At 37.6% G+C, this 72,089-nt stretch overlaps 1 pseudogene; it reads left to right on the forward strand.

The window, feature by feature from the left end:
* Positions 1-32,688: 32,688 nt before the first annotated feature.
* LOC102282380 (S-phase kinase-associated protein 2-like) lies at positions 32,689-33,453 on the forward strand (annotated as a pseudogene).
* The last annotated feature ends 38,636 nt before the right edge of the window (positions 33,454-72,089 follow it).

The following is a 72,089-nucleotide window of genomic DNA, read 5'->3' on the forward strand; positions in this document are numbered from 1 at the left end:
TATTTGGAACTAGTCTGTTGTTCCATGTCCAGTTCTAACTGTTGCTTCCTGACCTGCATATAGGTTTCTCAAGAGGCAGGTCAGGTGGTCTGGTATTCCCATCTCTTTCAGAATTTTCTGCAGATTATTGTGGTCCACACAGTCAAAGGTTTTGGCATAGTCAATAAGGCAGAAGTTTTTCTGGAACTTTCTTGCTTTTTCAATGATCCGGTGTATGTTAGCAATTTGATCTCTGGCTCCTCTTCCTTTTCTAAAACCAGCTTGAACTGGAAGTTCATGGTTCATGTATTGCTGAAGCCTGGCTTGGAGAATTTTGAGCATTATTTTACTAGCATGTGAGATGAGTGCAATTGTGCGGTAGTTTGAGCATTCTTTGGCATTGCCTTTCTTTGGGATTGGAATGAAAACTGACATTTTCCAGTCCTGTGGCCACTGCTGAGTTTTCCAAATTTGCTGGCATATTGAGTGCAGCACTTTCACAGCATCGTCTTTCAGGATTTGAAATAGCTCAACTGGAATTCCATCACCTCCACTAGCTTTGTTCATAGTGATGCTTTCTAAGGCCCACTTGACTTCACATTCCAGGATGTCTGGCTCTAGGTGGGTGATCACACCATCGTGATTATCTGGGTCATGAAGATCTTTTTTGTACAGTTCTTCTGTGTATTCTTGCCACCTCTTCTTAATATCTTCTGTTTCTGTTAGTTCCATACCATTTCTGTCCTTTCTCGAGCCCATCTTTGCATGAAATGTTCCCTTGGTATCTCTAATTTTCTTGAAGAGATCTCTAGTCTTTCCCATTCTGTTGTTTTCCTCTAATTTTTTGCATTGATTGCTGAGGAAGGTTTTCTTATCTCTCTTTGCTATTCTTTGGAACTCTGCATTCAGATGCTTTTATCTTTCCTTTTCTCCTTTGCTTTTCTCTTCTCTTCTTTTCACAGCTATATGTAAGGCCTCCCCAGACAGGCATTTTGCTTTTTTGCATTTCTTTTCCATGGGGATGGTCATGATACCTGTCTCCTGTACAGTGTCATGAACCTCTGTCCATAGTTCATCAGGCACTCTGTGTATCAGATCTATTCCCTTAAATCTATTTCTCACTTCCACTGTATAATCATGAGGGATTTGATTTAGGTCATACCTGAATGGTCTAGTCGTTTTCCCTACTTTCTTTAATTCCAGTCTGAACTTGGCAATAAAGAGTTCATGATCTGAGCCATAGTCACCTCCCGGTCTTGTTTTTGCTGAACGTATAGAGCTTCTCCATCTTTGGCTGCAAAGAATATAATCAATCTGATTTCAGTGTTGACCATCTGGTGATGTCCATGTGTAGAGTCTTCTCTTGTGTTGTTGGAAGAGGGTGTTTGCTATGACCAGTGCATTCTCTTGGCAAAACTCTATTAGCCTTTGCCCTGCTCCATTCCGTATTCCAAGGCCAAATTTGCCTGTTACTCCAGGTGTTTCTTGACTTCCTACTTTTGCATTCCAGTCCCCTATAATGAAAAGGACATCTTTTTTGGGTGTTAGTTCTAAAAGGTTTTGTAGGTCTTCATAGAACCGTTCAAATTCAACTTCTTCAGCGTTACTGCTCGGGGCATAGTCTTGGATTACCATGATAATGGTAATTACCATGGTTTGCCTTGGAAATGAACAGAGATGATTCTGTGGTTTTTGAGATTGCATCCAAGTACTGCATTTTGGACTCTTTTGTTGACCATGATGGCTACTCCATCTCTTTTAAGGGATTTCCGCCCACAGTAGTAGATATAATGGTCATCTGAGTTAAAGTCACCCATTCCAGTCCATTTTAGTTTGCTGATTCCTAGGATGTCGATGTTCACTCTTGCCATCTCCTGTTTGACCACTTCCAATTTGCCTTGATTCATGGACCTAACATTCCAGGTTCCTATGCAATATTGCTCTTTACAGTGTCAGACCTTGCTTCTATCACCGGTCACATCCACATCTGGGTATTGTTTTTGCTTTGGCTCCATCCCTTCATTCTTTCTGGAGTTATTTCTCCACTGATCTCCAGTAGCATATTGGGCACCTACTGACCTGGGGTCAGTATCCTATCATTTTGCCTTTTCATACTGTTCATGGGGTTCTCAAGGCAAGAATACTGAAGTGGTTTGCCATTCCCTTCTCCAGCGGACCACATTCTGTCAGACCTCTCCACCATGACCTGCCCGTCTTGGGTGGCCCCACAGAGCATGGCTTAGTTTCATTGAGTTAGACAAGGCTGTGGTCCATGTGATCAGATTGACTCATTTTCTGTGATTATGGTTTCAGTGTGTCTGCCCTCTGATGCCCTCTTGCAATACCTACTGTCTTACTTGGGTTTCTCTTACCTTGGACGTGGGGTATCTGTTCACGGCTCCTCCAGCAAAGCGCAGCCGCTGCTCCTTACCTTGGAGTGGTATCTCCTCACAGCTGCCCCTCCTGACCTTGAACATGGAGTAGCTCCTCTCGGCTCTCCTGAGCCCAGGCGGCCGCCGCTCCTTGTACGTGGGGTAGCTCCTATAGGCCGCTGCCCCTGACCTCGGATGTGGGGCAGCTCCTCTCGGCTGTTGCCCCTAACCTCAGATGAGTCCAGGCCACAGTACTGGAGTGGGTTGCTTCCCTTTTTCCAGGGGATCTTCCCAACACAGGAGTCGAACCTGGGTCTCCTGGATTGCAGGCGGATTCTTTACAAATTGAGCCACCAGGGAAGCCTATATTTTGTATAGGTGTGGTTAACATCTGTAATCAGTTGATGTAAGTAAAGGGGATTGCCCTCAAATGAGTGGGTAGATCTAATCCAATCAGCTGAAGATCTTAAGAACAAAAATTCAGTTTCCCAGAGGAAAAAAATTCTGCCTCAAGACTTTGAAGTCAACTCCTGCTAAGTCATGCCAGCCTGCTCTCTGAATTTTAATCTTGTAGCTCCCACTATTCTGTGAACCAATTTTTAAAGTAAAATTTATTTTATTAAAATTATTTTTTTTTAATCATTGCCTGACTTGCAGAGCAGAATTGTTTATCTCAGAGTTCCCTGGAGGCTCAGATGGTAAAGAATCCACCTGCAATTCAGGAGACCTGGGTTTGATCCTTGGGTCAGGAAGATCCCCTGGAGAAGGGACTGGCAACCCACTCCAGTATTCTTGCCTGGAGAATACCATGGACAGAGGAGCCTGGTTGGCTACAGTCCATGGGGTTGCAAAGAATCAGACACAACTGAGTGACTTTCACTTTCGTTATTTCTCTCTGCAGAGATTTGCAAAAGTTTTTAATTATTACAATATAGAGTTACTTGGTGTATAGATTTATGCATATTTTAAGAAATAAAAACTTTTGAGCTTTTTTTGACAGAATGAATATTTACTAAAATTTTATATTAAGACATGAAGTGAAGTGAAGTGAAAGTCATTCAGTTGTGTCTAACTTTTGTGATCCCATGGACTCTATAGTCCATGGAATTCTCCAGGCCAGAATACTGGAGTGTATAGCCTTTCCCTTCTCCAGGAGATGGAACCCAGGTCTCCAGCATTGGAGGCAGATCTTTTACCAGCAGAGCCACAAGGGAAAATCGTATTAAGACATATAAACCAAATAACATGGACAGATTAAAGACGTCATTTTTTTCTTAAATAAATTTAATGAAGAAGTCAAAGCATGAAAAAAGTGTGTAGTTAATACTAATGTGAAATGTTGATTCCTTAGTTGTGACATATGCACTATAGTAGTATAAGATAGTAATGTAATGTATTCATGCTGCTAAATCGCTTCAGTCATGTCCGACTCTGTGTGACCCCATAGATGGCAGCCCATGAGGCTCCCCTGTCCCTGGGGTTCTCCAGGCAAGAACACTGGAGTGGGTTGCCATTTCCTTCTCCAATGCATGAAAGTGAAAAGTGAAAGTGAAGACGCTCAGTTGTATCCGACTCTCAGTGATCCCATGGACTGCAGCCTTCCAGGCTCCTCCGTCCATGGGATTTTCCAGGCAAGAGTACTGGGGTGGGGTGCCATTGCCTTCTCCAAATATATTCATAATAGGTAATATATTTAAAATAGGAGAAATTGAGTGTAAGAGACATATGGGGACTGTACTAGTATAGTAACTTTTCTGTTAATCTAAAACTATTCTAAAATTAAAAGCAATTAAAAATTCTAAAAGTCAAAACAAAGATAGCTTAATAAAAAATAGTATCATTTAATTAGATTTCAAAGATAAGTCCAAAACTAGCTAGTAGACCATAATTCTCAGGAAAGCAAGTTCACACAATCTCTTTCTATTAAAAAAACAGACTGTATTTTCAGGAACTTTTCTGGTAGACATGTGATTAGAACACAAATATAAGATGATATTAATAAGTGCATGCTCAGTCACTCAGTTGTGTCTGACTCTTTGCAACTCTATGGACTGCCTGCAGCCCACCAGGTTCCTCTGTCCATAGGATTTTCCAGGCAAGAATACTGGAGTAGGTTGCTGTTTCCTACTCCACAGGATCTTCCTGACCCAGGGATCAAACCTGCATATCTTGTATTGCAGGTTAACTCTTTACTACTAAGCCACTGGGAAGCCCCCAGTGACTCTCAGATAGATTTTCTGAGACTGTCTTCCCTCAATTGATACTTCAGACATAGTCATAATGTTCAACTTTGCTGTCTTTAGCCAAGGGTCTTGGATAGAATAATGTATCTCCTTTTTCTCTCTCTCCCTGGCAGACCATCTGCATTTTGTTCATAAAGTAAATCTCCTTCCAGAGTAGTTAAAATAAATTGAGGTTCCTATTAAAACATTAGAGTTCTCCCAGTTCTACTTTCCTGAGATTATTCTGAAACCAGTGTTTTCAAGTTTAGGTTGTTTCCATTTCTTTTCTTCAACATTTTGAAGAGCGTCTCTCTCTCTCTCTCTCTCTCTCTCTCTATATATATATATATATATATATATATATATATATATAGCTTTATATACTTTCCAACTAATTTAATAAGATAACTTACCGAAGATTTAGGCCTATAAATATTTGTGGAAGGATTTTGTGGTTTCATTAAATTTCACTATAGAATATTTGTATTCATTTATGTATCCAAAAAGAGTAGCTGGGAACGCTCATTTCCTGACATACTTAATGACCATTTGGCTTTAACGTTACTTATATTTTTTAAAATGTGCAAAACGAAGACCAACTTGGTTTTAATATTAATTTGTTGATGACTTGTGAGGGTAAACATATTATCAGATGCTTGTCACTACTTCTTCCTGACAAATTGCTAATTGCTTTGTTCAGGGGTTTTGATTGTCAGAAATTAATTTCTATAAACTTGATTCATCTGTATATAGACTCTTCTTTTGGTGCTGAAAAAATTTGGCTTTCTGAGCCTGAAGCCCTGCACAGTGGTGAATTCACCAGAGAGCCACCTTGACTCCCAGCCTCCTCCAGAAACACCTTTCTTTCTTAAATCGTATTTGATATTTGGAATTAGGAGAAAATGGCTGATTCTTACCTTTCTGTTGTGCTCTACACCCATGACTTTTCCAAACCTTAACATCCCTTTTTTTTTGTTTTCTTCAACCAATTACAGAAATAGCTTATTCTCACAATTAGCCACCTGTCAACCATATATATTTTTTCCCCAAATGCCCATCAACACTGTCAATGTGATCATTTTACTTTAAACTTAAATTTACATGTGCCAAAGCCTCCATCCTCCTCTAACCCCCACTTAAGAAACATGGTATATTTTGGTTCTCACTCTAAAATATCTTTTTAAAAAGTTCTAAGAACATAAGTAATGTTAATTTAAGCTGTTCCTTAAGAGCATATGTGCCGCAGTAGGATTTTGTTTTAGTCCTTTAGCGAAGACTGAACTAGAATGCTGGATGTGGCTGATTCTTCTTTACTGTCCATACAGATAAAATTTTGTGCCAAAAAGCTTTCCTCAAAGCTATTTCTTTTAGGTCTTTCATGTTGCATATAAATACCTGCTTCTCTTACCCTGTTCCCATATGGCATTTGAAGTCTTATGAAATTCCCCTTGATATTTATTTTTGCTTTCCCTCATGACTCCTTTACTAGTGAGGAATAATTTATAGGATCTCCAAAGTGCCTCAGTCACTGTCTTCAGGCAGAATGCTATTTAAATATATTTTAGAAGAGCTGTTTGTAAAATGAAAATGAATGTCGTATCAGGCTTTATGGATGTTCTGTATAAAGAATAGATTCAGCCTTAGAAACTGTAGTGGTATCATTTTCAGGTATTGTCTGAGCTGTTGCAAATATTCTTTATCCACAAGATATTATGTAAATGTAACACAGCAAGTTAAACTTTCTGACTTTTAAAAGACTTGAGTTTTGTGCTGAACCAAAAGGCCAAGAAAAAGCAAGAAATAGTTATCGTTTATACACTCTCTCTCCCTCTCTACCACAGTGTTCTAATCAATCCCTTCCTAAACATTAACCCCCAAAATTACCAAGACAGAGTGCTTGTTCCAACATGGTGGACAAGTTTCATCAACTTTTCACTGGTCCCTGTTTCTCTGGTCCTGTTATAGTTGGTTTGTCCATGTTTTATCTTAACATAGGACTTGACCAATGCGATCATGTCCTTAGGTTTTGTGACTGATGATTTCACTGGCTTAGAGGCTTTGCAAAATGCAATTAAGTGTACCGGAAAGTTTGGACTTCTTGGGACCCCTGGGATCAGGGGATCTGTGACTTCATGGTTTTCTCCTATACTGAAAACAGTTGTTTTTCCTGGGTCTTCCCATCAAGTCCTTTTAAGATTATTTGTTTCCTCAACTAGGCTATATTTTTTGAGTGGAGTCCTATATCATACATAATTTTTTTCCCAACTTCTAACATAATTCCATTCTGTAATAAGTTTAAAACAAGGGTTTTATAAATAAAAGTGATAATTTTTGAGGGCTTTTCTCTATAATTGAGTATTACCTAAATGGAATTCTCATTTAATTTATTATATACCTTGAGTGGGAGATTCTGTAATTGTTTTCATTTTTATGATGATGATCTGAAGCGAAGTGATACAGCCAGATTTGAACAAATAAATGCTCTCACCTTTAAGCACTCTTCTGTGCTGTTCCTCATGAACAAATGAATAGACAAACAAATAGTGCTTCCAGATTGACTTGAACCTTTAAATGCCTCAAAAATAGAATTTTGGCCATTGGAACCAATATAAATATATAGATCTACTATCAGATGATGAAGACTACAGAAGTATCAAACTGTCTCTGTTGATGAGTAATTAAATATCTCAAAGTTGGGCAATCAGAAAATCAGAAGGAAGAGATGTTTTAAAAAATATGATTATCTAATAAATCTAATAATAAGCTCTAAATACTTGAACTTCTTGGGGCATGTATATGCAACTTACATGCTTATAAACTGTACCTCTACAGCCTTTATTATTCTGTGCTCCAGTGTAGTAGTGATTGTGTTCATCTTGACCTTTTCTTGGGGATTTTAGTTTAACTGCAAACCATATCTGGTGAGGACTTTAAGTGGAAATCATTTGGAATTATAGTACCTGCAATGCCTCTGAAACACATTAAAAAGAACAATGGTTGTGATAAAGTATTCACAGCTTCTAAAAAATATATTCATTTATGTCTGCTGAGCATCGCTGAGCAATAGTTTTATTTAAATTACCTTTATATTTCCTTGCTTCTGTTGATTTCAAAGCAGTGGGATCCTGTAGCCACACTTCCCTTGGACAACCCAAAAGCGAGAAGCCTATATAAAACCCAGATATTTAACTGACTGCTCCAAACAATGACTTTGAAAATGCAAAGGTGTTTTGATGAAAGACCAACAGTAAAATTTTCTATCAAATGCATTCTTAGACAATAACTTTTTCAATTGTTCATCTTATTGAAGGATATGAATATATTCAGAAAACCCTCAAATGAATTTATGATGCAGTCTGAAAGCACAAACAGCATATTACTGGTATGACAACAAATAGGGTTAAAAGGGAAGCTAGCCCCAGTGCCACAGGAGTTTCGTCTAGGTTCCTAATTAATTCTTTCATTGCATTGTGTGCTTTGTGATTGCTCATGAGATGGCAGGTGGATTTCATGACATGCAGCATGGAGTTAGCTTATAAGCTCTTTTGTACACTTCTTTAGGCTGCTGCGTCTTTAAATTGGGCTGCCAGCCGGCATCTGGAATGTCAGCTCTGCAATATGTTAAGACCAACAGAGAGAGAATGGGGTGATTAGATCTCATCATTTAAGGCATTTCATTTGTGAGGGCATTTGTGCAGAAGTTTTTTCTTTATCAGTAGTGAATATAGGGAAGTCTTCCATTATTTAAAACATAATGAAATCGTCTATTACTTCTTTGCTATTAACTCTAATTTGAAATATTCCACTCCAGTGTGTCTAAATTCACTTGCGGTGAGGATGGAAATAACAATCCAATTGGAAAACTGGGTGAACTATTTTTAACATGGATGTACAAATCTCATTATTTGATTAAAAAATATATATATATACACATGTATCTTTGGAATGTGCTTCTATGTTGAGATTGTGGGAAAATTCTAAATTGCTGAAACTTGCCGGTCTTTCTAATGAAATCTTTTCATCTAATATAAACATCCCTAGGGACCACTTTTGACTTTGTTTCTTATCCTATGTACTTGAGAAAGTTTACTCTCTAGGTCAAGATATTTTCTAACCCTGAAAGTAGATTTTCCTTGTTTTATATCCAAAAATGAAATGACATTTTGGTTATTGGAAAAGACAATTGAATATGCATCTTCATTAGAATTCTGCAGTCATGATGGAATTTGAAGGAGATTAATGAAAACTCCAATACTTTGGCCACCTCATGCAAAGAGTTGACTCATTGGAAAAGACCCTGATGCTGGGAGGGATTGAGGGCAGGAGGAGAAGGGGACGACAGAGGATAAGATGGCTGGATGGCATCACCGACTTGATGGACATGAGTTTGAGTGAACTCTGGGAGTTGGTGATGGACAGGGAGGCCTGGCGTGCTGAGATTCATGGGGTCGCAAAGGGTCAGACATGACTGAGTAACTGAACTGAATGAAAACTGGCAAATATGATATATTTTTAATCTGGGAGACAAGATAACATATAAAAATTACTAATGCAAACATCAAATATACATAAAATTGCTAAAGAAAATGGCAACTTTCTGTCTGCCTCCAAAGATTAGGGCTTTCTTCCAAACTGCAAAACACCTTTGAGTTCAGTTCAGTTCAGTTCAGTCACTCAGTTGTGTCCGACTCTTTGCAACCCCATGAATTGCAGCACGCCAGGCCTCCCTGTCCATCACCAACTCCTGGAGTTCACTCAAATTCATGTCCATTGAGTCGGTGATGCCATCCAGCCATCTCATCCTCTGTCGTTCACTTCTCCTCCTGCCCTCAATCCCTCCCAGCATCAGGGTCTTTTCCAATGAGTCAACTCTTCTCATGAGGTGGCCAAAGTACTGGAGTTTCAGCTTTAGCATCAGTCCTCCCAAAGAACACCCAGGCCTGATCTCATTTAGAATGGACTGGTTGGATCTTCTTGCAGTCCAAGGGACTCTCAAGAGTCTTCTCCAACACCACAGTTCAAAAGCATCAATTCTTCAGTGCTCAGCTTTCTTCACAGTCCAACTCTCACATCCATACATGACCACTGGAAAAACCATAGCCTTGACTAGACAAACCGTTGTTGGCAAAGTAATGTCTCTGCTTTTTAATATGCTATTTAGGTTGGTTATAACTTTCCTTCCAAGGAGTGTCTTTTAATTTCATGGCTGCAGTCACCATCTGCAGTGATTTTGGAGCCCCAAAAAATAAAGTCTGACACTGTTTCCACTGTTTCCCCATCTATTTCCTATGAAGTGATGGGACCAGATGCCATGATCTTTGTTTTCTGAATGTTGAGCTTTAAGCCAACTTTTTCCACTCTCCTCTTTCCCTTTCATCAAGAGGCTTTTTAGTTCCTCCTCACTTTCTGCCATAAGGGTGGTGTCATCTGTATATCTGAGGTTATTGATGTTTCTCCTGGCAATCTTGATTTCAGCTTGTGCTTCTTCCAGCCCAGCATTTCTCATAATGTACTCTGTATATAAGTTAAATAAGCAGGGTGACAATATACAGCCTTGACGTACTCCTTTTCCTATTTGGAACCAGTCTGTTGTTCCATGTCCAGTTCTAACTGTTGCTTCCTGACCTGCATATACCCTTTAGCTCATATTAAAATTGATATGAACATTATATATACATATATTAGAATGGCTAATCTTTGAGCATCCATCTTGACTGTTTAAAGATATTTCAACACTTGTTTGAAAATGATTAAAAATTAATACCATACTATTATGATATTTGGAGAAGGCAATGGCACCCCACTCCAGTACTCTTGCCTGGAAAATCCCATGGATGGAGGAGCCTGGTGGGCTGCAGTCCATAGGGTCGCTAGGAGTCAGACACGACTGAGCGACTTCACTTTCACTTTTCACTTTCCTGCATTGAAGAAGGAGGTGGCAACCCACTCCAGTGTTCTAGCCTGGAGAATCCCAGGGACGGAGGGGCCTGGTGGGCTGCCGTCTATGGGGTCGCACAGAGTCGGACACGACTGAAATGACTTAGCAGCAGCAGCAGCATTATGATATTTAAGAGTCTCATACAACACAATAAAACATGAAAATGAGTGTTTGTGATATGTCATATAAATGTAAAACATAAAAATTTATTCCTTAGTATTTTAAGTTAGCAGTTTAGAAAATTTTATTAGTCAGACTGACACTTAAGCCAGTGTTATAATTGGGGTTATGAATTTGCCCTCTATTAATCCCACTGTATATAAAGTACAGCTGGTCAGAGGGCGTTTGCACTTAATCAAGTGTGGTTTGTGGATAACGCAGGAGAGCAGAGTTTATACTACCAGTTGAAAGGGTGTGATCTCAAGTGGATCCCTGCATTTCTGTCTTCCTTTCCTTATCACTAGCCAGTGTGCCTACACAGCCCAGACTGCACAGTTGACAGTGCAGATTATCAGACAAAGACATTACTGAAATGTTTGCTCAATTCTGTCTGGAATAGACAGACATATGTAAGTCCTGTACTTCTCATTCCTAAATAAACAACCAAGGTGTGATGAGTCATCTTACTACTACACAGAAATCATCTGTCATAAGAGTAGGCCTTGCAGTGCACCTAAGCTGTCTTTCCTGTAAATAAAACTTCAATCACATTTGTTTACTTATTACAAGAAAATTTTGAGAATAAATGAAAAATATGAGGAATATATATATGGTATATGTTTGTACATATATGGTGTGTGAGTGTATATATAGTTGGACTTCCCTGGTGGCTCAGTGGTAAAGAATCTGCTTGCCAATACAGGGGACATGTGTTCAATCCCTGGGTCAGGAAGATCCCCTGGAGAAGTAAATGGCAACCCACTCCAGTATTCTTGCCTGGGAAATCCCATTAGAGAGAGGAGCCTGATGGGCTACCATCCATGGGATCACAAAAGAGTTGGACACGACTCAGCAACTAAACAACAGCAAAACAATGGTGTATATAAACAACAAATATTTTAAAATCTTTAAATGCTGTTTTCCTTTCCACATAAAACTGATGTCTGAGAGAAAATCTACAGGGTTTTCCTGACTAAAAAAATCATCTTTTAACTGTTTTCCTTAAGATATACAATTTTAACTACAAATGTAGAATATGTAGAAGGCACTCACTCTTCATTTTATCATGGTCTTTCCAAACATATTATCTATTCCTTCTAGAAGTTTATACTTTAGCAATGAAGTATATTTGTACGTATATAATTATGTACACATGCTGCTGCTGCTGCTGCTAAGTCGCTTCAGTCGTGTCCGACTCTGTGCGACCCCATAGACAGCAGCCCACCAGGCTCCCCCGTCCCTGGGATTCTCCAGGCAAGAACACTGGAGTGGGTTGCCATTTCCTTCTCCAGTGCATGAAAGTGAAAAGTGGAAGTGAAGTCTCTCAATCGTGTCTGACCCTCAGCGACCCCATGGACTGCAGCCTTCCAGGCTCCTCCATCCATGGGATTTGCCAAGCAACAGTACTGGAGTGGGGTGCCACTGCCTTCTCCGCCACATCCATACATATGTGTGTGTGAATGAGGTTTTCAACAAGCCCTCTATGTAAAAGAACTTTTCTGAATTGTCAACAGTTTGCTTTTCCTAAAATAATGTTTTTAATGCCATAGTTGTAAAGCATTTGAGCTGTAACTAGTCAGCAATATATGATTTAATTTCTATTTTCATTTCTTTGCTTTCTTGGGTGAAACATTTCCTATTTAAATCAGATAAGCATTTTCTGATGTGCCAGGGTTTTACCTAATTGACTGGGCATATGGTGGCTTAATTTACCTATTCATCTCCTGTCCCGCTTTCAGACGTGTCCTAATAGCAATCATTGTTTCCACATCTTATGAACTGAGCATCCTGAGTCTACATCTCCGTTTAAAAAAAACCAAACCCTGTGGTATAATATCCAAGCTGCTACTGGAAAGGATTAGAATGTGTAAACAGAATAACACATCTTTTAATATAATCTTTGAAATTTAAACAGCTATTGCCAGTGAAAAGAGTAATTTCCTTCTGCTTGCCTCTAAAGATTAGTACTCTGTTTCAAACAGCAAACAAGAAAGACTCTTACGTTGCTACTTTTGATTAGGAAAAGCAGTCACAAGCAGATGAAAGATCAGAACAAACCTCTAAAAATACTCTTTTCTTCACCGGCAATGGAACTTGGTAGCTTTGAATCAATTAAAGATGTTTTTCATTGTAAGTCTCTACTTCTTGGGTGTCAAATATCAATTCAAAGCTGGGTTGAAAATCCAGGAATGTGCATAAATCTCATACTGGCTTAAGTGGGTCCAAAATATTCCAGCCACTCATTGAGGCAGTGAGAGCCATGTTTTCATCTCAGTTTGAGATGTCTTAAGCTGCCAAGACACTAGAAGGGCAATTTTATCCCAAGACGTCATTCATAACACAGATGCCAGAGTCAGCCACTGACATCCCTGGCTAGTCCTATGGAACTCCAGTTAACAGCTGGCTGCTTGGCTTGCCAAAGCAATCCACAGTTTTTTGAACTCCCGCCTTTCTTCTGGCTTCCAGCCTTTGCAAAAAGAAAGAAAGCACATAATCATTCCATTTTTACAGTTGCAAAGAAAATCAGAAACTGGCAAGTAAGGATGATTTGCGGGTTGAAGGAAGGAAGATGTGTTTTCAATGATATAATCAAGGACACCATTAGCCTGGAGCAGGGTTTCTCAGGTGGCGCTAGTGGTAAGGAATCCATTTGCCAGTGCAGGAGACACAAGATTCACGGGTTAGATCCCTAGGTTGGGAAGATCCTCTGGAGTAGGTAGGAAATGACAGCCCACTTAGTGTTCTTGCCTGGAAAATTCTGTGGACAGAGGAGCCTGGCAGACTACAGTCCATGTAGCTCCAGAGAATTGGACAAAAATAGCATGCACAAACATACCTAAGAGCAAACAAATAAAAGGAGCCCATTTCTTGAAGTTATAGGCCTTAGGAGCAAGGCTGGGCTATCAGATATCATTTATGTATGAAAAAATAAGGTTCTCATCCTGCTGGTAGAGAGACATAGCCTTGCGCATCCCTCCTCACCCTCGTGACCATTGTGTGTGTAGAACCTGAATCTCAGAGCCAGTGGGTTGCATGAGGGGACATTGGAGGAAGGTGGTCAAATGTTACAAACTTTCAGTTATAAGATAAATAAGTACTAGAGATGTCATGGATGACGTGATGACTCTAGCTAACACTGCTGTATGATACATAGGAAAGTTAAGAGAGTAAATCTTAACATGGATCCCAAGGAAAAAGTTTTTTCATCTTCCTTTTCTTTCTATTGTATCTATATGAGAAGACTGCTATTAGCTGAATCTACTATGGTAATAATTTCACAAAATATGAAAATCAAACCATCATGCTGTATGTCTTAGACGTATACATGATCTGTGAAAATTATTTCTCAATAAAACTGAAAAAAAATTGCATCAGAAACACTGCTGGACCAAAAAGATGGCAGAGACTGTAGGGAAATGGCAGCCAATTTAGAATGACTGGCAGAGACAGAGATTACTGGGAAAAATATAGCCCACATCTTACAAAAATAAAAGGAGGAGTCCAACATGATCTGATTGGGATTTTACTGTTATGATACATTTAGCTTTACTTTAAGCCAATGGGTTTATAAGAAATATAAAAACATTTCCAAATTAGACCCTAAAGCTTAAAAATAGGTCAACATATTTCAATGGCTCGTAAGGCCAATGAGGGTGCTTGTTTTAATTCCAGCCATATCATCAGTATTTAGTATGCTATTGGTACAAAATAAAGGTTCAATAAATATTACTGACAGGAAGAAGGAAGGAGGGGATTAAAAAAAATGTGGGAGGGAGAGAGGAAAAGAGAAGGCGTGAAAGACTTAGAAAGCTTCTAAAAACGTGATGCAAAATGCCAGGCTGGATGAAGCACAAACTGAGATCAAGAGTTCTGGTAAAAAATATCAATAACATCAGATACTCAGATGATACCACCCTTATTGCAGAAACTGAAGAGAAACTGAAGAACCTCTTGATGAAAGCGAAAAAGGAGAGTGAAAATGCTGGCTTAAATCTCAACATTCAGAAAACTAAGATCATGGCATCTGGTCCCATCACTTCATGGCAAATAGATGGGGAAACAATGGAAACAGTGACAGACTTTATTTTGGGACTGCAGCCATGAAATTAAAAGACCCTTTCTCCTTGAAAGAAAAGCTATGACCAACCTAGACAACATATTCAAAAGCAGAGACATTACTTTGCCAACAAAGGTCCATCTAGTCAAAGCTATGGTTTTTCCAGTGGTCATGTATGGATATGAGAGTTGGACTATAAAGAAAGCTGAGCACTGAAGAATTGATGCTTTAGAACTGTAGGTTGGAGAAGACTCTTGAGAGTCCCTTGGACTGCAAGGAGATCCAACTGGCCAGTCCTGAAGGAAATCAGCCCTGAATATTCATCAGAAGGACTGGTGCTGAAGCTGAAACTTCAGTACTTTGGGCACCTGATGCAAAGAACTGACTCATTGGAAAAGACCCTGATGCTGGGAAAGATTGAAGGCAGGAGGAGAAGGGGACGACAGAGGATAAGATGGCCGGATGGCATCACCGACTCTGCGGACGTGAGTTTGAGTAAGCTCTGGGAGTTGGTGATGGACAGGGAGGCCTGGCGTGCTGCAGTCCATGGGGTTGCAGAGTGGAACACGACTGAGCGACTAAACTAAACTGAACTGAAAAACAGGATAACATTTAGAAACTAGGGCTAACTAGATTTTTGAAATTTGTAGCATAGCTTTTCACCTGCAGGTTTATATGCAATTTTAGCACAAAAGATAAAGATCACAATTTTGATCCACCTGTTCCTGTTAAAATAATTATTTTACTGAGGGGAAAAATGAATGCACTAAAAGCAAAGTGTCATCTGGGAATCCTGAGTGAGGCTCATAATATGCAACAATAACTAAAAATTCAAAGGCCAGATGGCCTATAACAAGGAAGATAAAATAGTTGTTATAGGGATTAGATGAAAATCAACAGAAAATTATAGACAAAAGCCACAAAATTGATAGCAGCAGTACATAGAGGGGAAAAATATTTATTTAAATGTTGAAAGTTTTGGATTCCAAAATAGGCTACACTTTATTTTCCAAATAATCTATTTTATTCTAATTTTACTTTAAATAAATTATGTTTGTTGGTTACCTATTAACATGTCAGGAACCCTATTTGAAAAAAACAAAACTTGCTAACAACTACAAATATATCAGGGAAGTGAACTAGAACTCAGAAATATTAGGGTAAAAGTAAAAATTGGCCACTTTGACACAGAAGCAACAAGAATTCAAGTTGCAGCTGGTGGTGTGGGATGTTCTGGGATATGATTTAATGCATAAAAGAAAGTACTTGGATAGATAATGAAAAACTTGTCTCAAGAGGGATTTTATCTATAAAATTTTATAGGTAAAATTTTATGTACTAGAATTACAAGACAAAGGCAAGGACACTGGCTCAGAATTGAGTGATCTAAGGTCAAAATCTGCCTATGACTCTAGCGGCATTAGAAAACCAGACCTCATCAAAACCACACAGTATAGATCGCTGCAACTTTAATAATATTTATTAATGATGTAGTTGTGAGTATTCAATGTATTTTCAATGAGATATCTGAATTGGAACAACATGAGGTGCCATATAAGGAAGTAATAACTGCCATAGTCATTACTATTGCTGTACTTGAATTAGGAATTTTCTTTACATTGATAAACTCTGCAGATAAAAAGCAGGGTAACAGCAGGAGTAAAGGGGAAAGAGTGTGCATGTAGAAAATTGTTGTGCAGTAAGGCTAACTGGGGAGAAGGCAATGGCACTCCACTCCAGTACTCTTGCCTGGAGAATCCCATGGATGGAGGAGCCTGGTGGGCTGCAGTCCATGGGGTCTCTACAAGTCGGACACGACTGAGCGAATTCCCTTTCACTTTTCACTTTCATGCATTGGAGAAGGAAATGGCAACCCACTCCAGTGTTCTTGCCTGGAGAATCCCAGGGACGGGGGAGCCTGGTGGGCTACCGTCTATGAGGTCACACAGAGTCGGAAACGACTAAAGCAACTTAGCAGCAGCAGCAACAAGGCTAACTGGATTGGCTTCCTACGTGGGTCAGTGGTAAAGAACCTGCTTGCCAGTGCAGGATTTGCCAGAGATGCAGATTCAATCCCTGGCTTACGAAGATCCTCGGGAGGAAGAAATGGCAACCCACTCCAGTATTCTTGCCTAGAGAATTCCATGGTCAGAGGAACTTGGTGGGCTATCGTCCATGTGATTGCAAACAGTTATGCATGACTGAGCGATGGAGCACACACACACACAAGGCTAACTGGTAACAGAATTCCACTGCACTGTTTAAACCCAGTAAAAATTGTTTTCTTTGGGGGAAAATGCCAGACCCCTGAGAAGAACAAACATCTTGACTTTCAACACACCAAAGTTTCCCATAGAATGTTCTATTAACTTCCTTCCTTTGTGGTTGACATCTTAACACAAAGATATTATTGAATAGACATTCAACAACACTGTAAAAATGAAATACATCACAGAATCCTTACAGACAAGATAAACTTGTACTAGACATCTAGCTTTTATACAAAGTCTCTCAAAACAGAAATTATTGGGGATGTTCTACCGTGGGAGATGATTTATTTTTACTTCCTGCTAGAGCTGCCGGCTTACACCTGGTCAACCTATGCTGTGTAGGTGTATGTACATCTATGTGGAAAGGTATGGAAATTTTTTAATCTGTTAAAGAAAAATTCTGAACACATTTGTGAGTTAAGTGTGCATTCCTGACATGAAATTTAAAATGTAAATACTTATTTCATTTTTGTAACTGATGGTTTTCCCCTCTGTGGCAGCGGTGGTACAGGTGGCATCTGAGACCATGGCAATAGCTGAACACCACACACTGTAGATTTATGCTCTCAAGTAGTTTATATGCCATTTGTCTTTTTGACTGAACGCTGCACGCTGGCACAGTATTAGATTGTGTGAGCACATCAAAGAGATATAAGATATTATTCTTGTCCCCCAGGCCTGAGTTGTTTTACTGCACTTTGCTCAAGTGAAAACATAATGAAACCCCTGAGTTGGTTAACTTTCGGGGTAGAGTAGCATGCTTTTCTTTTCTTAGGATCTCACAAAAGATTTCAGCTCAGATAGAAGGACTGAACAGCCTGCAAATGGATTTAGGGGGAGAAAGCCGTTTGAGCAAGGTGGGGGCCTCTCAGCACTTCATTGAGAAGAGTGAAGTGATTTGAGATAAGGTGTTGAAAGCCCGTAAAGCTCACCTACGACAAAGGCAAGAGCGCATTTATTTGTGATTTCTAGCCTGCAGTTCTGTGGCATAGATTCCTGATGCATTTTTATAGATTTTATTGGCTGCCTTTAAATGTTTTTTTGAGAATCCATAGTCATTCCTTTTCAAACTTTTATAATTTGTTGAAATTGTCTAAGGCAGAGGGCAAGTTTGGGATGTGATGAGGGATGGGGTGGGGTCCTACACATATTTTACATGCTGTGAGCCAAGTTGAATGATTTTTAAGGTATCATGTCACAGATACATGTCAAGATAATGATTCTGGGTCTCACAAAATGGAAAGAAGATAAACGACCTGCATATTAGCATAGAAGGAAATATGGAGTCCATTTCTAATAGGGAATACTTTGTCGATACGCATATTAGCATTATGAGTATATTAAAACACTGGAGGGAGTTTAAAGTAGGGGCAGACAATAGGCATTTATTTGCTAAGTTATACTTAGTATTCAGCAAGGAGAAAAAGAGAAGATGAGTCTGGAAGTATGGATGGGAAAAACTGAGGAAATTTACTGTTTTAGTAAAACTATTATCATAAGGGATCAGGAGCAACGAGGAAAGTTAGCAATCAAGTGGGTGTAGGCTCTTGAGGGAGGCAAAATTGTAGTCTGTAAGGGAGTATGTAAATATAATGTAAACATAGAGTATTTGCACTTAATGGCATTTTCTGATTTTCAAAATTCAGCTTTGGCACCTGACTATGATCTGAGGTTTTATTTTTATTTCTTTCATCACTCACATTTTAATTTTAAAAGTTTTAGTGGTTGAAGTATAACTTGATAAAATATTTTCTGAGGCCTCACAGTCAGAAGTTAAAGCCACAAGCTTCTGAAATCTTCAATAATTTTATGCTAAGTACTTGGGAACATGAGCTCTTCATTTGAATTAAGGATGGAGATGTTTCTGGGAATAATGAGCCACTTGTTATTGGTCTCCTGGCCAAAATCAAACCAAATGGACTATGAAATGATTGTGTTCATAAAAAGACATGTAATAAAGGCCAGTGTGAGTATAATAGGAAATTTTCGCTATCTACAGAACCAGTAGAAATGTTATGTTAATGGATCTGGTATACTGGATTGCTTTTTTAACTCTATATGTGCTTTAAATGACCATGTTATTGTATCTTTAGACTTAAGATTGAACAGAGTTCTGTAATAATGTTTCATTCCTGAAAATAAAATGAGTCCTTTCCCTATTTTCCTGTAGAAATGCTTTAAGCTTATATGTATTAACTAGATTTTTAATATTGTTTTGTTTCCTGTTGAGAGCTTTTATTCAGGAAAATGTAAGCTTAAGATGTTCATTTATTGGGCAATTTAGTTGAGGACAAGTTATAGTTAGAGTATTTTAAAATAGAAAATGACTCCTAGTCCTCTCGTTCACTTCATTAGACTGGAGGGAAAAAAAAAGAACTAAAACTTATCTGGATTTCACAGACACATTTTTTAAAATTTCATGCAACCGATTCTTTATAACATTAGAAAATGTGTTCCAAGCAAGAGCTATTGGAATGGAATTTTCAAAGTCTTAAGGTTTAGAATACACACTTTAATACTGTCACAATTCATGGTGAAGTGAGCTAATAAATGCTTTGTGGATCACAAGTGCACATAAATTGAGCATTTGTTGCCTCTACCCAGTTTATAATATAAGAAGGGAAAAGGGCCTGCTCTAGGGTAAACTCTAAAGAAATGGTCTGAACCATTGTAACTTTTTGATTATTGGAGTCACCAGGCTGCATTTATTTATTTTCTCTATTAGCTGCATTTCTTCTCATCAGTATCGCCCTTCACCCTACTCCCAACCCACCTGATGCCCTTAAACAAATTCTTAATTGGGCATCACATTGAATTATTCATTGCATTATATTCCATTATCTTCTAGAGAATTTTCATGAGCACAGAATTGATATTAGAAGTTCTGATTCCTACTTCTAAAACTATGCATTCTATTCCTAGGTGGGTTTATGGTGAAGTTAATAGAAAGCTTAAGCCTCAGATTCCTTTGCTTCTCATGAGAGGGGTTTTAGTAATATATTCATGTGGTTGAACACTTCTGTAAATTTTCAGAAATGAAGTATTTTATTTTTAAAAATGAAGTATAGCTAATTTACAATGCTGTGTTAGCTTCAGGTGTATTTTGAGCAAAGCGACTGGAATCTATACATATTCTTTAGAAATAAAGTATTTTAAGTGCAATTAGTTAGGCCCCACTATCTTTGAAGGGCCTCCCCGATGGCTCAGCAGTAAGAGAATCCACCTGCAATGCAGGGGATGTGGGAGATGAAGGTTCAGTCCCTGGGTTGGGAAGATCCCTTAACTGAGGAAATGGCAACCCACTCCAGTGTTCTTGCCTGGAAAGTCCCATGGACAGAGAAGCCTGGAAGGCTAGTCCATAGGGTTGTAAGAAGTCAGACGTGACTGAGCACAGCACACACAATCTTTTAAAACACTGGTTTCCTGCTTATTATACTTTTTCTTTACTCAGATGTATTGGAATGGGATGTGTGGGTTACAGCCAAAGAGATCATGAGCTTACTGGAATATATTTATGGTTTATGGTCCTTTTCATTTACTATTTGTTATTTATTTCTGGCTATCCTGGTGGAGGAATGGTGTCCAGAAACACTTTTGCACCTGCTGTGCTGATTTGCCTGACTTATGAGCCTCAAATTTAGAGCCAGGAGTCTCACTATAATGTGAACATGTTCTATATCCCTGGGTAATGAAAGTATATGCACAGTAGAAAAGAAACTAATATTGAGCTATATAGTGGCAAAGGGGTACCCATTTCCAATAATTGGCACACTAGCTAATGAATGTTTTCAATTTGAAGGGCATTTAATATTAGCCACTGCACAGTAAAACTTGAAATACTGTGAAGCTGTATAATTTATATATGAAAGAAACTTGAGAGTTTCCCAAATTTGACAACAATCATAAATATTTAAATATTATTATCATGAATAAACTATGAAGTGGAAACATTTCTAAGTTGTCAGTATTGAAAATTAAAATAAAAATTCAATATTATGAAAATAAATTTTGATCCCAACTATGTTGGAGGAAAGAGTTTCATATCTCAGATGTTGTTGGCCTTTTATTCTACTTAATATAGAAAAATGAGAGATTGTTATAATTACAATAACGGGTAGTAAGAGTGGAAAGAACAGTTGGTTGTAAGTCATAATAAATGGTTTCTAATAGGAAGGTGTTTTATTTGCTGAGAGACAGAAAAGTCTCCATTTTCACATGTTACTTAGAAGGGATTCTTTTCTAGGAAATGTTAGGTCAAAAAGACTAACATTAATTTTCACATCAGGAGAAGCAGGCATTGATCCTAGTTGGATTATGAAATGACATTTGAAAGTGAAAATGATAATGAAAGAAAAACAAATTATGTAGTCAAAAAATTGTACAAGCAACACTTAGGAGTAACAGGAGAAAAATTAAAGAATAAAGATTCAGGGAAGTAATTGAAAATAAAAATATTTCTTACTTTAGGAAGAAGCCGAAGTGAAGTGAGATAGAAAGCAAGGTAGACAAGAAAAGAAAAATTAGTGATAGTAGCAATTTGAGGAACTTTGGACATTAATGGAGAAGCCAGAAAAATTAGACAGTACTTAAAACAACAGGATTTTTAAGCACTGCAGTATCTGTGTCACTATGAGATGTATCAAAACTTTTTAATAAATCCACATACCTATGATCACTTAATCTATGCAAAGGAGGCAAGACAAAATGTATTAAAAACAGCAAAAGGTGTTGGGAAGGCTGGACAACCACATGCAAATCAATGAATTTAGAATATTCCCTTATACTATGTACAAAAATAAACTAAACAAATGGGTTAAAGACCTAAATTTAAGACATGATAGCATAAAACTCCTAGAACAGAATATAGGCAAAAAATTCTTGGGCATAAATAATAGCAATATTTTCTTAGATCAGTTTCTGAAGGCCAAAAATAAGCAAAAATAATCAGTTGAGACCTAATCAAACTTATAAGTTTTTGCAGAGCAAAAGAAACCATCAACAAAATGAAAAGACAGCTTATGGAACAGGAGAAAATATTTGCAAACAATGCTACAAATAAGGGGTTGATATCCAATACAAAGAGCTCTTAAAACTCAATATCAAAAAAGGAAACAACCCAATTGAAAAATGGGAAGAAGACCTAAACAGACACTTCTCCAAAATGACAGATGACCCACAGGCAGATGAAAAAGTGCTCAACATTGTTATTTATTCAGTTCAGTTCAGTCACTCAGTCGTGTTTGACTCTTTGTGACCCCATGAATCACAGCATGCCAGGCCTCCCTGTCCATCACCAACTTCCCGGAGTTCACTCAGACTCATGTCCATCAAGTCAGTGATGCCATCCAGCCATCTCATCCTCTGTCGTCCCCTTCTCCTCCTGCATGCAATCCCTCCCAGCACCAGAGTCTTTTCCAATGAGTCAACTCTTCGCATGAGGTGGCCAAAGTATTGGAGTTTCAGCTTTAGCATCATTCCTTCCAAAGAACACCCAGGGCTGATCTCATTTAGAATGGACTGGTTGGATCTTCTTGCACTCCAAGGGACTCTCAAGAGTCTTTTCCAACACCACAGTTCAAAAGCATCAATTCTTCGGTGCTCAGCTTTCTTCACAGTCCAACTCTCACCTCCATACATGACCACTGGAAAAACCATAGCCTTGACTAGATGGACCTTTGTTGGCAAAGTAATGTCTCTGCTTTTCAATATGCTATCTAGGTTGGTCATAACTTTCCTTCCAAGGAGTAAGTGTCTTTTAATTTCATGGCTGCAGTCACCATCTGCAGTGATTTGGGAGCTCAAACAAATAAAGTCTCTCACTGTTTCCACTGTTTCCCCATCTATTTCCCATGAAGTGATGGGACCAGATGCCATGATCTTCGTTTTCTGAAGTTGAGCTTTAAGCCAACTTTTTCACTCTCCTCTTTCACTTTCATCAAGAGGCTTTTGAGTTCCTTTTTATTTTCTGCCATAAGGGTGGTGTCATCTGCATATCTGAGGTTATTGATATTTCTCTCAGCAATCTTAATTCCAGCTTGTGTTTCTTCCAGCCCAGCATTTCTCATGATGTACTCTGCATAGAAGTTAAATAAGCAGGGTGACAATATACAGCCTTGACATACTCCTTTTCCTATTTGGAACCAGTCTATTGTTCCATGTCCAGTTCTAACTGTTGCTTCCTGACCTGCATATAGGTTTCTCAAGTGCCAGGTCAGGTGATCTGGTATTCCCATCTCTTTCAGAATTTTCCACAGTTTATTGTGATCACACAGTAAAAGGCTTTGGCATAGTCAATAAAGCAGAAATAGATGTTTTTCTGGAACTCTCTTGCTTTTTCGATGATCCAGTGGATATTGGCCATTTGATCTCTGGTTCCTCTGCCTTTTCTAAAACCAGCTTGAACATCAGGAAGTTCACGGTTCATGTATTGCTGAAGCCTGGCTTGGAGAATTTTGAGCATTACTTTACTAGCGTGTGAGATGAGTGCAGTTGTGCAGTAGTTTGAGCATCTTTGGCATGCCTTTCTTAAAAGCAAATCAAAGTTACTATGAAGTTTCACCTTGCACCTGCCAGAATGGCTGTTATCAAAAAGTCTACAAAAAATAAATTCTGAAAAGGGTATGGAGAAAAGGGAACCCTCTACACTATTAGTGGTAATGGAAAACAGTATATAGGGTCCTTAAAAAAAATAAAAAAATAGAGCCACAATGTGATTTAACAGTCCCACTCATGGGCACATGGCCAGAAAAAATCATAACTCAAAGAGATACATGAACCCCAATGTACATTGAGCACTATTTACAACAGTCAGGACATGGAAGCAACCTAGGTGTCCGTTGACAAAGGAATGGATAAAGAAGATGTGGTACATATATACAGTGGAATATTACTCAGCCATGGAAAAAGAATGAAATAATATCATTTGTAGCAACATGGGTGGATTTAATAGATTGTCATACTGAGTGAAGGAAGTCTGACACAGAGAGACAAATATCATATCACTTGTGGAATCTAAAAGAAAGGGTGGAAATAAGCTTATTTATAAAACAGAAGTAGAGTCACAAAGGTAAACAGCTTATGGTTATAGGGAAATGAGAGGGGAGGGATAAACTGGGAGATTGGGATTGACATATACATGCTATTAGATAAAACAGGAAACAAGAACCTGCTATACTTGTATACTCCACTCAATACTCTGTAATGACCTAAATGGGAAAAGAATCTTGAAAATAAGAGTGAATATATGTATCTGTATAACTGACTCACTTTGTTGAATACCTGAAACTAAGAGAACATTGTAAGTCAAATATACCCCAGGAAAATTTTTTAAAAATTAAAAAAGGATACATCAACCCCACTGTTCATAGCAGCACTATTTATAATAACCAAGATATGGAAACAACCCAAGTGCCATGTATAGACAATTGGTTTAAGAATATGCAGTATATTTACCTATATACCTGTGATACATGCAATGGAATATTACTCAGCCATAAAAAGAATTAAATGGTGGCATTTGCAGCAACATGGAGAGACACAAATAATATCATTCTAAGTGAAATAAGTTAGAGAAAGACAAATAGTATATGATATCACATATGGAATCTAAAGATATACAGATAATTAGAAATACAGGTTGACAGATATAAACTACTATACATAAAATAGATGTGCAGTAAGGCTTTACTGTATAGTATAAGGAAGTGTATGGGCTTCCCTTGTGGCTCAGCTGGTAAAGAATCCACCTGCAATGGAGGAGACCTGCATTCGATCCCTGGGTTGGGAAGATCCCCTGGAGAAGGGAAAGGCTAACCATTCCAGTATTCTGGCCTGGAGACCCTGATGCTGGGAAAGATTGAAGGTGGGAGGAGAAGGAGACGACAGAGGATGAGATGGTTAGATGGCATCACCGACTCAATGGACATGAGTTTGAGTAAATTCTGGGAGTTGGTGATGGACAGGGAAGCCTGGTGTGCTGCAGTCCATGGGGTTGCAAAGAGTCAGACATGACGGAGTGACTGAACTGAATAAGGAACTATATTCAATATCTTATAATAACCTACATGGAAAAATGATCTGAAAAAATATATATTAACTGAATCACTTTGTTATATATCTGAAACTAATACAATATTGTAACTATAACTATAAAAAATAAGCAACATGGTAATAGTTTTAAAGAACATATTGACTAGACTTATGTGGAAGTATATCTTTTGTCATTTTGTATTCCCTCATTTGGGAAAGAATCCTAAAATGCAAATGCTAGAAAAGAGTAAATGTGTACATAATTCTAGATACTGATAAATTTCTGTCAATAAAGGTTGCACAGTTTTAGATTCTTACCAATAGTCTGTGAGGAGTGCCTGTTTCACACCAGTAGATCATGTCAAATTTCTGGATGTTTCAATATGTAAATGGGAATACATATCTCATGGTATAAATTATACATTTCTCTGATAGAAAAGTTGGTCATCTTTTAATATATTTAAGGACTATTGACATGTCATTTTATTGAGAACTGTATGTTACACCTCTTGCACATTTTTATACCAGGTTATTGATTTTTTCTTTCCTATTTAAATTTTTTTTTTATGTAATGGAAGCACTAATTTTTCTTCTGTGACTCAAGGTACAATATTTTTCACCAATTTGTCATTTGTTTAAATCTATATGTATATATTTGTATGTATATATACCTTTACATATGTGTTACTTTGGTCATAGTATTTTGATTTATGTAGTTAAATTTAACCTTTACTTCCCTTATTGCTTCTAAGTATTGAGACATAAGACATCTTCTAGTCAAAGCTATGGTTTTTCTAGTAGTCATGTATGGATATGAGAATTGTACTATAAAGAAACCTGAACACTGAAGGATTGATGCTTTTGAACTGTGGTGTTGGAGAAGACTCTTGAGAGTCCCTTGAACTGCAAAGAGATGAAACCAATCAATCCTAAAGGAAATCAGTCCTGAATATTCATTGGAAGGACTGATGCTGAAGCTGAAATTCAATATTTTGGCCACATTATGTGAAGAACTGACTCATTTGAAAAGACCTTGATGCTGGGAAAGATTGAAGGTGGGAGGAGATGGGGATGACAGAGGATGAGATGGCTGGATGGTGTCACTGACTCAATGGACACAAATTTGAGCAAGCTCTGGGAGTTGGTGATGGACAGGGAGGCCTGGCATGCTGCAGTCCATGGGGTCGCAAAGAGTTGGACACAACTGAATGACTGAATTGAAATGAAGACATTTTCTGTATTTAAGCTTGTAGAGAAATTCATCCATGTATTATTTTTATACTTTTTTCCCCAATGGCTCAAGTGATAAAGAACCTACCTGCAATGCAGGAGACTTAGGATATGTGTGTTTTTATTTTAAGGTTTGTTAGCTGGTTCATTTGGGATTTGTCCTGGGGTGTGATATGAGAAATGGATCCAGTTTTTTTCATTTTGATTATCCTCAAACCATTTATTTAAAAAACTGACCTTATCCTTACTAGTTTGGGAAGCCTCCTTTATCATATGTTAAATTCCCATATGCAGCTGAGTATATTTCTGGCATTTTCTATTCTCTTCTATGGTTCTTTATATTTATACACCAGTTCCACATGGTTTTAGGGCTTCCCTGGTGGCTCAGATGATAAAGAAACTCCTGCAATGCAGAAGCCTTGTGTTCCATCCCTGGGTCAGGAAGATCCCCTGGAGAAGGGTATGGCTACCCACTCCATTATTCTTGCCTGGAGAATTCCATGGACGGAGGGGCGTCGTGGGCTATAGCCCATGGAATTGCAAAGAGTCAGACGTGACTGAGCAACTAACACATAACACGCTGTTTTATTTATAGAGACTTTGTATTCCATTTAATGATTAATGAGGCTACTCTGTTAATACTGTTCTTGTTTTCCAAAATTTTTCTGGTTATCCTAACTTGTCTGTTCTTTCAAAGAAACTTGGGCTCATGTTAAACTTAATATATATTAACTTACGAAAGATAGTTATCTTTATTATCAAGTGTTACCACAACAAAGTACCGTAAACTGAATGACTTTAAACAACACACAATTTTGTGTCATAGTCCTAGAAGCTAGAAATCCAAACTCAAAGTGTAGGTAGGTCCAGCCCCCCTTTAAAAGCCTCTAGGGGAAGAACCTTCAGTTTCTGGTGTTTGCCATCCTTGGTGACCCTGGTTTATAGAATCATCACTCCAGTTTCTCCCTTTGTCATCACATGGCTTTTTCCTTTCCTTATGTCTCTGTTTTCTCTTCTTAGAAGAAAACCAGTCATATTGGATTAAGACCCATCCTAATGACTAACTTGATTAGAGTTTAATTCTATATAAGGCTACATTCATTCACAGGTTCCAGGCGGTAGGACTTTAACATATCTTTTTGAGGGACAGAGATTCTTAGTGACACTGTATTCCTATCTTGGAAAATGGAGTGCCAACTTACTCATTTATTTCACCATTGTAAATGAAGCCTATTATATCTTTTTGTATGTATGAAGCTTTTTGAGTCTTGTGTGCTGATATATAACTTGCCATTTATAAAATTCTCTACCTAATTGTGGCAAAAAAAAAGTACACATTTGTAAGTTCGAACTGACCGATTGTTGCAATAAATTATTTTACCTTCTCCTTTGCAATCATAGTATCTATCTTCCTTTCTTTTGTCTAATTGCACTTGTGGGTACGTTCAACATAGTGTTAAACATCAATGGAGAAATTGGGTAGCTTTTCATTTTTTCCTGACTTTTTTATTAAGATGCTAGATTTTGAGTTAAGAGGTGTGTGTGTGCGTGTGTGTATGTGTGTGTGTAATACTTTAAGTGAACGCCTCTATAGTTTTCTTTTTCAGGTTTTGAGAACTGTGTTACATACATTTCATAAAAGTAAGTTTGAATGTTTTCCTCAGTTTTCTATGATCTAGACTAATTTAAATTTTATTTTATATGTAAGCATTTCTTAATGATAATTGTTATAAAATCATATGGGCCTGATGCTGGGAGAACTCTTTAATCTCTTACTATCTATTCTATTGTCTTTATTCAGTCTAAGCCTTTTGTCTCTACTGGAGTCAATTTTGAAAGGTAGTTTTCTACCTTTCAAAAATATCCATTTATTCTCTCTTCAACTTTATAAAACTGTATAAAATACAAAATGTATTTCCATCTTAACATTGTCTTTCAAGTCATCTGATGATTGGATGGTCTTCCATTTCTTTAGTTCTCTTAAAATTATGTTCAACAATGTTTTGTAGATTTTAATACTTCTTTAAAAGTATACATCTTATACTTCTTTAAATTTAATCCTAAGTATTTTGTTATGTTTGCTGCTACCGTGAATGGAATTGCTTTCTTAATTGCATTTTGATTGGTCTACTGCTACAGCATAGAAATTAAGTGTATATAGATCTCATATCCTACACCTTTGCTAAATTTATTAATTAGTCCTAGGATTATTTTTTCTATATTATTCAAGATTTTCTGTGTGCAAGAGCACATCATCTATGAATAGGTTTTCTTCTTCCTTTCCAATTTGAATGCCTTTTATTTCTTTTTTGCCTAATTCCTATGGCTAGAACATCCAGGTGAGAGTGGGTATCTTGTTCCTAACTTTAAAGGGAAATTATTCAATCTTTTACCATTAAATACAGTGATAGTTGTGGGTTTTTCAAGATAGCAAGTATCAGGGTGAGGAAGTCGTTTTCTTTTCTATCCAGTCTTGTATTCCAGCAAAAAGTTCTGCTTGGTCATGGTGAATAATCTTTTTGCTGGATTTGGTTTGTTATTAGTATTTAGTTGAACTTTTGGTCTGTAGCTTCCTTGTGACATCTTTGTCTAGTTTGGGTATCAGTATAATACTAACTACTGAATAAGTAAGTGTTATTTCTAGTTTTTAGAAAACTTTAAGTAGGATTAGTTCCTCTCTAAACTTTTGAGAGAATTCACCAGTAAAGTCATCTGGGTATGGGATTTTATTTGGGATGGTTTTGTATTAGTGTTCTTTTGCTGCTGTAATCACAAATATAATGGCTTAAGGAGCACAAATATATTATTTTACAATTCTGTAGGTTAGAAATTCAGCATACATCTAAAATCACCATGAGCTAAAATCAAGGTGTTGGCAGTAATCCCTATGAGTAGAGCTGTAGACATGCTGTTCTTAGGAAAGGATCAGTATCAAAAATTTTCAATGAAGAAATTCTTTAGAATAGCACATGTTACACATATGTCAACATTAAGTCTAACACTGTTTATCATGGTTCATGTTAGTTATTGGCATATATCCATTTTACAGCCAAGTTTTGAGTAATATTTGAAGTGAAACACTGATTAGCATAAATCTTATCATATAGTTGCACTGAAAAGACCTAATTAATAAATTTAGTATGGAAACTATATAGAAAAAATACAGAATTTTGAGTCATAGTAGACTCAATTTAGGTCTTGACATAACCTGTAATATTTTTATGAACTCAAATTCCCAAATCTTTCTGTAATTCAGGATTTCTGTTTATAAAAAAAATCTCTGTTTATAAAACAGAATCTCTATTTATAAAGATTCTGTGAGGGTATTATGCCAACAATTAGTAGAGCACCTGAATGCAGTACATGCCCAGTAAATGATAGCTTTTCGATGTTACTAGCTAAAGGAACCTTGCTTTCCCAGCACAGGATGATATCAAAGTTTCTTTGTATCTGGATTTCCAAACCATCAACCTGCTTAGTGATGTTTACTTTAGCATCCATGGAGAGGCACATTTCTCATACTCTTGAATTCTTTTTCCGAGTCATTGCTCATGTTCAACCACATATTCACCTTCCTCATTCACTCTGAAAACTTGTAGACTACCTGATTATAAGAATTTACAAGTTTCACCAGGCAGAAAATAATTTCTTTGTCTTCAGGATTGATTGATAGTTTTTTTTTTTTTTATTATGCATCACTTTTCTCTCTGTGGTTTCTTTTATTAATCAGAACATAGTGGCAATTGTATGTGATTTACTGTTACTATACATTCCTAAATTACTTCATAGGTCTGGTAGATTAGCCTTGGTCTTTTATGCTTACATCTACTAATAGTCTTGCTACACATTCAAAAGTTGATAAATTTGTCATTTTCAGTGATAATTTCCCCTTCCTATTTTCCAATTCTCCCTTGAGTATAATTTTGCAGTAGCAAGTTTCCTGTTTTTCATTGTAGCAGTCAGAGGGACCTATGATTTTTCCATCAATTTTCTGGTAGAAAGAGTGTGGAGTGTGTGCACTTAATCTGGGCTTGATTTTCGGAACATCTGTGCCCAGAACAGAATTTGCACCAACTGAGGCAAAATCAAGTGAAGTGAAGTCAAGTCACTTAGTCATGTCTGACTCTTTGCAACCCCATGGATGGTAGCCTACCAGGCTCTGCAGTCCATGGGATTTTCCAGGCAAGAATACTGGTGTGGGCTGCCATTTCCTTCTCCAGGGGATCTTCCCAACCCAGGGATCGAACCCCGGTCTCCTGCATTGCAGACAGACGCTTTACCGTCTGAGCCACTAGGAAGAGGCAAAATCAAAGTGATGGCTAAAATCCACTCATTCGTGGACTCAGTATGCCAAGTAGTGGCGGAAGCATTGTTCTGGGTAATTTTTGCTTTTGGCCTTCTAGAGTTGCTTTGCTTTCTGGTCATTTTCCAAAATGTTTCTTTTTTTTTACCTAATATATCAATGGTTGGTCTCCACTTAATGTAACAAAGAATCCCATTAGATGAAAAGCTTTTTGCATAATCTGGTCCCATCCTTCTTGATAGCTTCATCACCTTACTTGCCATTCCTAACTACCTACTTTGTGTTACCGTTGCACCGAATTTCATGCTACTTTATAAATAGTAAGCTCACAGTTTTCAGTAACATCTGTATTGGCTTTCTGTTATTGCCATAACAAATTATGAAAAATTTAATGGCTTAATCTGCACAAGATTTTATGTTACAATTCTATAGATTACAAATCTAATCCAGGTATCACTGTACTAAAATAAAGACATCAACAGGGCTACTCTCCTTTCTGTCTTCTCTGCGGCATGATATATTTACTTGCTTATTTGAGTTGTTGGGGGAACTTAGTCCCTTGTGGTTTCAGGACTGCAGTCCCTTTTTCTCACTGGCTATAAACTAAGGGTCATTTTCAGCTTCTACAGGCCACAGACTACTTACAGCTAATGTTCCCCTTCATTCATCTTCAAAGCCAGTAATGGCAGTCCAAGTCCTTGTCATCTGTCTGAGTCCTCTTCCATCATCACATCTTTCTTTGACCACAGCCAGGAAATAATTTTCCTGGAGAAATTATATTGTTAAATATATATATGTATATATATGTAGGAAGGACAGTTTGCTTCTCATAGGTCCCAGTATAGGGTAGTTGCTCAGTCATGTCTAACTCTTTATGACCCCATGGACTATAACCTTCCTTTATATATATTTATATATATATATATTTTTTACAGTATAATTTCTCCATCTCAGATTCCATATTCTTAATCACATCTGTAGTCTCTATTGGTATATAAATTAACATATTCACAAGCTTCAGGCATTAGAACATGGATATTTTGGGGAATATTATTCTACCTACTATGGTCTACCTTCTGGCTCCAAAAGATTCACATTCTTCCCATATAAAAAATATATACAACACATCCCAATATCCTCAAAAGTCTTAATGCGTTACAGCATCAACTTAAAGGCCAATGTCTTATCTGTATCTCATAAAGTAAAAATTCTATATATCATCATCTGTATTATATAAATTAGATATATTTGAGACTCTCTGATAATCTCTTCCTGGTATAGTTTCTCTCCATCTATGGGCTTGTGAAACTAAAGAACAAATTATCTGCTCCCATAATACACGGTGAGATAGGAATAGGTTAATATTTTCATATATGTGGTTCATAAATGGATAAAATGGAAGGAAAAAAGTACTCACCAGTCCCCCAAACTTTTGAAACTCAGCCTGGCAAACTCCATTAGATTTCAAGAGCTGGGGATAATGCTATATGTTTCATCATTCAACTGTCTAGGCTTGAGCATCTCCCATCTGAGTCCTGTTTTTTTCATGAAAAATATCAAGTGTTTGCAGCTGGGTAGCTTTATTAGCCTGTTTCCTGCCATTAATATTTGGAGCATGAGAGGGTACACAGCTACACCCTTCTTTCATTTTCTACTCTCTTTGTCCTTTTCAGTCCAAGTTGGTGGTGCTTCTTCTTGCATAAACTACTTGAAACCTTGTGAATCTCCTATTTCTGCCACAGAGATTCCTGTCCAGGAGCTCTGCAGGATTAGGCTGGAAGGAGCCACACCTGCTTTCCATAGCGATCTGAAGACAGTGGCCCTGGACTGTGTGTTTCTTGGGACTCCCTTCCAGGCCTGCTGCTCTTAGGAATCTTTTCCTGTCTGTGCCTCCCTGAACTCCTGAAAGTCTCCAGTGTTTGTAAGAGATGGTATCATCTAGCGACTCTTACTGTGAGAACACGGGAGTCCCTGCCCTTCCATTCACAGGGGTTCTGGAAATAAAGACACTCCAGGTTTGACGAGTCTCTCTGGCAGATTGGAGACCTCGCGGGAAGAAACCTCCACCCAGACGTGGTTGGTCGGCTTCTGTCCCGAGGGGTGTTTGCCTTCCGCTGTCCACGATCATTTATGGACCAACCATTAGATGAACACTTCGGCCCTTTTCGTCTACAGCACCTGGACCTGTCGAACTCCGTGATCAATGTCTCTACCTGCATGGCCTTCTGTCTCACTGTTCCAAGTTGCTGAATCTCAGCCTGGAAGGCCTCTGGCTTTCGGATCCCATTGTCGACAATCTTGCTCAAAACGCAGATTTACTGCGACTAAACCTTTCTGGGTGTTCTGGATTCTCTGAATCTGTCCTGAAGACTTTGCTGAGCAGCTCTTCCAGATTGGATGAGCTGAACCTCTCTTGGTGCTATGACTTCACCGAAAAGCACGTACAGGCGGCTGTTGCACCGTGTCGGAGACCATCACCCAGCTAAATCTCAGCGAATATCGAAAGAATCTGCAGAGATCAGATGTCTCTACCTTAGTTGGAAGATGTCCCAGTCTTGTCCACCTAGACTTAAGCGATAGTGTCATGCTGAAAACGACTGCTTTCCAGAATTTTAACAACTCAACTACCTCTAACACCTATCACTCAGTTGGTGCTTTAACATAATACCCAAAACTTTACTTGAATTTGGAGAAATTCCCACATTAAAAACACCACAAGTCTTTGAAACTGTGCCAGACAGTACTCTTCAACTGTTAAAGGAAGCCCTCTTTCATTTACAGGTTAATTGCTCTCATTTCACCACCATCGCCAGGTTGACCATTGGCAACAAGAAGAACCAAAAGACATGGGGCATCAAATGCCTGATGTCACTGGAGAAGCCCAGGTGTCTATGAAGCCTCTGTTGCAAGATGGTGTCTCCTCTTTTCTTTGAACATGGCAAGTAGGCAGGAAGCCCAATTGTGGAGAGCTCAGCTATTTTTATTCTTGGTTTTCCATTGCCTTCCTTCTACAAGTATGTTAGAGAACCACTGGAGAGAAAAAACTATGAAGTGTTGCTTTTTAGAAATGACTAGGAAAGCTTTTATCACTGCTATATCCTTAACAGCCTAAGCTCTATGCTTTTTGAATAATAACACATATATATGGAATTTAGAAAGATGGTAACAATAACCCTGTGTACGAGACAGCAAAAGAGACACTGATGTATAGAACAGTCTTATGGACTCTGTGGGAGAGGGAGAGGGTGGGAAGATTTGGGAGAATGGCATTGAAACATGTAAAATATCATGTATGAAACGAGATGCCAGTCCAGGTTGGATGCACGATACTGGATGCTTGGGGCTAGTGCACTGGGACGACCCAGAGGGATGGTATGGGGAGGGAGGAGGGAGGAGGGTTCAGGATGGAGAACACATGTATACCTGTGGCGGATTCATTTTGATATTTGGCAAAACTAATACAATTATGTAAAGTTTAAAAATAAAATAAAAAAAAAAGAAATTTTGGGGAGAGTGAGCCTATAATTTCAAGATACCTTCAATAGCAAAATTTGAACCACATCTTCCAAGTGCCCTTTTTTGTAAATCTATTTAGAATCAAGCTTAAAAAACCACCAGCAAATCGTTTTCATAGCTTATATGGCAACTGAACTTTCTTCTATTTAATTTTTCAGCACTGCTTTATTATAAGACATAGGTTGCAGAAAACAATAAGGTATTTGTATTGTAAGCTGAAAAGAATGAGAATCATAGAGTAGATTTGCCGCAATCTCTTCTGAGGATAGCAAGAAAAATATACATTTCAACTGTGCCTTTAGATTAGCACTTGTATTGATGGAAACAAATATCCCCAGGTCATTCACCTTAAGACCTAAATAAAGAAACAATCAGCCAACCAGAGGTATAGAACTGGTATAAATTTTAAAGACTCAAGAGACAGTTTTCTATAACAGTTTAACCTGGGGTATCCTCTAATGCACATTAATGAAGTCTCCTTTATGTACAGTTTCCCCCCTGGAGGAGGAAATGGCAACCGACTCCAGTATTTTTGCCTAGAAAATCCCATGGTCAGAGGAGCCTGGTGGGCTACAGTCCATGGGGTAGCGAAAAGTCAGGACATGACTGAGTGACTAATACTTTTATTTCCTTTATGTACTGTGTTCCCAGCGTTCTGAATTAGCTGAGGAAATTGAATTGTGGACTTCTGACTTTATGATAAAATTATATTAACCGGGGTTCTTTAGCTTTTAAAATGACTTGCTTTGTTTTAGAGAGGTGGGAACCAGTCAGTCTCTGATTCTTGAAATGTTGGATGGAATTCTAAACTGCGGATGCCTGCCATTTTCCTTTTTGCTGAGGTTCTTGAAGTTATGTTTATTTCACTCTGGAATCAAGTATTTTAAATTGGCTTTTTTTTATATTAATGACCTTCCACAGTGATTGTTTCTAACAACCTGTTTTATAAAGTTCTGGACCTGGAGTTCCCTAAGAACTGCATGTTCCTTTCAATTAGGAATATACACAAGAAGCAGGTGTGTATTCTGTGCAGTTTCAGAGCAATAAGCACAGCTGGCAACTGCATAAAAGTTAAGACTCGGGTGCTGAACCTTTTGATAGCATCAGTGATTTTTTTTTAAATACATAGAAGCAAAAGGATTAAACTCTACTTAAAAAAAAAATACAAAACACTAATTTCTTTTTTAAATCAATGACCTTTCCATATGTTCAAAATGGAGCAAAAAGCCCAAACTCATCATTTCCTTTAATATTGCTCTTTTAAAAAATCAGATATTTCAAATGATAGAAACAATGGTGTGAAGTGCCCTTATCTGCTCAAACCTAAGGAAGAACATTTTTACAAAGTAGTGTTATATGGGAAATGATTAGGTTTCAGTTTGGTAGTAGTTAAAAAGTGCTACATACTATTTGAAATTATTGTTTACAGATTAGTGACATGGGCTTGAGGGAGGATCCAATTGGCCTCTGATTTCCGGATATCCTCACATATACAGTACTTCCAAACTCAAGTCCAGCCATAAGCTATTTTGCTAACATGTCAGAGTAATCTGTATTTTTGGTATGTGATTTCTACTTTTTAAAATAAAAAATGAAAAAAAAAAGATTCCTGTCCATAGCAAGAGGCTTGTCCATAGATCTTCCTGGACAATCTCATCCTCAGTTATGACTGCTCACATGGATGAGAGACAATGCCCTTAAGCTTCCTTGTTCTTCAGTCATTCATTCGTGCCTAACTCTTTGCTACTCCATGAACTGTATAGAATGCCAGACTGCCGTATCACCAACTCCCAGAGCTTTCTCAGACTCATGTCTGTGGAGTCAGTGATGCCATCCAACCATCTTATCCTCTGTCTTCCCCTTTTCCTCTCACCTTCAATCTTTCCCAGCATCAGGGTCTTTTCCAGTGAGTCAGTTCTTCACATCAGGTGGTCAAAGTGTTGGAGCTTCAGCTTTAGCATCAGTCCTTCCAATGAATATTCAGGGTTGATTTCCTTTAGGATTGACTGGTTTGGTCTCCTTGTATTCCAAGGGACTCTTTAGAGTCTTTTCCAACACCACAGTTCAAGGGCATCAATTCTTCAGTGCTCAGCCTTCTTTATGGTCCAACTTTCACATCCGTACATGGCTACTGGAAAAACCATTGCTTTGACTGTGTGGACCTTTGTTGGCAATGTAATCTCTCTGCTTTTTTAACTTCCTAAATTCTTTTAAGTTTAAATGAGATCTGTGATCCACACCCCTTAGTCTTTTTAAAGAGCCTGGTATGTTACTGAATACTCTGACCTTTTGATCTTTCTGAGGTATAGGCAAAAGGTTGTACAATCATTCTCTGGGTTTTTTTTTTTTTTGTCTAGAGCATATTTTCTCTTAATTTTAGTATCTTTTGCAATCTGGATAGTCTGGAAATTTCTCAAATCCTCGAGTCCTCCTTCCTATTTATTTAACAGTTTTACCCTAAATTTATCTCATTCTTCTCACATTTCACTATAAATATCAAGAAGATCATTCAACACTTTCCCCAACTAAATATGTAAGTGTTGCTGTATTTTCAACATTTTGCGTGGAAAATCTCAGCTAAATATTCAGTTTTGTCATTTACAAAGTCTGCTTTCCACATAACAGCAAGACATACTTCCAGTAAACTTACCGCCACTTTAAGAAAGGATCCCGTTTCTACTGTTTCTCACTTCCTTCCTAGCTCCTATTGGCAGTAACTTTCACGTCCATATTTCTAACAGTTTATTCATAATGATTCATATATTTTCTGAAACAATTTCAATATTCATTATCACACTTCTCACCTTATTCTAAGTCTTCAGTAACAGAGTCACTACCATCTATATTTCTTACAATCTATTCAAAGCAATCCAGGCATTTTCTGTCATGCTTCTCAAAACAGATGTATGAGAAAAGAAATGTTAGCAAATTATAAATTTTTAAAAACTTATGAATATGTTAAAGTTTTCAAAATCCAGAAAACTAGCATACTATGTTTTATTAATAAAACTGACTGAAAAACCTCTATGATACTTTCCCTCCTCTATTTTTTGATTACCTCATCATATTCCAAATAACTTAAAAATATAAATTTTATTAGAAGAAAAAGATAATTCTGTTATTCCTCTAACATAAATGATTATTTTTGATATGATAGAAATCTTTCTTTTTGCTTCACAATCTGTTATTAGAAATCCCATGTAAAATTTTAGAATTATTATAAAATTTGGGTAAGATCCTTTTCAAGTATTTTCTTATCTGAATGGTAAGATTTCAAGGACCATACAGTTTTCTTGGGTATTCTCCAATCTTAAATACTATTTGACCTGTTGACGGATGTTCATCAGTTTGCCACTGATTCTTTATAACAGCTCTATATTATTATTATTTGTTGTTGTTGCAGTTGTTAATGTCACCATTTTGTGTCAATTGAGAAGTAATGTTAAATATATTTCCCTTGTGTTGATATGATTTCACTTCTTGTCATGAATTGGATAATCAAAAATACAAGGGCCTACTCAATACAACCACCACCAACTTAGCAATGAATTTAAATAGGAGTTCCTGATTGAAACCCATATTTTTCAGTCCATTTCAGTTTCAAGGTAGCATTTTTGTGGACCATTTTAAGAAACTGTCAAGCTTCAGGAGATGAAACAGATATATTAAGATGTGATCTGATACTTTAGAATACATAAAATGTGTGACCTCACACATACATTCAATCTTTACGGTGGTGCTTCTGCAAATACAGAAATTCTGAAAAATTCTATTTTGTATGATTCTCATAAAATATTTTTCTCTGGTCATAACTGTGTAAACTGTATCATTGAGCATAATCAGGATAGAAAAGAACATTTGGAATAGGTGGCAATGAGTATGAAATCTGGTGTCTACAATCTTATACATAAGATTACTAGAAGAATTTTCCACATACTAAATTATTGTTTAGTACATTTCAACCCTTGTTTCTCCTCTGTTACCCATAGTTTTATTCCTGGATGCCATAGAGTATGTTTATTTGCAAATCCTGGCCTTGTCCTTGTGTTTCACAATGCCAGATGAATCATCGCATCAGTAGGGGGAGTAGAGGAAAATGACTAGCTATATGACAACTATACACGGAAGTGATACATATATTCCATTAAGCTCAATCTAATCATGTCCTCAAATTATCTTCATTTGGATCCTCAAAATACCTGCAGCCATCCCAGCACCACTAAACAGGAGAATTATGATGAAGAAGAAGTAGAAATTGCAGTTAGCTAAAATATCTTATTTTGGCAAATCTTACAGAAAAATGATTCATGTAGTATATTTTCAGGACCCCTCCCAAGCCTTTGAAGGGGTCCAATGGAGAAAGAAATGGCAACCCACTCCAGTGTTCTTGCCTGGAGAATCCCATGGATGGAGAAGCCTGGTAGGCTTGCAGTCCATGGGGTCGCACAGAGTCAGACATGACTGAAGCGACTTATCAGCAGCAGCAGTAGCAGCAAAGGGCCATAAATAAAGGGTGATAAAACTTTAAGGAAAATTTTCTCCTCTAAGGAAACTGATTCATTCTAGGTCTTTTGTAACTTCGTGCTAAGTCGCTTCAGTTGTGTCGGGCTCTTTGTGCCACATGGACTGCAGCCCACCAGACTCCTCTGTCCATGGGATTCTCCAGGCAAGAATATTGGAGTGGGTTGCCATTTCTTCCTCCAAAGGATCTTCCCAACCCAGGGATGGAAACTTTGTCTCTTTTGTCTCCTGCATTGGCAGGCAGGTTCTTTACCATTAGTACCACCTGGAAAGCCCCATTTGGTACTTAGTTGATGGCAACTCCATTAAGAAATGTGGAGTGATTTTGACTTAATTTTTTAATTCACACTCTCTGTGCTAAATTGCTAAAGTCACATCTGACTAGTAAATCCTTCAAAGTATACTCAGATTCCAAACTAATACTGTGACTTGATTTTCCATCAACTCTCATTTGTATAGTTTAATAATGTCCTAATGTATTTCTCTTATTTTGCTTTTACTTTTCCTTTCATCTACTCTCAACATGCCAATATGACTGCTATATTTAACATTCAGTTATATCTAAGTTGGATCATGGTGCTTCTCTGCTCAGCACCCATGACTCGTCATCTTACTTAAGTAAAAGCCAGAGTCATTACTGTGGCCCAAGAGGCCTGGACCCCTCACTTCTTGGCCTCATCTCCCTTTACTGGCTCACTCTCCTCTGTTGCAACCACACTGGCCTCTTTACTGCCTCACACATGTTAGGCAGTTGCACAGCTTATGATCTTAGCCCTCACAGCTCCCACTGCCTGGAATAACTGTCTCCATATGTTCCCAGGGCTTGTCCTCTCACTTCCATCAGGACTTTACTCAAAAGTCACCTCATTGAGGATTTCCCTGGCCATCTTATCTATAATTTCACCCTTGTCTACTGCTACAGATTCTTCAGATTGCTTTTCTTGCCCTCTTTATTTTTAGTAATTATCATTTTCTAAATGAATATGTGCTTTATTTATTTCTGTTTGTGTACTTTTCTCACGCATAGTCTTTACCACTAAAAAATAATCTCTGTGAAGCAAATGTGTTTATCCCTTTTGTTCACAATGCCCTTCTAATGCATAGAAGAGTGTGTAGCATAAAGTAGGTGCTGAATAAATATTTTAAATGAATATTTTTAAATAAATGACTTTTTTACTTGGAGAATACACTGTCACCTTTTGTTTATCATCCTCTTGAATTGTTCTCAAGTCCTTAAAAACAGAACTTATAATGTCAGTGTGTTACAATATTTTGCAATGATCTACAAAGTATCGTCATCGTGATATGATTGGTTTTTTAATTTTCTTCTTTATTGTACACCTCTTGGGTCAGGGTCTGTGACATGATCATCTTTATATTCTTGATGTGTAGTTTATCAACTGTAATACAGTAAGCTTTTGAATAATATACATAAAAATAATCCTACAATTAGGCAATCACATTGCCTAAATACCAATAATAAATTTTATTCTGAGACACAGAGGTAAGAGTTGTTCTCTCCTCTAGATAAAAAAGAGTCGATAGGTCAAATATTTAATTGTAAAACCTAAGTTAGACACTAAGTTAGACAATCCTTGGAGTTCCATTTTTAGCAAGAAAGTAGCATTACAGTAGCTCAGAAGTTATAATCAGAGACAAGCCCATAATGGATTATTCGATTAAACTAGCTGTTAACAAATCATGAGGCATGTAATAAAGGCCCTCTTGGGTCCAAAAGACCTTTCAATATTTTTCTTGTCAATGAAACGGGGAGAATCACTTGAAATGTTCAAGTGTCCTATTCACTTGTGGATTACACTCTGGAGCAGCATCTCCCAAAGTGTATAAAGAAAATTACCTTCATGATATGTTAATCTGATGAAATAGGTTAAACAAAAAGAATCAGGAAGGACCTAATAGGTGAAAGAAAGTGAAAATGATTTTTTTACTGCAGGATTTCTCCCAACTTTATTTACTTATTTATTTTTGGCTGTGCTGGGTCTTCGTAGCTACACGCAGGCTTTCTCTAGTTGCGGTGAGTGGGGGCCACTCTGTTGCGGTGTGCAGACTTTCTCAATGCAGTAGCCTCTCTCGTTGCAGGGCACAGGCTGTAGACACACAGGCTTCAGTAGTCGTGGCATGTGGGCTCATTAGCTGTGGCTCACGGGCTCTAGAGCACAGGCTCAGTGGCTGTGGCTCACGGGCTCTAGAGCACAGGCTCAGTGGCTGTGGCTCACGGACTTTGCTGCACAGTGGCATGTGGGATCTTCCTGGCCCAGGGATAGAACCTGTGTCCCCTGAGTTGGCAGGTGGATTCTTAACTACTAGACCACCAGGGAAGCCCTCTCCCAGCCTTTGATATGTGTGGCGATTCATCAAGGAATGAGTACAGAAGCCCATATTCTTTAAAAGTCTTTGTTTAGAGAGCCCCTTTATTTGCTTTTCCTTGCACCTTTACTTTGAGATACATTTTAGAGGTATCTCCATAAACAGCAAATCCTGATGTGTCTTAACAGTTCTCAGTAAAAAAGACCCACAACAGAGACCCTGGCTTTGGGTAATGGTCTCCACAGATTGTTACCATGTGCTGTGACAGTGTTCCAGCTCAAACTGTCATTTCACACAATGCCTTAACAGTCATTCATATTTACTACTGAGATACATATTTCATTGCTTTATTCATTCAATGATTTTTTTTCCCTTTAAAAAGACCCATCAGCTGATAGTTGACAGGATCTTCTAATGCTACCTTAAAGTGAGTAATTCTGAGAAACTATATTAGAGTAGTCCCACTATGGATTCTAATGGTTCAAACTACTGTAATCATTTTGCCAACCACTGTAGGTATTGTTGTCAGGCCCCATGATGTGATCTAAATACTTTGCAAATATGAAACATTTTTCTGTTAACCCTGTTTGGGACTATCGGCATTCTCATTATATAATTTGGCAGAGGCCACTTTTTCCAACAGAATATTCTCCATATCTGAAATATTACACATGACAGTATGGCAGCTGTGTGAAAAGCTGGTTGATTTCCAAGTGATCTCCAGCTTTATGATTGTCTGAGTTTCAAAATAGAATGAGTGTGATTACAACCTGTATAAAATGTTACAGGCTACAGAAAGGCTGGCTCCAAATCAAATGCCAAATAATGCTACATTGTATTATACTTTCGAATTGTTGAAACATTTAGAAAACATTGGGTTTGACTTAACAAACATTTATTGAGCACTCAGAAGACGGATGGCACCCAACTCCAGTACTCTTGCCTGGAAAACCCCATGGAAGAGGAGCCTGGTGGGCTGCAGTCCATGGGGTCACTAAGAGTCGGACACGACTGAGCGACTTCACTTTCACTTTTCAGTTTCATGCATTGGAGAAGGAAATGGCAACCCACTCCAGTGTCCTTGCCTAGAGAATCCCAGGGATGGGGGAGCCTGGTGGGTTGCCGTCTATGGGGTTGCACAGAGTTGGACACGACTGAATCAACTTAGCAGCAGCAGTAGCAGCAGCAGCATTGTATGCAAAATAGTTTGTTCATGCTAATAATCCCTGGAGCAAAAATAGTCTCACCATTTAATTGGGAAGCATTTATGGTATACCAGTGAGACTGTGCTTTTCAATACCATTGTAAATCTGTGTAGCTAATATTCATCCAGGCCATATAAGCAACGTGTGAAGATAATTAAATGAGTGTAATTGGAAAAGGATCAATAATGCTGACAACGTAGTCACTCTAACTCCACATCAATTCCCCTTTTGATGAATTGGGCAAGTCAGACATGTGATTTGACAGGGTTGGATGCTGAGACAGGAATTATGCCAATAATTTCACCTATTAAAGATTCAGTTCAGTTCAGTCGCTCAGTCGTGTCCGACTCTTTGTGACCCCATGAATCACAGCACACCAGGCGTTCCCTGTCCATCACCAACTCCCGGAGTTCACTCAGACTCAAGTCCATCGAGTCAGTGATGCCATCCAGCCATCTCATCCTCTGTCATCCCCTTCTTCTACTGCCCCAAATCCCTCCCAGCATCAGAGTCTTTTCCAATGAGTCAACTCTTCACATGAGGTGGCCAAAGTACTGGAGTTTCAGCTTTAGCATCATTCCTTCCAAAGAAATCCCAGGGCTGATCTCCTTCAGAATGGACTGGTGGGATCTCCTTGCAGTCCAAGGGACTCTCAAGAGTCTTCTCCAACACCACAGTTCAAAAGCATCAATTCTTCAGTGCTCAGCTTTCTTCACAGTCCAACTTTCACATCCATACATGACCACTGGAAAAACCATAGCCTTGACTAGACGGAACTTTGTTGGCAATGTCTCTGCTTTTCAATATTCTATCTAGGTTGGTCATAACTTTGCTTCCAAGGAGTAAGCGTCTTTTAATTTCATGGCTGCAGTCACCATCTGCAGTGATTTTGGAGCCCAAAAAATAAAGTCTGACACTGTTTCCACTGTTTCCCCATCTATTTCCTATGAAGTGATGGGACCAGATGCCATGATCTTCGTTTTCTGAATGTTGAGCTTTAAGCCCACTTTTTCACTCTCCACTTTCACCTTCATCAAGAGGCTTTTGAGTTCCTCTTCACTTTCTGCCATAAGGGTGATGTCATCTGCGTATCTGAGGTTATTGATATTTCTCCCGGCAATCTTGATTCCAGCTTGTTTCTTCCAGTCCAATGTTTCTCATGATGTACTCTGCATATAAGTTAAATAAGCAGGGTGACAGTATACAGCCTTGACGTACTCCTTTTCCTATTTGGAACCAGTCTGTTGTTCCGTGTCCAGCTCTAACTGTTGCTTCCTGACCTGCATACAGGCTTCTCAGGAGGCAGGTCAAGTGGTCTGGTATTCCCATCTCTTTCAGAATTTTCCACAGTTTATTGTGATCCACACAGTCAAAGGCTTTGGCATAGTCAATAAAGAAGAAATAGATGCTTTTCTGGAACTCTCTTGCTTTTTCCATGATCCAGCAGATGTTGGAAATTTGATCTCTGGTTCCTCTGCCTTTTCTAAAACCAGCTTGAACATCAGGAAGTTCACAGTTCACGTATTGCTGAAGCCTGGCTTGGAGAATTTTGAGCATTACTTTACTAGCCTGTGAGATGACTGCAATTGTGCGGTAGTTTGAGCATTCTTTGGCATTGCCTTTCTTTGGGATTGGAATGAAAACTGAGCTTTTCCAGTCCTGTGGCCACTGCTGAGTTTTCCATATTTGCTGGCATATTGAGTGTAGCACTTTCACAGCATCATCTTTCAGGATATGAAATAGCTCAACTGGAATTCCATCACCTCCTCTAGGTTTGTTCATAGTGATGCTTTCTAAGGCCCACTTGACTTCACATTCCAGGATGTCTGGCTCTAGGTCAGTGATCACATCATCATGATTATCTGGGTTGTGAAGATCTTTCTTGTACAGTTCTTCTGTTTATTCTTGCCACCTCTTCTTAATATCTTTTGCTTCTGTTAGGTCCATACCATTTCTGTCCTTTATCGAGCCCATCTTTGGATGAAATGTTCCCTTGGAATCTTTAATTTTCTTGAAGAGATCTCTAGTCTTTCCCATTTTGTTGTTTTCCTCTATTTCTTTGCATTGATCGCTGAGGAAGGCTTTCTTATCTCTTCTTGCTATTCTTTGGAACTCTGCATTCAGATGCTTATATCTTTCCATTTCTCCCCAATGAATTGGAAATTGAATGATTAAAACCAAACAGAAGTACAGAGTTTATCTAAGCCAAGACTGTCATTTCTGAGACCCAGGAGAGAACATAAAACATCTATCCAGTGTCAGCAAGGTGAACGCTTAAATGAGTCTGGGTGTGGAGGAAGCTAGGATGGGCTCAGATGTCATGATGTGGTTCAGGGAGAGGGTCCAGGGCCAAAAACTGAATCGTACCACACTTGATATTTGATAAATATTAACAAGTGGATGAAGACATGAAGTCAAGACTAGGAAACCAAATCAGAAAATCCAGAAAAACATTAGAGACAAGAACAACATTAGCAAAAGTTAATGTGGTGGTTTGAATGAGAGAAACAACCTAGAGGGGAGAAAACATTAGCATTTGTTCTTCTATTTACATTTAGAAATTAATGCAAGTAAATGTCAGGCTTCAGGGACTCCTCAGGAGGTTGAGAGTCAAGACTGATACATACGAATTCTTTCTTTCTGAAAATAGGCCTCTGAGAAAAGCAGTCGATAAGTTTGTACCCATTCCATCATCAAAGCAGGAAAGAACTAGGGTTTATCCAGTCTGCTTCAGTTCATCTGGGGGTTTGGAAAAAGATCATTCTGGAGAATGGAGGGCAGAAATTCCCACCCACCAGCCCTTCTCCACCTATATTTTGGTGCTTTTCCTCACTTGGGTTGTTGATCACTTTTTTATATCTTTATCTAGGAAATTGGAAGGGGCAGTGGTCTGTGGTGAGGTAGACAAATGCTTATGGAAGAAGAATAAGGATCATCTTAGGCTTAATTTCAACTGTGTGCTCTAGAGTCAAAATAAAAATTGCATCAAGATCTATTTATGGTAGAAAAGCTTATTGCCAAAATACAGATTGTATTGCTAGTATGTATGACACTGTAAGTGTTCTTAGTAGCCAAGATTTCATATGATCTCTGCAATCAGGAAAAGCTAAGAAGTAAAATATTTATTGAATTCCTTAGTATATTATTAAGAGATATCAATACAATTCAAGAAATATTCATTGATAGCCCTAGAAAGCAAGGTGGACATTTCCCTCCATGGTGGAGCTAACAGTTTAGCCTAAATATATATAATTAGTAACAAGTAACTCAAGTGTTAAAAAAGAAGGCCTATGGAGAAACTCAGTAGTCTCTTTTAAGGTGCTTAATCTAGTGTTGTGAGTTAATGACATCTTTCCTGAAACTTAAAATCCTGATAATCTGATGAATAGTTTAAACTGAAACTTAAAAACCTGATAATCAGATGAATAAAAGAAATCATGAAATGAGTGTGAGGGTATCACTGTAGGTGGGGCAAGTCAATAAGAACTATCACTCATGAACACTTGCAGTGTGTCAGATGTTTTGTGTGTCTTAGGTCATTTAATCATGATCACAGCCTCAGAAGATGGATACTAGCATCTCCTAGGAAGACTGATGGATTTTCCCAGTGCTGAAAATCTAATGATGTAGAGACTGCTTTCACATACAGATCTGATTTCAAAGCTCCCAGTGCCTTTTATCTCTAAGTCCTTTACTAGTGCCTTGCATGTGTAAGAGCTCAGTCCCTTCAGTCATAGCCAACTCTTTGCAATCTTATGGACTGTAGTCTTCCAGGCTCCTCTGTCCATGGGATTCTCCAGGCAAGAATACTTTAGTGGGTAGTGATTCTCTTCTCCAGGGGATATTCTTGACCCAGGGATTGAACCCTATTCTCCCATATTGCAGGCAGATTCTTTACCATCTGAGCCACCAGGGAAGTGCAATACATACAAAGAGATAAAAGAAATTCAGTGGTTGTAACTGTTGCCTTTGAGGCCTGCATCACATCCCTTAGCCACTTTTGATTTTAACTCCAGCTGGATGCCCAGCCAACAGTGCACTGCAAGCATGATAACACACCACATTTTACTGCCTCTGAGCTTTCCCGGAAGCCGTGGGAATTTTCTTATCCTTGGTGAGTTTGTGCAGGTTAATTAGAGGGTTAATACTCTCTTAAGTAACCTTTATAAAATGGAGGAGAGTAGGCTGGTGGATAAAGGCCCCAGTCTTCTCTCCTTGGAGGGACAGTTCTAGGGCACCTTCCACATGACTCCTCAGAAGGCCCTGGGGTACTAAGACCCAGCTGTTGACACAGGTAACCAGCTTATTAAGGAATGATCCATTTTTTTGTTTCCCTTTCTCACTCTTTCCACTCCATTACACTTGCTTTCTGAGATTATCTCCCAATGAAATCACCTGCATCCCAGGCCTTGTTCAGGTTATGCTATCAGAGGAATTCAAGATAAGATAATGGTCTTAAGCATTGACTTTTTAGAAACAATTTTACACTGCATTCCTGTTGGAATCTGCTTTATCTTCAGCAAAAAAGTATGTTTCTTGTATTTTACCACCGTATAGGAATCCTTGGATACTTTATTAAAAAAAAAAAGAGCAAAACATGCTTAAAATATCAAATAAAATCTTGGGGAAAGTCAACTACTGAGTAAAGTGTCATTGGAAACATCTATTAGAGAAACTCAATAGAAGAGTTAAAGTATCAAAGGCTAAATATTAGTAGTACTAAGTATATTTATGAAGCCAGCATTGTATCTGGAAAAATTGTATATACCAATCCCATTGAGTTTGTATAATTGCATTGATATTTATTTGACCATCTCACTGATATTATAAAAAGTAACTTCCTAGATGCTTTTGAACTGTGGTGTTAGAGAAGACTCTTGAGAGTCCCTTGGACTGCAAGGAGATCCAACCAATCCATCCTAAAGGAGATCAGTCCTGGGTGTTCATTGGAAAGACTGATGCTGAAGCTGAAACTCCAATACTTTGGCCACCTGATGCGAAGAGCTGACTCACGGGAAAAGACCCTGATGCTGGGAAAGATTGAAGGCAGGAGGAGAAGGGGACGACAGAGGATGAGATGGTTGGATGGCATCACTGACTCGATAGACATGGGTTTGGGTGGATTCTGGGAGTTGGTGATGGACAGGGAGGCCTGGCGTGCTGCAGTTCATGGGGTCGCAAAGAGTCGGACATGACTGAGCTGAACGGATAGCCATTTTATTTATTTATTTATTTATTTTTAATGTCTTTTTATTTTTATTTTTTTAAACTTTACAAAATTGTATTAGTTTTGCCAAATATCAAAATGAATCCTGCCACTTCTTGTCAATTGCTGTGGCCAGTGCAGCAGGTAGGGATCAAAAGTGGTTGAAAACTTTTGGAAACAGTTTGGAAAAAGGAAACTAGAGACAGAATTAAAGTTTTAAATATGGGACTGGGGGACTCAAGACCTCTAGGATCGAGAGCCCTACTGACTGATTCTACATCGCTTTTACTGAACTCTTGGTATGCAGAAAGTATCTGGATTTTAGGTAGCATAAGGTTCCCATGCCCCCGTCATGTCCCAGAGTTGATGTTCTTCTTTGTACTTTTATGCTGTCTCCTAGCACCAAGGGCATTGCACAGCCGGGGGCAGCAGTCCTTGCATGAGCATGGAAGAACAATCCGTGCATGTTGAAGCAGCGTTCTGAACTTGCACTGACCTGGCGTTCCAAGGTCCACAGTATGTACCTCCTTAGCTCAGCAAGGCATGATGATCCCAACAAATCAGCCCCATGGACTTTTTGTTTAGATTATACATAGTTGCTATATCTTGCTTTTATTCTTTTCCCATGGTGTTCTTCTCATGGCTTAGCCAGAGCAACAGGCAGCTATCTACTAACCCCTGTAGTCAACGACTTTTAAATTTGTGTTTTTTCAATCAGTGTGTTGTATAGACAGTGCCAGTGATTTATGATTTATCTGAGTAAGTAAACCTCCTCATGATCTAGTTTCCTTATAAAATGCCACATGATTTTCAGAAAATAGTCTTCCAAGCTTTCTGTCACTCACATATATTTCAGGAGTAATTGCTGTAGTTAAAGGTTTGTCTTTGAAGGGTTTCTATGTTTTTCTGTCTCCTTTAAGTGTCAAATATGGGAACATAGAAAAAGCAAACATCTTGTATTGAACAATCTATCATTCATTGGACGGTGATGGATGGGGTCAGGTTTGTTCACCCAGTAAATTCACATCCGTTTTCTCAGAAAGCTTTTTGACATAGTTTTGGAAAGTTCTCCCTTGATGTAAAACATTATCCCCTTCTCCCTGTTCCTCCTCTTTTTCCATTTACTCCTCCCCGTTCTACAAGGCAGTGAGATTTCAATTACCTTGAAGGCCTTTTTAAAAATCAAACACATCTGATGTATTCAGCAAAAGTTAGTGCCTTGATAATCTAGAACTTTCCAAAGAAAATAAATTATGGGTTTTCTTCTCTTAAAATTCATTAAAATGAGTTGCAAGCAAAAGGTAATTATTTGTCTCACACACTGAGAAACAGGTGTCCATGCTATTTGGAGATCCAAATGAACTTGCCAATTAGTGGGTTAGGTGTATGTATAAATGTAGGCTAACTTAATTGCTGTGTCTGAGAAAATTTGGCTTTTTTGTAAAGTAAGTTTTGGAAAATAACACTGCTAGTCATTCACGAGCTATGATGATAGACTTCTAACGGGCAAAATTTGGCTTTTTTATAAAGTAAGTTTTGGAAAATAACACTGCTAGTCATTCACGAGCTATGATGATAGACTTCTAACGGGCGAATGGAGAATGGCCACACACTGCATCCGCATCTGGACCTTTTGGGGACGCCAAATTTGCAATGTCCCATGTTCTGCTCCCTCAGTTAACACATTGCTCTATTGCATGTGCCAATTGGGATCATGATGCTGCCTGGAGCACAGAGCTACAGAAAGACAGCTCTGATGGAGCATATATGTGGAGGTGATGGGAAATATGTAACAATATGATGTTGCATGTTAGAAGAATTTAATAAGCCAGAAAAGGACAGGAAAGCAAGGCCTCCCATATCTGATACCATCATTGCATTTCAAGAGAATTGGCAAAAATTAAGAAATATCCATCTTAAATAATCTTGCTAAAGATTAATGTTGAGATGTCTGATTTCATTTCCTTTTTCTTTTAATTTTAATCTCATGGAAGAGAGTGAGGAAAGGAGGCTAACTTTCTGAATATTATTGTCTGATGTGTGAATTGTGATATTTTTAGGCCGGAAAGATTATTGATGTTTGGCAGAGTGAATTTCCATGAAGCAAGCAAGCAATGTATAAGACAACTGATGAATTAGAATCAGCATACATGCCATGTAGGCTACAATTTTGGCAATCTATAAAAAGCACCTCTTATGAAAAATGCTGGTGCTCTCATAACCCAGCCACTTGTTTGAGTAGCTCTGTGCTTTGTTAAGAACAATAAGAGGTTATAAAGGTACGCAAGTGGTGTCTTTGTAATGATAATAAATGGCAAGTTAGTCTTTCCTGAAAATGTTTTATCAATTGTAAACACTGGGTTAACTCAGTACTGTGTAGCTTTTGTAGCAAATGATTTGAAATAATTGTTTTTTAAATGTGATTTTTGACAATACCAGTATTCTTAGGACACTAGTCATAAAAGTTTAGAAGGACAGAATGTATTAGCAGAAGAAGTTAGTGTTATCTAGTTCCTGCTATTTAGGAAAGTTTAGAGTCTGGCACATCTGCAAGGTGTTACTTGGCCTGTACACAAAACAGTCAATTGATATTCTAGAAAGATATACTACATAATAGGCAGAATGTTTTTTCATTGAAAAAATATTAATTAGACATCTTTTTTACTATATCTTGGGAGAAATAAAATTAAATTCAAATTTATAATTGGTTCTGCCATACCTCAAAAAGCATCAAAACTAGTTACTAGATGAAACATATTTACATGAATTAAATGGCAATGAAAAAGTCATGAATACATGGGAAATACAGTTACTTTATATGCTATAAATATTTTTTCAGAGCAGCTTTTTCCTCATCTTCTCATACCATCTTGACTGAAAAAATGATGACCTCTCTCTATTCTCACCCTTTGAATAACTTTTTGATATTTCTTGACAAAGAAAAGGCTTTTGCTCTACTCAGTGTTAATGACTTGACTGCTATACTTCTTTGGTCCAATTAACTGCACACAGAAGGAGAAGAGCTTAGATGATGTTATAATAAGACACCTAATATAAATCTCTCCAGTTTAACATTGCTAATGAATATATTTTTGTTTTCTCTTTCTAATATTACCTCCTAATCCTCTTTTTTCACATGTATGCTTTTCCTTGTTTAGAGCTAAGTCCATGTTTTATATAAAGGAAATGTTTGTTAGGAAGCTACAAAAGCAGTAGGTAAGACTTACAGTGGGTTTTAAGTTTGATATCAGAGATTTCATTAAAGCTAACGGGCCAGAATTAAATAACCATTCAGTCTATATTAAAACTGTGTAAGATCTGAATGTTTCTAACATTTATTTACCATATTTTAGAGTCAAAAGTAAGCATCTTTGAGAAGTATAACTGTGTTCTGCTGGTATAATAGTCGATTCTGTTAATCATAGGCTTCCAGCTGCTTTTTAATGAGATACAACCATAATTCAAAGAAAAATAGACTTAGAGACCAAGACTATTAGTGGCAAATTGTAAGAGTTAGAGAGAAAAGAATATGAGCCACAAAAGGATTTTTTACCAAGCTCCACTGTAGTATGCTGTGATTGTGGGCAGACACAAATTGAGATTCAACATTACATTCCAAAGTTACCAACTGTTAAATTGGCAACTTTATGATGGAAAAAAGAGAGACTTAAAAAAAAGGTCTTTCAACTCTGAACAGAAGTATTTCTAAGATTGATATATGTGGCTTTTTAACAATTTCTGGATAAATAAAAAGATTTTTCATGCAAGTTCTTTAACTTAGAAATTGTGTAATTCTTCAAATGTTAAAAAATGACTATTTTTATCTAATATTGTCTGGATATTTTAGTATGTAATCACAAACAAGTTAGACTTAGCACCTAGCCAATGCCAGCTGTGTTTTAGATGTGTACATAAAGAGACAAGCAAATAGAACTCTAGTAGACAGGTAGGAAGGTGTCTACTCTCCTAAAAGATGCTGGAATAACCTGTCTCTCATCTTGTAGGAGAAAGTCTCTTCATGATAAGTACCCAAGGTATTTAGTGCTTAATTGAAGGACTTGGAAGAACTCACTGAGCATAAGTATCTGGTGCACAATTAATAGGTTAGCCTTGAACAGGTTCTGTGAGATACAGACAGTCAGTCACGGGGACATTTCTGCCTTTCATGATGATGTTTAGTGGAATTTTGATTAGAAACAATTTTACCTGAAATGAGAAGCTAAGCACATAGCAGATGAAATCATACAGTACACATTTATTGGCAAGGTAGTTTTTAAAGGTATAGAATAAAAGCACCTAGATATTCATTTGTTTAGTTTGTGCCCTCCAAGAGTCTGTTTCCCAGTCCTGTGTAAGTTCTGGCAGCTCTATGGTGGGGTTAATGGTGACCTCCTCCAAGAGGGCTTATGCCATACCCAGGTCTGCAGCACCCAAGCCCCTGCCCCTGCGGCAGTCCACTGCTGACCTGTACCTCCTCAGGAGACACTCACAGTTCTGTCTCAGTCTCTGTGGGGTCTCTGGGTCCTGGTGCACACAAGGTATGTTTGAGCTCTCTGAGCATCTCTGGAAGGTATGCGGTTTTATTTTAAATGTGATTTTGCCCCTCATATCATCTTGCTGTGGCTTCTCTGCCCTTGGACACAGGGTATCTCCTCACAGTAGCTCCAGCGCCATGCAGCTGCTGTTCCAGCACTGTACAGCTGCTGCTCCAGTGCCTACAGTCTTTCTGGGGCTCTTGGACCCAGGATAAAGGACCAGTGACCCTGTAAGAGACTGACCCAGACTTTCCTGAGATGGTCCGGGAGTCTCCAGGGATGCGGGAGGTGTGGGTCAGCAGTGGTCTGCTTTAAGGTTGGGGGCACTGAGTGTAGCAGTGCATGCATGGGATCTTTTGAAGGAGGTTGCCATTATCTTCATTACCTCCACCATAGTTTGGTTTCAGGTGAAATAAAGGGGAGAGAACACAGCCCTGCTCATCAACAGAAAATTGGATTAAAGATTTACTGAGCGTGGCCCCATACATCAGAACAAGACCCAGTCTTTCCCATCAGGAAGCTTCCACAAGCCTCTTATCATTCTCCACCAGAGGGAAGACAGACTGACAACCACAATCACAGAAAACTAACCAATCTGATCACAAATCTTGTTTAACTCATTGAAACTATGAGTCATGCTGTGTAGGGCCACCCAAGATGGACAGGTCATGGTGGAGAGTTCTGACAGAATGTAGTCCACTGGAGAAGGGAATGGCAAACCACTTCAGTATTCTTGCCTTGAGAACCCCATGAACAGTATGAAAAGGCAAAAAGATAGGAGACTGAAAGATGAATTCCCTAGATCAGTAGGTGCCCAATATGCTACTGGAGATCACTGGAGAAATAACTCCAGAAAGAATGAAGAGATGGAGCTAAAGCAAAAACCACATCCCAGTTGTGAATGTGACTGGTGATAGAAGTAAAGTCTGATGCTATAAAGAGCAATATTGCATAGGAACCTGGAATGTTAGGTCCATGAATCAAGGCAAATTGGAAGTGGTCAAACAGGAGATGGCAAGAGTGAACATCGACATTTTAGGAATCAGCAAACTAAAAAGGACTGGAATGGGTGAATTTAAGTCAGATGACCATTGTATCTACGACTCTGGGCAAAAATGCCTTAGAAGAAAAGGAGCAGCCATCACAGTGAACAAAAGAGTCCGAAATGCAGTACTTGGAGGCAATCTTAAAAATGACAGAATGATCTCTGTTTGTTTCCAAGGCAAACCTTCAATATCATGGTAATCCAAGTCTATGCTCCAACGAGTAATGCTGAAGAAGCTGAAGTTGAACAGTTCTATGAAGACCTACAAGACCTTCTAGAACTAACACACAAAAAAGATGTCCTTTCCATTATAGGGGATTGGAATGCAAAAGTAGGAAGTCAAGAAATACCTGGAGTAATGGGAAAATTTGGCCTTAGAGTACACAATGAAGCAGGGCAAAGACTAATAGAGTTTTGCCAAGAGAATGCACTGGTCATGGCAAACACCCTCTTGCAACAACACAAGAGAAGACTCTGCACATGGACATCACCAGATGGTCAATACTGAAATCAGATTGATTATATTCTTTACAGCCAAAGATGGAGAAGCTCTAGACAATCTGCAAAAACAAGACTGGGAGCTGACTGTGGCTCAGATCATGAACTCCTTATTGCCAAAATCAGACTTAGATTGAAGAAAGTAGGAAAAACCACTAGACCATTCAGGTATGACATTAATCAAATCTCTTATGATTATACAGTCGAAGTTACAAATAGATTCAAGGGATTAGATCTGATAGACAGAGTACCTGAAGAACTACGGATCAAGGTTGTGACATTATATAGGAGGCAGTGATTAAGACCATCCCCAAGAAAAAGAATTGCAAAAAGGCAAAATGGTTGTCTGAGGAGGCCTTACAAATAGCTGTGAAAAGAAAAGAAGCAAAAGGCAAAGGACAAAAGGAAAGATATACCCATTTGAATGTAGAGTTCCAAAGAACAGCAAGGAGAGATAAGAAGGCTTTCCTTAGTGATCAATGCAAAGAAATAGAGGAAAACAATAGAATGGGAGAGACTAGAGATCTCTTCAAGAAAATTAGAGATATCAAGGGAACATTTCATGCAAAGATGGGCACAATAAAGGATGGAAATGGTGTGGACCTAACAGAAGTAGAGGATATTAAGAAGAGGTGGCAAGAATCCACAGAGATATAATCAAAAAAGATCTTCATGACCCAGATAATCACGATGGTGTGATCACTCACCTAGAGCCAGACATCCTGGAATGTGAAGTCAAGTGGGCCTTAGGAAGCATCACTATGAACAAAGCTAGTGGAGGTGATGGAATTCCAGTTGAGATGTTTCAAATCCTAAAAGATAATGCTGTGAAAGTGCTGCACTCAATATGCCAGCAAATCTGGAAAACTCAGCAGCGGCCACAGGAAAAGGTTGTGGCCTTTTCCAGATAACCACATCGTGATTATCTGGAAAAGGTCAGTGTTCATTCCAATCCCAAAGAAAGGCAATGCCAAAGAATGCTCAAACTACTCTACAGTTGCACTTATCTCACATGTTATCAAAGTAATGCTCCAAATTCTCCAAGCCAGGCTACTACAGTACATGAACCATGAACTTCTAGATGTTCATGCTGGATTTAGAAAAGGCAGAGGCACCAGAGATCAAATTGCCAACAGCCATGGGATTGTTGAAAAAGTGAGAGAGTTCCAGAAAAACATCTACTTCTGCTTTATTGACTATGCCCAAACCTTTGACTGTGTGGATCAAAATAAAATGTGGAAAATTCTTAAAGAGATGGGAATACAGACCACCTGATCTGCCTTCTGAGAAATCTGTATGCAGGTCAAGAGACAACAGTTAGAACTGGACATGGTACAACAGACTGGTTCCATATCAGGAAAGAATAGGTCAAGGCTGTATATTGTCACCCTGCTTATTTAACTTATATTCAGAGAACATCATGAGAAATGCTGGACTGGATGAAGCACAAGCTGGAATCAAGATTGCTGGTAGAAATATCAATAACTTCCGATATGCAGATGACACCACCCTTATGGCAGAAAGTGAAGAGGAACTAAAGCATCTCTTGATGAAAGTGAAAGAGGAGAGTGAAACAGTTGGCTTAAAACTTAACATTCAGGAAACTAAGATCATGGACCTGGTCCCATCACTTCATGGTAAATAGATGGGGAAACAGTGTCAGACTTTATTTTTTTTGGCTCCAACATCACTGCAGATGGTGACTGCAGCCATGAAATTAAAAGACGCTTGCTCCTTGAAAGATAAGTTATGACCAACCTAGACAGCATTTTGAAAAGCAGAGATATTACATTGCCAACAAAGGTCCATTTAGTCAGAGCTATGGTTTTTCCAGTAGTCACATATGGATGTGAGAGTTGGATTATAAAGAAAGCTGAGCATTGAAGAATTGATGCTTTTGAACTGTGGTGTTGGAGAAGACTCTTGAGAGTCCCTTGGACTGCAAGGAGATCCAACCAGTCCATCCTAAAGGAGATCAGTCCTGGGTGTTCATTGGAAGGACAGATGTTGAAGCTGAAACTCCAATATTTTGGCCACCAGATGTGAAGAATTGACTTTGGAAAAGACCCTGATGCTGGGAAAGATTGAAAGCAGGAGAAAAGGAGGAAGTCAGAGGATGAGATGGTTAGATGGCATCCCTGACTCAATGGATGTGAGTTGGGGTAGGCTCCGGGACTTGGTGATGGACAGGTAAGCCTGGAGTCTTGCAGTCCATGGGTTCTCAGAGTCCGACCCAACTGACCGACTGAACTCAACTCAGATATTCATTGGTTTTCTCTGGAAGCTATACATTTTCTGTGCAAAAATATGAATGAGTAACCAATTAGAGGCAATCTGAACTATCAAAATAAGAAAATTTTGTTACACATTTAATAAAAAATGCATCTATGTGAAAGCAAATTGCATTGATTTTTCATATATAAGATGTAAGGTCTCTCATTGTTAAAAATTTTTATTGACGTATAGTTACAATGTCCTGTTAGTTTCTACTGTACATCAAAGTAAATCAGCTATACATATACCTATATTCCTGTTTTTAAGAAAAATTTTCTTCCCATTTAGTTCAACACAGAACACTGAGTTCCCTGAGCTATGAAGTAGGTTTTCCTATTTAAAAGCAGCAACTTAAATTGATGGAAGTGACAATGCTTCTGTTTCTCACTCCATTTCCATATATCCTCATATATTAATTCGCATTCTTTGTAAGCTTTGGTGAGTCCTTTAATTTTTCTGTACTCCATTTCTCTTGTACAAACGAGAGACCACTCAGACACACAAAACGTGTGATTGTTTTCCCTTCAAGATTAGGAGAGAAATTTTATAATCACTTTCAATAACAATTTCATTGTTTGAATCACCCATATGCAAGGTATATATATTTTCATCTTTGCATCTAGTATTTTAAAAATCTGTGTAATAGATTAAACTGTTTTCCTTTAACTCTGGGCTTTGAGGGTCTAGGAAATAGCAGCAGAATCCCCTTGAAATTACTCTTCAAGTTCTAGCAGACAGTTCTGTTTTCCTTCAGGTGAAATGCTTCTGCCATGCTGACATTTATATGAAGTAGCTCTCTGTTGTTTCAGTAGATACTAAATAATTCATTCAAGTGGTGCCTCTGGTTCTGAAAAAAATGTTTCTTTAATACAACCCCTGCTTTTCCTCAGGAGTGGTTACCATATTTGAAAAAAGTAAAAAAGGGGTATCATGAAAAAAAAGCTGGGGAGGTATTGGTCTGCAAAGTTAGGTGTATACAATCATAAGTCATTTTACTTTCTCATTCTGTGACCTCACTTAGAGATGTTTTTCTCATTAATGAGGGAACTCACCTAAATTGCTATACATGTTATTTGGAACTTTTGTAAATTAGTTAGTTTACTTTAACATTGACATAGACTTCCTAAGGCCTAAGTACTGCTTCTGACTCTGACACTTGAGTGACCTTGAATGAATCTTTTCATATTTAGTGGCCTGTGTTTTCATAGCTTTAGTAAAGTATTAACTGTGAAGCTATGGTGTACGTGTCCTTGAGAGTGGTCTTGCATGCCAAAATTACTAACTAGAAATTAATTTTGGCTTAAGAAAGTCACCTTCAGTTATTAAAGTTCTAAACAAAAAACTAATTCTTAAACTTAGTTTGGACAAAATTTTTTATTAAAAAGTTTTAAAAATTGAAGTATACTTGATTTATAATGTGTTAGTTTCAGGTGTACAGCAAAGCTATTTAGTTATACATAGATACATATATATATATACTTTTTCAGATTCTTTTTCATTATAGGTTATTATAAGATATTAAATATAGTTCCCTGTGCTGTACAGTAGGTACCTGTTGTTTATCTATTTTATATACAGTAGTATGTATCTGTTAGTCCCAAACTTCTAAAGCATCTTTATCCCTCCCTCTCTTCTCCTTCTCCTTTTAAAACCATAAGCTTGTTCTGTGTCTATGATAGGAATATATGTTATTACAACCAATGTTGGGAGTACCTCCAATATAATTTGGGGAGTAACCTTCCCACTTTCTGGAGATAATGCAGATTCAAGGACAAAGACTGGATTCTTATTAAAATTACTCTACAATTTCTAGATGCAAATTGTCACATATATGCATTCAAGTTGCAGATTAATTACCTAATTCTTCTGTCTACCCATAGGTTCATAGATATTGCTCCCATGATTTGAGTTTTTTTTTTTCAAATCTTAAAATATATGAATGTATTTTCCAGAAAACTTATAGACATTTGCCCTTGTTGAAATCTTTATTATTGTTTCTTGAATCATACTGATTTATAGGTTTTATAATAATAAAAGATTAAATTTTAGATACCTTTAATTGTCCCAAATGATTATTTTGCTATAACTTAGAAAGTCATCCAAATGATATAAAAGAAAATAATTTATCAATGTTTTCAACATTAATACTCAACTCACTTAAAAATTGATTGTGCTTGTACTATGCAAAAGACTGCTTCTAGGAATTTGGAAAAATAAACAGTTCATCATGAACTGGCCTTTTAGAGAGCTAAAATTAAAGAGGAAATAAACATTTTAAAGTAGAATTCAAGTACAATGAAATACCAGGTGTTTCTACAGATATAAAAATACTAATGGAGTGTTTTGAAAGGACCATTTTATATAATTGACTAGGAAAAACTAGACTGGCATCTTAGGGATAGAAATTTATGGTTGAGTTTTGAAGAACTGACAGATAAGAGGGTGAGAGGTGGATGTGAAAAACTTTAAAGTAGAAGATATTTAACAAAGCCAAAAATTTTGAAGATCACTAGATGTATTACAAGAATAACTGTATAGAGAAGGGATGAGAGTGAAGTAATATTAATGAAGCATGTATATCCTTCCACTGAAAATAACTTTGAATGCCAGAAGAGAGTCAGAGCTTCATTCTGTATTCATAAGGAAGATAACTCTAAGAATCATGCACTGTGTAGATGTGAGAGTTTTATGCAATAAAAAAAAACTAAGAGCTTAGGAAAGAAGACAGTGGTGAAAAGTATTCAATGAGGGAGCTAGTCATAGAGAACTTGCATCTGACTGGTGATTTTGCAAGGTGTTAACTGATGAAAGAAAAGAGAGATCTGATTATTAAGATTCAAAAAGGTATGAACATGTACATCAACTTGTGCATGCTCAGTCAGTCAGTTGTGCCCCACTCTTTGTGACCTCACAGACTGCAAGCTGCCAGGGTCCTCTGTCCATGGGACTGTTGTTGTTCAATTGCCCAGTCATGTCTGACTCTTTGCAACCCCATGGACTGTGCACGCCAGGCCTCTCATTCCCTCACCATCTCCCCAAGTTTGCCCAAGTTCATGTCCATTGCATCAGTGATGCCATCCAGCCATCTCATCCTCTGATACCCTCTTTTCTTTCTGCCTTCAATCTTTCCCAGCATCAGGGACTTTCCAGTGAGTCAGCTGCTCATATCAGATGATCAAAATACTGGAGTTTCAACTTCAGCATCAGTCCTTCCAATGAGCATTCAGGGTTGATTTCCCTTAAGATAGACTGGTTTGATCTCCTTGCTGTCCAAGGCATTATCAGGAGTCTTCTCCAGCACCATAATTTGAAGGCATCAGTTCTTCACCCTCTGCCTGCTTTATGGTCCAGGTCTCACAACTGTACATCACCACCGGGGAGACCATAGCATTGACTCTATGGACCTTTGTTGGCAGAGTAATGTCTTTGGTTTTCAACACACTGTCTAGGTTTGTCATAGCTTTCCTGCAAAGAAGCAAACATCTTCTGATTTCATGACTGCAGTCACCATCCACAGTGATTTTAGAGCCCAAGAAGTCTGTCACTATTTACCACTTTTCCCCTTCTATTTGCCAAGTAATGGGGCCAGATGCCATGATCTTAGTTTTTTTAATATTTAGTTTTAAGCTGGCTCTTTCACCCTTCTCTTTCACCCTCATCAAGAGGCTCTTTAGTTCCTCTTCACTTTCTGCCATTAGAGTGGTATCATCCGCATATCTGAGGTTGTTGATGTTTCTCCTGCCTGTCTTGATTCCAGCTTGTAACTCATCCAGTCTGGCATTTCTCATGATGTGCTCAGGATATAGATTAAACAAACAGGGTGATAGCAGACAGCCCTGTCATGCTCCTTTCTCAGTCTTGAACCAATCAGTTGTTCCATAGAGGGTCCTAACTGTTGCTTCTGTGACCTGCATACAGGTTTCTCAGGAGACAGGTAAGATGGTCTGGTATTCCCATCTCTTTAAGTGGTTTCCACAGTTTGTTATGATCTACACAGTCAAAGGCTTTGACTTTTAATCAATGGAACAGAGATAGATTTTTTGGGGGGAATTCCCTAGCTTTCTCTATGATCCAGGAATGTTGGCAATTTGATCTCTGGTTCCTCTTCCTTTTCTAAATCCAACTTGGACATCTGGAAGTTCTCAGTTTGCATAATGCTGAAGTCTCACATGCAAGATTTTAAGCATGACCTTACTAGCATGGGAGATGAGTACAAATGTCCAATGGTTAGCACATTCTTTAGTACTACCCTTCTTGAGAACTGGGGTGAAAATTGACTTTTTCCAGTCCTGTGGCCACTTCTGGGTCTTTCAGATTTGCTGACATATTGAATGCATCACCTTGATAGCATCATCCTTTAGGATTTTGAATAGTTCTACTGGAATTCCATTGCATCCACTAGCTTTATTAATAGCAGTACTTCCCAGCAGTACATGGGGATATCCCAGCAATAACACTGGAGTGGGCAACAATTCCCTTCTCCTGGGTACCTTCCAAATCCAGGGATCAAACACAGGTCTCCTGCATTGCAGGCAGATTCTTTACCATCTGAGCCACCAGGAAGGCCCTACATCAACTTTACCTCAATATAAACAAGAGGGGAAAGGAAAAAGAGAAGGATGAGCAGAGCAGGAGGAGTCAGGGTGAGAGTTGTGAAAAAGCAACCAGATATGAAGAAAGATAACCATGATTCAGAAAAGCCTAGAGAAAAGGGAAATATGGGTGGTGACTGAATGTGTCTGATGCTGTAGAGGTGAGATAATACTTTTAGGAAGGTATGATCAGAGCTCAACTTCATGAGTGGAAAAGAGAAGAGAAATAGAAGAAGCAGAAGATACAAAAGCCTTGTCAGTAAGTTCTGTGTTAAAGGAAAATGAAAGGGAATGCATCAGAATTTGAGCATGGTCAGTAATTGGGTAAAAATGGGGAAGGTGAGAATATTAGGAGGTAATACCCAAGAACCCAATGAAAAGGGAATGATTGAACACAAAGAGGGAAATACAAACACATCTAGGAGTTGACAAGGCAGAATAAACATCTATCTAGAGGCTGTGTTAAAGTGGAGATGGGGATAGAGGAAGAGTCTGAGGCAGAACATCTAATGTCTCCTGAGCCTGGAGGAAAAGAATAAAGGGTTGATTCAGATTTCCAGGGTTTTGAGGTAAAGGGAAGAAGAAAAATTTAGAGACTTATTAGTTGTGCTCAATGCTGTTAATGACTAGTCAGAAATGGTTAGTTAGTAGGGCATAGGTGGGGATCCTTTTCCTTTCCATACCTTCAGTAATAACTTTTCTGTTTTAACATATTTGAGAAGTAAAATGAAAGCCAATGCTACATTTTATAGTTGCTTATAATCATTGATTTTTGTGGTACCTCTGGTAGGAAATAATCAGGCAGATACATCCTAATGCTTAAAATTGAATTCATTTTAATACTCAAAATGTTATAGTTGATCCATTTTAAACAATTTTATTTTGTATTTTGAGATTTCATTATATGTTGGTAGAAATAGTGAAATTTGTTAAAATGACTTTGACGGGGAAGTTTAAGTATCTATGTATTAATAATTATAGAAATCAACTCATCAATAGCAAAATTGCAAAAATCACAAATAGGCTTTTCACAAAAGGTATAATGCAAATGAAAATTCAGCCCGAGTGGTTAGAAATATGGAAAGTAATTACATTTTTGATCTACTGGCAGAGATATTTTTAAAGTGACAGTGCTCAGTTTTGGTGAGAATGGAGTGTAAAATAGTATCTCCTGGGACAGGGCATTAACAAAGCTCCAGGACCTTTTGTATGTAAGTTCATCTGACTTGAGTTTGAAAGTTCTATTTGTCCTTTTTATCTTACCTGAAAATAGAATAATATGGGCAATAAACATTTTGAATAATGAGTAGTATTTTACTACTTATATTATTTTACTTATTATTATTACTTAGTAATGATTTTATGGAGTAAGTTTTTCTATCGCTAGATACACAATTAGGGGAAATTCAGATGTGAAACACAAAGGGAAGCAACTTTTTCCCCCAAGCTTTAATCCAACCTGAAAATTGACATATAATGTTCAAACATATTTATATCCTATGACTGAAGTAACTGAATCAAATCCATTTGAAGATATTTAAAGGAAACTTTAGGCTTGAGTTTCAGTTTCTGTTCCATCTTTACAGTCTTGAGAAGATTGGTGGTGGTGGTAGTTTAGTCTCTAAGTCGTGTCCGACTCTTGCAACCCCATGGACTGTAGCTTGCCAGGCTCCTCTGTCCATGAGATTCTCCAGGCAAGAATACTGAGTGGGTTGCCATTCCCTTCTCCAAGGGATCTTCCCAACCCAGGAATCAAACTCGGGTGTCCTGCATTGCAGGCAGATTCTTTACCAACTGAGCTATGAGGGAAGCCCTCTTGAGAAGATTAGGTCATAGGAATGCAAAACATCCTTTAGAAAAATCTTTGACTTATGGCTTAAAAATTTTCTCATGAATGCAAGGACTTTTAGTTATTTTATCTCTACCATGATAATAGATGGAATGGTGGCATTTGTATACTACTGGCACAAAGGGAGGAACTAAGAAAGTAAAAATCAGCTTTACTATTGAGCTGGAGGAATACATATAGATGAAGCCAGCTGCAAAGTTAGTATGAGACAATTTCCCCAAAAAACATGCTATGATTACTGCGTCATAGCCACTTCTTTAATGGCCATTACTCTTATTCACTGAGAATTACAGTTCTCCAAAATCTTAAGCTGCTAGAAACTTTGCTGTTTGAAATGATATCAATATAAGAAACACATTTCATTCTTGCCCGGAGTCTCTAAGTCATTTTGATGTTGAGAAACAGCTTTGACGTACAACCCAAATGCATAGCTTCTTCAGATAGGGAGTTTCTGGATACAATATGCTGCATTTACGTTGACTTCGGATTTCATAAGAAATAGTGCCATAGATCCACTTTCTTTGATAATTTTCGTATTTTGGGTTATTTTTCCATTCATCTAAGTTGTTGGAATTGTACATAACATTCTCATGCTATCCTTTTTATGTCAGTAGGATTTATATTGAGGTTTTATCTTTCTAATTTATTGATTTCTGTGCTTATCTTTACTATTTTCTTCTGTCTTGGGTTTAATTTGCTCTTTACTTATTCATTTATTAAGGTGGTTATGTAGATCTTTGACTTGTGAGCATTATTCATTTTTTAATATAAACATTGAATGTTACAAGTTTAACTCTGGAGACTGCTTTGGCTTCATTCCAAAAATTTTGCGTTTTTATATTATATTTTTGTGTTTGTATTTTTATACATTTTATGACTTCAATTCTTTTATATAGTTTTATGTTATGGCTCAAAATATGGCCAATATTGCTGACTGTTCATGTGTACTTTAAAAGAAAGTTTACTGTGTTTTGCTTGGTAAATATGCTTTACTGGTGTGTTCTGTAAATATCAGTAAGAATAAGTTGCTTAATGTAATGTTTAGTTATTCCATATCCTGATTTTCTGTCTACTACTATCAGTCAGAGAGAAACATGTTGAAATCTTCAACTGAAAAAAAAAAAAAAAAACGAAAAAAAACCTGAAAAAAAAAGAAATCTTCAACTGTAAGTTTTTATTCACTGCAGTCTATCCGTTTTTTGCTTCATGTATTTTGAAACTCTGATACTGACTGCATACACATTTAATATTTCCATGTCTTAATAAATTCACTCTGTAATCATTAACTAATTTCCTTAATTATCCCTGTTAATATTCTTTGCTTTCAAATCTATTTTGTTCAATACTAAAATAATAATTTCAGCTTCCTTTTATTTAGTGTTAGTCTGGTACATCTTTTTCCATCAACTTCTTTCATTCACTTTATAGTTAAAATCAGATGCTTATATAATGCAAGACTTGAGTTTTGCTTTTCTTTGATCAACAATTGTGGTCATTTTCTTGGAGCATTTGGATCATTTACATTTAATGTGATTATTGATATGACTGGGTTTCCTGTTTTGATTTTAATATTTCATGTTATATTTTATATCTACCATTTAATAACTTTGTTTTTAGAGTTTGTTCTAAAGTTTACCCTACTATTTTTTAACTTATAACTGTCTACTTCGAGATAATATAATACAACTTTGTATAAAGACATTACAATAATATCCTGTTTCTCTCCCCATACTTGTGCTTTAGCTGTCATATATATATATATATATATTTTACATATGTTACAAACTACACAATTCACTGTTTTTATTTTTGCTTCAAGATGTCAGTTATCTTTTAAATAATTTAAACATCAAAAAAATATTTACACCTACTAACATATTTACAGTATCCTGTATTTTCCATTTCCTTGGATAAATCCAAATTTTCATTTAATATCCATTTTCTTCTGCCTTAAACAGTTTTTAGAAGATATATTGCAGTGCAAGTCTTCTGGAAACAAATATTTTCAGCTTACATATTTTTTTTGCCTGAAATTGTTTTTCATGCTCATTTTGAAAGATTTTTTTCCTCTGAATATAAAACTCTGAGTAAACATGTTTATTAACAAAATTTAGCACATTAAAGGTAGCATTTATTTCCTTTTAGTTTGAATTGTTTCTAATGAGAAACCTGCAATCATGCTTATCTTTGTTCTGTGTAATATCTTTTCCCTGTCTACTTTGAGGAGTTTTTTTCTTCAACTTTGGTTTTTAGCAAGCTGATTATGGTGAGCCTTGTTATATTTTGAGTTTATCCTGCTTTGGAATCTGTGGGCTTCGAGTTTTCACACTTTAGGTATTTGGGGCTTTAATTTCTTCATTTTTATCTGCCTTCCATTCCTCCAGGACTCAAACTGTACTTATGTTGACTGCTTGATATTGTCCATTTAGTCTGGTTTTTCTTGTTTCAGTCTTTTTCCTTCCCACATTTCATTTTGTATAGTTTCTATTTCTACTCCTCCATTGATTTCCCCATATCTTTCAATCTGTTGTTAAACTCATCCAACGTATTGTCATCTCAAATACTGAATTTTTTAACTTTTATATCTTATATTTCAGTTCAGTTCAGTTGCTCAGTCATGTCCGACTCACCTTGTTGTCATCCCCTTCTCCTCCCGCCTTGAATCTTTCCCAGCATTCTCTTCACTATGGTTGGTCATTTCTATACTACATTCTTAAACATGTGAAGAATATATGTATTGTTTTGATATCCTTACTTGCCAATACTATCACCTCAGTCTTTTGTGTCTGTTTCTATTACCTGACTTATCTCCTGGTTATGAATTATTATTATTATTTTCTGCTTCCTTGCATGTTTCAAAGTAATTGACCAAATCCAAGGCACTGGAGCTTCTGGGCTGTGTTAGAGCTCCTGCTATGTGGGATACTGTCCTGGTATTGAGTTACTTGGGGCGGTGTCAGTTGTGGTGTGCTTTGAAGACTTCATTCTTGGCCTGTGATGTCATTAAACCACACTATAAAGAAATAGCCTGTGAACTTAATCTGGTAGCATGTCTTGTGAAGCCTCACTATTCTGGCTTGTAAAAACAAACTATTCCCAGCTTTGTGTGAGCTTTGGCAATTTTTATGTCTCCTCATTTTGATTATTATTTCTCAGATTATATAGTTTTCACTTAGGAATGTGCAAATTTGTATTCAGCTGAAGATGTGAGGGGACTGAAGATTTCCAGAGCACTCTCTATGCAACCAGGTCCTTTTTCTTTGGTGCTCTGCACCATATATTCTAAATAATTTGATCTCTCAAAATCTAATCCTTGTCCCCTCTCTCAATGAGACCTCAGGCTCAATGGTACTTTCTTCCTGTCTTTGCTAAAGATTGGAAAGTAGCTCTGGGCAATAAACTGGTGTAATTTTAGGTCTTTTTCTTTCTCACAAGGAGCACAGTCCTTAACTGCTTGTTGTCTAGTGTTTGAAAATCTTTTAAAAAATATATTTGTCTAGTTGTCTAATATAGGACTATAAATCCAATTTCTGTTCCTCCAACTTGGCTGGAGGCAAAAGTCCTCTAACATTCATTTCAATTCAGCTACTAACTTTCATTTTTATTTAATCCTTCTTATGTCATTATTTGCCATTTAAAATTTTCTCTGATAGGTAATTCATAGTCTATTCAATTCTTTGAGTTTCTTCTTATTTTTAATTAAAGCCAAGTCTTTTTTGCCTTCTAGGATCTAGGCTGTACATTCCGCAAGATATGGTATCAGGGAGGAACGATTATTAATTTTGAAAAATAATGAAAATTCTCAACAACTCAAGTGTAAACCATTATCAGAGTCTCTGCCAAGGACTGACATCATAGTTCTATATATGTTCTTACTGAGGTTAAGCAATTAAAAAAAAAAATCAAGGACTATTTTTCCATGCCTGAGTATATTTAAAGGAAAAACAGTGTCTCTGCTTTTTATATTCATGCCTTACTTAGTGCTATGTGCCACTCGATGCACAGAGTTGACCTTTTAAAAATAATCAAGCATCAACTCACATTTTATCAGTGGTTCTTATTCTGGATATGTTCCATGGATACATTTAGGGGCTACTTGAAACCTTGAAAATTGATGGAATATTTTGTGTATGATTATTGATTCTATATTCCTCTCTAGTGGTACAGGACCCAGTGATACAGAAAAGTTTTAAGAATTGAAAATTATGGATAAGAAAGCTGTGGTACATATACACAATGGAGTATTACTCAGCCATTAAAAAGAATACATTTGAATCAGTTCTAATGAGATGAATGAAACTGGAACCTATTAATACAGAGTGAAGTAAGCCAGAAAGAAAAACACCAATACAGTATACTAACGCATATATATGGAATTTGGAAAGATGGTAACAATAACCCTGTGTACAAGACAGCAAAAGAGACACCGATGTATAGATCAGTCTTATGGACTCTGTGGGAGAGGGAGAGGGTGGGGAGATTTGGGAGAATAGCATTGAAACATGTATAATATCATGTATGAAACGAGTCGCCAGTCCAGGTTCGATGCACGGTACTGGATGCTTGGGGCTGGTGCACTGGGACGACCCAGAGGGAGAGTGGGTGGGGGGAGGAGGGAGGAGGGTTCAGGATGGGGAACGTGGGTATACTGGTGGCAGATTCATTTTGATATTTGGCAAAACTAATACAATATTGTAAAGTTTAAAAATAAACTTAAAAAAATAAGTAAATAAAAAGGGCCTGTTAATCTTATTCAAGGCTTCAGAGATACTGTCAATTTTTCTTAAACTTTCATTAGAATGTGATCCCTGCTATTATTTTAAAGAATAATGGGGAATAATGCCTGGCAAGAAATAACTAGAATTTATAGTTTCACTAGGATTTCCAAGCCTTATCAGAAGATTCTGTTACTTCTCTGAAATCTCAGTATTATTTAGGGGGAGGAAGCTAGAAATTAAAGAAAAATAATACCTCTATCCTACAATATGCTTTTCCTCTAGTAATAACAATACAGTGGTCATTTTTGTTAATGTGAAGGACATATCGATTCAAAGGAAATAATCTGTTAAGTGAAAAATGGTTGTAGTGAAGAATATTAAATCTCTTTTGGCAATGTTTCACAGAACACATCTTTGTCCTAAAAATATCTTTTTTAAAAGCTTTTTTCTTCTCAAGTTGACACAAAGGAGTTCGGTCTTTTTTTTTTACTGTATTGCTAAAATTAAAATATGGATGTTTTATATATTTTAACACATTTATTGAGGCATAACTTGATTTACTTACCATAAAATTCATGCATTTTAATTGACAGTTTACTGATTTTTAGTAACTTTATAGAGTTGTGTAACCATTATTACATTCTAATTTTAGAACACTTCCATCATCCCCCAAATTCTCTGGCACCAGTCTGCAGTTAACTCTTATCTCCAGTTTCAGGTAAACATTAACCTGGCTTCTATCTCTAGATTTGCCTTTTCTAGACATTTCATAAAGATGAAAACGTAAAATATGTAATCATCTACATTTGAATTCTTTCATTAAATATTGCAGTTTTGAGGTTCATCCATATGGTAGTGTAATTGAAAGTCTTTTCCTTTTAATTGCTCTAGGCTGCATTTTAATCAATGTTAAAGTTAATAGTTGCATTAGCAGGATATTGTTGTCAATTTATTTTCAAAACACTATATGTGTATTGTTGTATTTTTGTGACCCCTTGGATTGCAGCACGTCAGGCACCCCTGTTATTCTCTATCTCCCAAGGTTTGCTCAAATTCATATTGAGTCTATGAAATATTTTAGGAAATACCTTTAAAAATATTTAAGGGGATTTTGAATTACAAGAGTCATGCTTAATAATTAAAGGGAATTACAGGTAACAAATGCTCATATAATACCCTCTGCTTTAAACAATGGGATTATATAGATATTGAAAACATACCTATTTCCCTGAAGTTGACTCTATAGAAAAACTCATGTTCTTTCTCATGCCATTAAAAATTTCATTTTATTTCTTGCTGTGTAATAAAACACTTTATAGTAATAAATTAAAGCAGGGTTCACAAATTATAGACTATGGCCTAAATCTAGTGCACAACCTGTTTTTGTATGACCTGTGAACTAAGAACCATCTTTATACTTAAATAATTGCTTATTTTAAAAAACTATATTACTTCTATATAAAAAGCTATATTACTTTTCATAGTTCAGAGAGGTGATTCTTGCTTTGAGTCTTTCATGTGGTAACTCTCAGCTCTTGACTCAGGCTACATGCTCGACCTTCATTCAAATGACACTTGCTGTCTTATACTTCATATTCTCATAACATAGTATCTGGATTCTTAAATAAAGCATCCCTTGCTAAACAGTCTAAGAGATCTACGCAGAAACTGCAAAGTTTTTTTGGAAGTAATGGAGTGTAATTTCTGCTGCCCTCTATTGAATATATAACAACAGTTAAAATCCAGTGTAGGAGGAATATATGACTTTGGGCAGGGGATGAACTGGAAAGTATGGTTTACTGGGGGACCACTTCCTCGAAGACGAACTTTCACAGTACCTCCCTCTGAATCCCAATGATTCTTTTCCTTCTGAAGTGCAAAATACACTCAGTCCTTCCCAAGACTCTCAAAGTTTTATGTTATTAGATGATCAGGACCAGATTTAAGGTCCAGAATCTAAATCAGGTCCTAGTATGAATGAGACTGGTCAAGAAAGATGCTTCTTAATCTGAAGGTCTGTAAATCAAAGAGAAATTATCTGCTTCCCACATAACCAACACAGAATAAGGGGACATGATTAATGCCATAGGCATATCTGACTAAAACAGGAAATAGAAGGCACATAGAAGTTATTGTTCTACAGCAATTCTGAAATCCAGCTGGGCTCAGGTGATAATTCACCTTGCTTTGACTGTAGGAAACATATGGTGATTAAGGCCCAGTTTTGCACCCAGGGGTTTCTCTACTTCTGGTTTTGGCTTTATGCTCTGGGCTCTTGGCTTCAGCTGATCATTCTTTCCTTTTCATAAGATGTGCCGCAGTCTCTCAGCTGAGAGTTCACAGAAATTTGAAGGGCCTGAGACATCTTTTCATTTTGACTGTCTGTCCCTTTCAGTAAAAACTGATACAAATATTTTAATAGTTTGGATTTTAAGTATCATTGAATTATGTACGCTTTTAAGTTGGCTTCATTAGATAGACTCACATCTATATTTCTTGTGGAGATAGTTTCTTCTATATTCTGGACTGCCCTTGTGATTTTTAAGAGTCCTTTTCTACTAAAGAGGGTATAAAAGGCAAGTCTCTCAAATTCATAGCCAATCTTTTTTCCCAGGCAAGAAGAATCTAAGAAGCATACCTTAAGATCTTTAGAAAATGTTTTAGCTAGCCGAGAGGGTCTAGAAGGCATGCCCTTATTATTCTTAGTAATCCTATTTTTTTCTAGTTGTGAAGGTCTACAAGAACTGCCTTAAATCTTTCTGAAGTTTCAGCAAAGAGTCTTACAGATGCTCTCTTAGTTTCAAATTCATCTCGAGGCCACATTTTACAAAAAGAACTCTGAATTTGATCTTTGCCCAAATGCCATTTCTTACTTTGAGAAACTTCTGCTGTCTAGAAAGACTAGGTTTGAGAAACAGTTTTGTATTTTAAGCAAGCAATACCTCCTATAAATTCTGATAAAAAATTAAAAAGTGCCTTCTGAAGTTCCATTTTCTCTCTTTTTTCACATTGTAGGAGAGCAAAATTTGCCATCGCAAAACATGTCTCTGTGGTGTATGGATTATTTTAAGCTGAAAACAATCAAAGCCCAAAAGACTCAGGAAGAATCTTTGACTTTCCCCCAACCGTCTAAACAAATTTAGATAGAAGACCTATTCCAGGAAGGGAGCTATCACCATAGATAAGTATTAATAAAATATGAACGAGGTGTGACAGACAGGAAGGAGTCCAGAAAAATCTGCTTAATATTTCTTTCTGTGTTTCACTGTCTCTGTATGGCCTAGCAAACATTTCTTTACCAAACATTTGTATGTCCATTTTTGTTAATTACTTTACCCCTCTCTGAAGTCCCAAATCACTACCTTCAACATCCTCTTTTGTTTTTAGCTCAAGATGATATTTAAGGTGAGGGCTTTGGTAATTTTGGTGAGTTACTCAGTTTTCTTAAGTCTCTCTCATGTACAGCTGACCCTTGAACAACACAGATTTGAATTGTGCAGGTCCACTTACATACAAATTCTTTTCAGTAGAGAATACTACAGTGGATGTTTGAATCCATGGATGTAGGACCACGGATATGAAGGAATTGCATATAAAGGAACTGTACACAGAGGGCCAACTATTAATTTTATGTGCATTTTCGATTTTGTGGAAGTTTGGCATTCCTAACCCCTGCATTGTTCAAGGGTCAATTGTATACATGTTATTAAACTTTTGTTTGATTTTCTCCTGTTATTCTCTCTCTCTCTCATGTCAATTTAATTTTATTTATTTTTTTTTAATTTTATTTTATTTTTAAACTTTACATAATTGTATTAGTTTTGCCAAATATCAAAATGAATCCGCCACAGGCATACATGTGTTCCCCATCCTGAACCCTCCTCCCTCCTCCCTCCCCACACCATCCCTCTGGGTCGTCCCAGTGCACCAGCCCCAAGCATCCAGTATCGCGCGTCAAACCTGGACTGGCAACTCGTTTCTTACATGATATTCTACATGTTTCAATGTCACTCTCCCAAATCTTCCCACCCTCTCCCTCTCCCACAGAGTCCATAAGACTGTTCTATACATCAAACACCAGGTTATTGTTACCATCTTTCTAAATTCCATATATATGCGTTAGTATACTGTATTTCTGTTTTTCCTTCTGGCTTACTTCACTCTGTATAATAGGCTCCAGTTTCATCCACCTCATTAGAACTGATTCAAATGTATTCTTTTTAATGGCTGAGTAATACTCCATTGTGTATATGTACCACAGCTTTCTTATCCATTCATCTGCTGATGGACATCTAGGTTGCTTCCATGTCCTGGCTATTATAAACAGTGCTGCGATGAACATTGGGGTACACGTGTCTCTTTCCCTTCTGGTTTCCTCAGTGTGTATGCCCAGCAGTGGGATTGCTGGATCATAAGGCAGTTCTATTTCCAGTTTTTTAAGGAATCTCCACACTGTTCTCCATAGTGGCTGTACTAGTTTGCATTCCCACCAACAGTGTAAGAGGTTCCCTTTTCTCCACACCCTCTCCAGCACTTATTATTTGTAGACTTTTGGATCGCGGCCATTCTGACTGGTGTGAAATGGTATCTCATAGTGGTTTTGATTTGCATTTCTCTGATAATGAGTGATGTTGAGCATCTTTTCATGTGTTTGTTAGCCATCTGTATGTCTTCTTTGGAGAAATGTCTATTTAGTTCTTTGGCCCATTTTTGATTGGGTCATTTATTTTCTGGAGTTGAGCTGTAGGAGTTGCTTGTATATTTTTGAGATTAGTTGTTTGTCAGTTGCTTCATTTGCTATTATTTTCTCCCATTCTGAAGGCTGTCTTTTCACCTTGCTAATAGTTTCCTTTGATGTGCAGAAGCTTTTAAGGTTAATTAGGTCCCATTTGTTTATTTTGCTTTTATTTCAATATTCTGGGAGGTGGGTCATAGAGGATCCTGTGTGATGTATGTCAGAGAGTGTTTTGCCTATGTTCTCCTCTAGGAGTTTTATAGTTTCTGGTCTTACGTTTAGATCTTTAATCCATTTTGAGTTTATTGGTAAGTCTTGGTCTACAGCAATCACAAGCAGAAAAAGAAATAAAGGAATCCAAATTGGAAAAGAAGAAGTAAAACTCTCACTATTTGCAGATGACATGATCCTCTACATAGAAAACCCTAAAGACTCCACCAGAAAATTACTAGAACTAATCAATGACTATAGTAAAGTTGCAGGATATAAAATGAACACACAGAAATCCC

Source organism: Bos mutus, chromosome 21, assembly GCF_027580195.1.
Source record: "Bos mutus isolate GX-2022 chromosome 21, NWIPB_WYAK_1.1, whole genome shotgun sequence".
Classification (NCBI taxonomy): Eukaryota; Metazoa; Chordata; class Mammalia; order Artiodactyla; family Bovidae; genus Bos; species Bos mutus.